Source organism: Hippocampus bargibanti, linkage group LG06 (genome assembly GCF_051943395.1).
Source record: "Hippocampus bargibanti isolate YZ-2025 linkage group LG06, ASM5194339v1, whole genome shotgun sequence".
Classification (NCBI taxonomy): Eukaryota; Metazoa; Chordata; class Actinopteri; order Syngnathiformes; family Syngnathidae; genus Hippocampus; species Hippocampus bargibanti.
Genome location: NC_142739.1, coordinates 10,809,069 through 10,881,157, shown reverse-complemented (window position 1 = coordinate 10,881,157; position 72,089 = coordinate 10,809,069). Strand labels below are relative to the sequence as shown.

Genomic DNA, 72,089 nt, shown 5'->3' with positions numbered 1-72,089 from the left:
AAGTGTGTATCCCAAAAATCTATTTCCCATTTAAACCATTAAAATGAGAATAATCTTTTCCCAGGTCCCCATAAAGCATAATTTTCTGCTTTCTAATTTTCTAAGCCTTAAAACTACACAAAATATACCTTATTTTATGAATAAATAAATGTGCACTGGTATTTGTCACATCTCATTGCCATCCGGGGCGCGCCCCGCCCCTCCTGTCACCTCCTCCGCCAATCTTGGGAGACGGCCCCTCCAATCATCATTCACCTGGGTTCCCACAGCTGATTGTCATTCACTGATTGTGCCTTCTGACTATATCTGTCTGTCGCTCACTACCGTCTCCGTCGGAGTATTTTTGGTCATTGCCGTTTCCACTTCCGTGTTGCCAGGTCTGCTGTCATTTAGTTATCTTCTTCCACTCTTCCCTGTTTGTTGTTATTTGATGCATGTTCCAGTAAAGACTCTTGATCCATCCAAGCCTGTCACACCGTGTATTTCGGGTCCTTCCCTATCGCCAAGATTCCGTCGCTCGAGTTCTGCCTCCTTGCACTCGAGCGTCGTCACACAATACTCCGACCACCCATGGACCCCGCCGGCGATGACAGGTATGTTGCCGCCCTTGTGCAAGAGGCGGAGCGTTCGAGCCAGCTGGCCCAGGCGATTGAGGAAATGCGCTACGCCACTTCCTCGCTGGCTCAACGCCTCAAGGAGATGGAAACATGCATCGCCACCCTCACTGTTCCTTCCCCCCCGCCCGTGGGCAGGCGCACTCCCCCGCTACCCCAACCCTCACGCTACGCAGGCGAAACCGAGCGCTGCGCTCAATTCCTCATGCAGTGTGCGCTCGTGTTTGAACAACATCCTGACGCCTACGTTAGCGATGAGGCTAAGGTAGCCTTCATCACCAGCCTGCTCGCGGGTGAAGCCGAAACATGGGTGCTGGCGGTACGAGAGTCCCGACCGGAGCTGTGCGCCTCGTATCCGGACTTCGTAGCCGAGATACGCCGGGTGTTTCACCATCCAGTGACGGAGGTCGAGGCGGAAGGGAGAATCCTCGACTGCGTCCAAGGGGCCCGTTCGGCCGCAGAATACTCCGTCGCTTTCCGGATCCAGGCCGCTGGCAGCGGCTACGGCGACCGAGCGTTGAGGGGGGTGTTTCGTCGCGGCTTGAATTCCGACCTAAAGGACGAGTTGGCTACCCGCGACGCCGGCACCACCTTCGACGACCTCGTCGAGATTGTCATCGGCTTGGATCATCGTCTCCGAGAGCGGCGAAAGGAGCTGAGCGACCGACGGCCCGAGGTACCCCGAAGCCGACCTCGGTCGACCACACCCGGCAGCGACCGCGCGCAGCCCCAGGAGGGACTCCTTGAACCTATGGTGATAGGGGGGGGAGACGACCGCGCCAACCCGAGGGCTCGTCGCACCCGAGGCCCCCAGCCTAGGACCCACGGCCAATGTAAGTCCCCGCCGAAACGGCGTCCGTTGGGGGCTAAGTCCACAACACGAGTCACACGGTTGGAGCTGGAAAGTGAACTATTTGGCCCCTCCAGCTCCCAAAGAGTGCGGGCACTAGTGGACTCGGGGGCCGACGGGTGCATCATCGACCCCCACTTGGCCGACCTGTTGGGCTGCCAACTTATAGATCTCCTTCCCCCTAAGGAGATCGTCGACCTGGATGGCCGATTATTAGCCCGTGTCACCCACCTCACGGCCCCACTTAAGCTCCGAGTGGCAGGCAACCATGTGGAGCACCGCCAATTTTTTGTTATGCCCTCCCGGAACGCGCCATTGGTCTTGGGTCTCCCCTGGCTCAAGGCCCATGACCCATCCATTTCTTGGGAGGGCCTCATCATTCAGGGCTGGAGCCCCTACTGCTACGCAAACTGCCTGCGGTCGGCTACGGCAGGGCGTAACCCCTCCCGCGGCGGCCCGCCCGAGGCCATCTGCCTCAAAGGCGTGCCACATTGCTACCACGACCTGCGGGAGGTGTTCAGCAAAGACAACGCCCAATCCCTGCCGCCCCACCGACCGTACGACTGTGCTATTGACTTGCAGCCAGGGGCTCCATTACCGGACTCCAGACTTTACCACATTTCACAACCGGAACGGGAAGCCCTGAGCACTTACATAGACTCCTCTCTAGCGGCGGGACTCATTCGCCCGTCGCGTTCCCCGCTGGGCGCAGGGTTTTTCTTTATCGACAAAAAGGACGGATCCCTGCGCCCATGCGTTGACTACCGGGGCCTGAACGACATCACCATCCGCAACAAATACCCTCTCCCCCTCATGGATTCGGCCTTCGCGCCCCTTCAGTCTGCCACCATTTTTTCAAAATTAGACCTTCGCAGCGCCTACCATTTGGTCCGAATCCGTGAGGGGGATGAATGGAAAACAGCCTTCAAGACATTTTTAGGGCACTTTGAATACCTGGTGATGCCGTTCGGGGTCACGAACGCGCCTGCCGTATTCCAGAATTTGATAAATGATGTGCTCAGGGACTTCCTCAATGTTTTTGTTTTTGTTTACCTTGATGACATTCTTATTTTTTCTCGCTCTGCAGAAGAACACCGGCAACACGTCCGACGGGTCCTGGCGCGGCTCCTGCAAAACCGGCTCTATGTGAAGGCAGAGAAGTGTGACTTCCATGTCCGCTCTCTGTCGTTCCTGGGGTTTGTTGTGGAGCAGGGGCAGCTCAGGGCCGACCCCGCCAAAACCAAAGCGGTGGTGGAATGGCCGATCCCAAAGACGCGCAAGCAGCTTCAGCGGTTTTTGGGGTTTGCCAACTTCTACCGCCGCTTCATTCGCGGGTATAGTCAGAAGGCACTCCCCCTCACTAACCTCACGTCCACCAAGCTCCCTTTCAGGTGGACTCCCGATGCTGAGGGGGCTTTCAACCGCCTCCGTCGTGCCTTCACCAACCCCCCTGTTCTGCGTCATCCCGACCCGGAGCTCCCATTCACGGTCGAGGTTGACGCATCCGAGTCCGGAGTAGGGGCCGTCCTTTCCCAGCGCTCTCCCACCGACCAGAAGCTACGCCCATGCGCCTTCTTCTCCCGCCGGCTTAGCCCCGCCGAAGCCAATTATGACGTCGGCAATCGGGAACTGCTGGCGGTCGTCCTGGCCCTGCAGGAATGGAGACACTGGCTTGAGGGAGCTAAACACCCCTTCACCGTCTACACGGATCACAAAAACCTGGCGGCCATCCGGTCGGCCAAGAGACTTAACTCACGGCAGGCCCGATGGTCACTCTTCCTCACCCGTTTTGACTTTTCTCTCACCTACTGCCCAGGGTCACAGAACACCAAGCCTGACGCCCTATCCCGTATGCATGAGCCGGCAGAAAGGGAGGAGACCACCGCCAACATCCTGCCGGCCCAGCGCATCCTGGGCGCCCTGAGGTGGGAGGTTGAGAGAAAAGTCCAGCAAGCCCAGGGAACTACCACCATCCCCAGGGGCTGTCCCAAGGATCGCCTGTTCGTCCCCCCCTCCGTCCGCCACCGAGACGGCTCAACTCCTGGTTAACCATGTCGTCCGTCTCCACGGGATTCCGACGAACATCGTGTCGGACCGGGGACCGCAGTTCGTGTCCAAGGTATGGAAGCGTTTCTGTCGGTCCCTAGGGGCATCGGCGAGCCTGTCGTCTGGTTACCACCCCCAGACCAACGGACAGACGGAGAGGAAGAACCAGGACCTGGAGGCGGCCCTCCGGTGCGTGTGCCTCCGCAACCCGGCGTCGTGGGCCCTGCACCTACCCTGGGTGGAGTACGCCCACAACTCCCTGGTCTCCGCAGCCACAGGTCGGTCCCCATTCATGTCCGCCTGTGGCTATCAGCCGCCCTTGTTTCCCACACAGGAAGGCCAGGTGGAGGTCCCGTCTATCGATCATCACCTCAGACGGGCCCACAGAGTCTGGAAGGAGACCAGGGACGCCCTGTCACGCACCGCATCCCGGAACCGGCGGGTGGCAGACCGCCATCGGCGGCAAGCACCCAGCTACCAGGTCGGGCAGGAGGTCTGGCTATCCACGAAGGACCTTCGGCTGGCAGGGTCCTCGGCCAAGCTGGGCCCACGCTTCACGGGTCCCTTCCCCATCGAGGCCATCCTCAGCCCGGTCTCGGTGAGGCTCCGGCTCCCACCCACCATGCGGATCCACCCCGTGTTTCATGTTTCCCTCCTCAAGCCAGTGGAGACCAGCCCCTTAGCCCCCACGCCCGCCCCCCCCCCCCCCCACCTCCCCCCCGGATATTGGACGACGGACCAGTCTACACCGTGCGGGAGATACTGGACTCCAGGCGCAGGGGCAGAGGAGTGCAGTACCTGGTCGACTGGGAGGGCTATGGACCTGAGGAACGTCAATGGGTCCCACGTTCCTGGATCCTCGACCCATCCCTCACCCGGGCGTTCCATGCGGCTCACCCATCCAAACCTGGTGGGCCGCCGAGAGGCGTCCCTTGAGGGGGGGGCACTGTCACATCTCGTTGCCATCCGGGGCGCGCCCCGCCCCTCCTGTCACCTCCTCCGCCAATCTTGGGAGACGGCCCCTCCAATCATCATTCACCTGAGTTCCCACAGCTGATTGTCATTCACTGATTGTGCCTTCTGACTATATCTGTCTGTCGCTCACTACCGTCTCCGTCGGAGTATTTTTGGTCATTGCCGTTTCCACTTCCGTGTTGCCAGGTCTGCTGTCATTTAGTTATCTTCTTCCACTCTTCCCTGTTTGTTATTATTTGATGCATGTTCCAGTAAAGACTCTTGATCCATCCAAGCCTGTCACGCCGTGTATTTTGGGTCCTTCCCTATCGCCAAGATTCCGTCGCTCGAGTTCTGCCTCCTTGCACTCGAGCGTCGTCACAGTATTATAATTAAAGAAATAAACTGTACTGTATAATAAAGTCGTTTTATTTACCTTTGTGATGGTCGTTGATTGAATGGAATGGTGGGTTTCATCAGCATTAAACACTTGATGAGGAACGTAGCCTTCTTCTTTCATAGCCTTCTTCTTTCACCATCATGAGGAATGACTCGCACAACATGGCTTGTGCGGGTTATTTGTGGAGCCTGATTGATGGGATATTTTAACCTTCCAGTCTATACTTTGCTTTTGAACTATCAAAGTTGAAACAAGTCCAAATTTCAGTTTTCTATCCAATTTCTCACCATTTCACTTTTGTTTTTTTCACTTTTGTTTTTTTCGTTTCAAGCTCTGTTGTCTCCCTTTCGCGTGTGTGTGTGTGTGTGTGTGTGTGTGTGTGTGTGTGTGTGTGTGTGTGTGTGTGTGTGTGTGTGTGTGTGTGTGTGTGTGTGTGTGTGTGTGTGGTTTCTCACTCTCTCTCTGTCGTCTGCCTGTCTTTTTAATGTTAACCCCCCCCCCCCCCTTACTGCTGCGTTGTTGACCAATCACGTGGCTTTAACCAAAGACGCCATTTTGTTTTTGGGAGAACAGCCTCACTCTCTCTCTATCTGTAACCCCGACCCTCTCACTGCTGCGTTTTTGACCAATCACGTGGCTTTAACTCAAGACTGGGGGCGAGGAATAGAGGACAAAACAGTCAGCCACATAGTGACGTCTTTTTTTTTTGGCAATGTACTTTTTCACACTTCTTTTGCAGGTAATTTGTGTACTGTTTCAGTCCGTAGATTGATTAGGCAAGTCTGAATCCACTTCTTGGTCCTGATGAACTTCTTTGTTGTTTTCGGAGTGTCTGGCGTCATTGTCTTGTTCCAGGATAGAGGATCCCCAAATTGGTTGCATCGCAATAATTTTTTAAAGACTGGCTGTTGCCATCGCATACAGCCATGAAGTTTAATGAGCCCATTGAGGAAGAAATTAGGGCGGAGAGGATCACTGTCCCAGTACTTAAAGTGGGTGCCAAAAGAAATGGAGGAAATAAGAAACACACCCATCACTTTCTTGCATTTGAACCACTACGCTAAGTGTGTCAAACTCATTTTTACTGCAGGGCCACATTGGTAGTTATGGTTTCCTCTCTGAGGCCATTATGAATTTGGGGAAGCTGTTAGAATGTTTAAGTCCCTTCACGCATTACATATCGAGCGCACAACAAATTTTAATGAATAACTAGTTTTCGAATTTGGAGTAAAAAGTCATGACTGTTATCAGTGTTTGAAATAACATACATACGTACAACTTTTACGTTGGGCGTACAACTTTCAAAACGACTCGGCCCAGGTGGCCGACAACTTCTTCAAGATTTTATTTTATTTTTTCAAATCAAACATTTGTTTTATTCAATAAAGCAAAATCTACAAGCAAACCGCGACAAGTCATGTGGACTCCTCTTTCTAAGCGACTTTCAAAACTCTCAAGTACACTTTAGATGTCGGTGCCGAGTATGAAAATTGACAATTTGCATACTTGGCACCGGCAGCCAATCAGAAGCCTGTTTCGTGCTTCGGACAATACCGTGACTGAAAAGTGTACTTGAGAGTTTTGAAAGCCGCTTAGAAAGAGGAGTCCACGTGCCTTGGAGCAGACAACGCAATCCAAACATGGCAATGTGCACCATGACGACAAACGAGAACTGGAGCAAAATCTTCACCCAGGGCTATTTACCATAAATTAAGCAAGGGAGCATTTGTGGTAGGTACTTCCTTAATTTAAAAATAACCTTTATACTTTGCAACAATGTTTTTTTTTTTTTCGACTCGTCGTCTTATTGTGTTTCAAGTTTTGAAAAATGGGGCAGGTAACTTAATGGGGCAGGCAACTTTTCAGAGTTGTCTGCCCGGGTGTCCGCTAACTGTTTGTCATGAGTTTCATACACTGCTGTTATTGTGGTTTACATGGAACAATGAGAATTTTTGGTGCAGACCTTTGCAAGCATCACGGAATTTCACACGTTTGATTTGCTTTCGCGGCCCGAATAAAATGATGCAGTGGACCAGATTTGGCCCCACTTCACTTTCACACTGTACACTGCACTTTCTGTAAAAATAACTATATAAAAAAACACTGGCCGGTCGATCTGATGGGCACTGCAACGATTAACAATCGCCAATGATCTTAATAAGTGAGTGTTGGTAGGCTGTTATCATTATTGCAAAATAAATACATGAATAGTTTTAAAAAAACAATCACCAGATAAATTATGTAATATTTTCAATTTATTTTCTTTCACAACCTTGGATGAATCCATAATTAGATGAGGCTCTTTGAAACACGTATCAAGATATTGATCTTGCAGAAAAATACCTATGGGCTATTTCTTTGTGTGACATATTTATATAATCACTGCACTTCTCAAGGAGATATCTTGAGAGCAGTGACGTGCGGTGAGGTTCATGGCTGGTGAGGCACTGACGTCATCATAGTCAGATTTACAAACATATGAACTCTATGTTGCGCTCTCCACTATAGTAAGGGAGATACGGTGTTGTGGGATCCAGAAAAAAAACACAAGACAAGCAATGTGATACGTCTTGACTCAACAGTGGTTTACTTCGAATGCCCCGATCTAATGCAAACGTATGCGCACAACAATTTCCGGTCCAACGATCTAAATCGGTCCGACACGAAACACTAACCGAAGCAGGCCTTCCATGTTTAAATAAACATTTTCGATATATATCATTTGTAAACCAATAGAACTACGCGAATGTAACCAAAATAGGAAATAAGATAATTTACAACCTGTCACATACTCCCCCTCAAAATAGATGTTGTCCCCAACATATGTACTAGTAAATACATAAATGCGCTGGACGACGTGCCCAAAACAATGACGCACAGCATTATGAACTGCATCCAAATATGAACTATAATAATGAACAGTTTACAGACTGGAACTCTTTTCATACATTCTGTTTACATTATAACAATCAACAATTCACAGACTGGAACTCTTTTCATACATTCCGTTTTACTTATACAGGGCTCATCGGGGTCTTCTTGTTTCCATCTCACTGTTCTATTAAACAGAAGTGTCGATTAACCATTTCTGTAGTATTTCGTGGCATAATAGGGGTGTGCGCCATACATCCAAGGCATTGTCTGTTCATCATGATATGATACTGTCCCTACATTGTAACAAGATGGCGAACCAAGGCGATCATACGTGAATACCTTGGGTCTCCTGTGTTCTCGTCGTGGCCGTTGATTTCCCCCAATATCAGGATTACTGGGGGGTGGCTGGGGAAAAGGGGGACACATTGTCACAGGTGGATCATTTTCCGGACCAATGTTGCCCTCCTGAGATTGGTCAACTTCTGCAGCTCCCGGCTCTGTCCCCGGCAGTTCATTCCCCAGTTGATTGTCATCATGGTGGGTTGTCTCCACAAAGCTCACGTCCCGCGGTTCTGGTGAGTCTGGTCGGGTGCTCTGGCGATGCAACACTGGATAATACTCATCCTCCTCATCATCCTCTTCCGGATCCATTTCCGGCATCTTGTTCGGTCGTTGCCGAGTGGACTTTTCCTTGGACTGGGACTGTAGTGAAGTCTCTAATGGCAAATGATCACATGGCAGCAAGAGATTGCGGTGGAGTATCCTAGATCTGCCCTTCCCCCTCTCAGGTTTCAGCTCATAAACTGGAATGTCTTGGCTGACTTGACGAACCACTGTATGAACAACATCCTCCCAGTGGTTTCTCAGTTTGCCTGAACCTCCGCGTGGGGTTAAGTTTCGAACCAGAACACGATCACCGGGCAACAGGGTAGAATACTTTAGTTTACTGTCATATAGTCTCTTACTCCTGGCAGCAGCTTTGTTGTTATTTTCTTGCGTGATCGCATACGCTTCCTCCATGCCCTGTTTCCACTTCTTCACATAGTCCTTCTGGTTGGTGTCACCCTGGTTAGAGTCTGGATTCAAACTAAACAACATATCAACTGGCAAACGTGGTGAACAAAGTAAGTAAAAAGGTGAAAACCCTGTCACCTCACTTTTGGTACAGTTGTAAGCATAAACAAGTTTGTTTCGTGAGTCTTTCCAGTTACTCTTTTGTTTCTCTGTCAGTGTCTTTAACATCTGGATCAGTGTTCGATTAAATCGTTCAACCTGTCCATTTCCCTGTGGATGGTAGGGGGTTGTCCTTGAAACCGCAACCCCACAATATTCCTTCAGTTGAGCAAAAAGTTGATTTTCAAATTCACCACCCTGATCATGGTGAATTCGAAGGGGGAACCCAAACTTTAAAGCATAGTCATTAAAGATTTTGTTTGCCGCTGTTTTGCCAGATTTGGACGTTGTAGCATAAACTTGAGCGAAACGTGTAAAATGGTCTACTAGCACAAGCACGTATTCATAACCACCCTTACATTTGTCAAGATGCAAAAAGTCAACGGAGACAAGTTCAAAAGGCTGAGTAGTCACAATATTAGTGAGAGGGGCTCTGGTCTCACGGTTGGGCTTTTTGTGTTTTAGGCACACACACTCTCTCAGTACATAGTCCTCTATTTCTTTTTGCATAAAGGGCCAGTAAAAACGATCCCTTACAAGGGAAAGAGTCCTTTCCACACCATGGTGGCCCATTTCATCATGCAGCTCTTTTAACACTGTCACCTTGTGTTTTTCAGGAAGCAGTAGTTGGGTTCTGTTTGCCGTTTTTCTGTACAAAACACCTCTGTCATTAAAGTGTAGCTTGTCCCATTGGCAAATGATCACATGGCAGCAAGAGATTGCGGTGGAGTATCCTAGATATGCCCTTCCCCCTCTCAGGTTTCAGCTCATAAACTGGAACTGTAGCATAGAAAAAAAAAAAAAAAAAAAAAACGTTTTTATCGTGTTACCTTTAGTCCATGCGCCGCTCCTTCTGAAGAAAGGTATCGATAACTTCTTTGTAGAAGCCTTCCTTATCTTTCTTCAGTTTTAAAAGTCTCTCCGTCTCAACGGAGATCACTGCCAGTGAAGAAAGTCGTCCTTGATCAGTCCTGTTCCGGCTATATGTTTTCAGTGCTGAGAATGACAATCTCGTCTACTTCTACAGCAACAAATGGGGCTGCACCGATCTCCTTTTTAATGTCATTTCTAATGACATCACCAACTGCTTCAATTAAATCGTTCTGTATTCTGTTTCACAGGCTAGAAAATATAGTGGATGTCCCAAAATGACTCGCAAGCCGGTCATCTTTCTGAGCGAAAGCATGTAATAGTTCAACATAGTTGCCACGATGAGCAGAGCATTTACTTTAATCATTTCCACGAAATGCCAGCTGTTGTTTGGCAAGGAAGCAGGTGGCATTGATGATATCTTTTAAAATCTCCCGGTTCTCCTTTACCTTAGCATTGTGGATGCTGATGTTGAGTCTTCGCTCATTTTTGATGAGGCTCCGTTGTAAATTTTTCAGGTCGCAATATCCCATTTGAGTCCAGACATTGTCACAAGTTGAGAACAGAAGGCAGGAAAAGCAGAAAAGGCTGTTTCTTGCTGGACATCCACACAGCCAGCCTTTTCGTGTGTACCAGTCCGCCTGAAAAGAGCGATTATTGTGTCCCGTTGTCTGAAGCAAACCTTTTAGCTCCGGTGTTGGTCTTCCTTTAATTATTAGCTCCTGTTTCGATTGAAAGTCCAGTTTAGAAAATTCTTTCAATTTAGATATGTAATCCTCCATTCTGAAAGTGAGGCCAAGCAACACGAAAAAATGACTGCAGGGTTGCACTTTACTTGCTAACTGTTTACTGTAGCTTTCTGTCTCTAATTCTATTATTCTGCAGACGTGGAGTAAGAAGTATCTCTGGAATCACAAGCGCCCCCTGCCTGTCATGAGGCGGGAGAACTGTGTGCCTCACCTACGCACAGCGTTTTGATAAAAATAAAACAAAATAAACACTGTAGTACAGTGTTTATAATGTACAATGACTCTACATTATATACACCAGCTAAACTGTAGAAATTTAGTTCATATACTAAAAGTGTTTGAACGCTTTAATAGCGATATGCAGAAGGACAGCAATGCGGTCTCATTGCAGAGCAAGCCAGCACAGTAAGCATAGTGATTGTGCAATCCATGGTGAGGATCAGCCGGCTGGTGCCTCACTGCTCGTCTCTACTTAGGATTTTAACGTAAATGTGAAAATTCAGCGATTTTGAAAAAAATCCTAAAACGGTGACGTTAAATGGACAAGAACTTTAAAGTACAAATCACTAAATACATATAACTGTTTAATTTATTTTTTCATTTGATATTTCCATGAGAGCTTTCCATGATGACAGGTGAGGCACTGCCTCCCCTGCCTCCACTGACTGCACGTCACTGCTTGAGAGGATGAAAAGAATGGTAAAAAGAAGTGTCTAACTGTAATCATGCAGAGAGCAGTGAGACAGTAAGGCAAAAAATAATCTGATGTTGTTCCATTCGAGACTCAACAATTTAGGATTAATTTAAAACAACACTGGACACTTCCTTGTACACTTAGGGTAGATAAAGTGTGAGAGGAATGTTTTTCATCCTCCCAAATGGTGGCCCACTTTAGAGAGCACTCTGAAACGGACTCGTAGGCCATCAGCAAAAATAATTCACTGCTTTGTGACAGCAACTCCACAACAGACACTCATGCAGTGTTCGGATTTCAGTATGCACTCTGCACTGTCGTCGTGTGAGTGAGTGTGTGCGCGCACACGCGTTCTTCTGTCTGTGCCTTCGTTGAAAAAAGGGGAGACGGGTTGATAGAAGAGGACATCTGAGGATGATTACCCCAACTTCTGCTCTCTCTGGGAAAAGGCCAACTTCTTTTCACAGTTTCTTGCGCACTTGCACCCCCTGCTGGCTGAAGAAGAATACTCATTATTGTATGGAACTGTGTCAAGAAAAAACAGCTACCAGATTCTCGTCAGGTGCGATAAATCTGCCCTGATTTGGTAGCTTTTTTATCGTCCCTTGACATGTAATGTTTATCAAAACATAATTTTATATGCCTGTCAAGCTTGGCTAATAGCTGCCCTTATAAATGATTACAATTCCCAGATAAAAAGTAGTTAGTAGTAGTAGTAGTTAGTAGTAGTAAAAGTAGTAGTTATTTGAAATGATAAAAAATACGCTAACACAAGCGGAAATGCAGAGAGATTACCGCGCATGCGCATTTTATGCTTTTATCAATCCGCCTGTACGTAGCGATAAAATATCTACACAGTATACGATTAAAGATTGCTTCTGCTGATTTGCCGTAACATGGTCTTTGTAAGATTGGTTCACAATTTTAATTTTCCCCCCTGTATAAACGTTGTAGTATGCCGCACATTATTTCAAATGATTAAAAAAACGCATAAAAAAGGGGGAAACATAAATTGACAGGTATGTGTTTAACAACTAGAATAGAAGTCAAAATGGCCGTCGCGGTTCATGTGAGATGTTTCACTCGAGCAGAAGTGAAACAGTTGGCAGGCAAAGCTACCCAACAAATACAGTATATTGGTCTTTTTCAAAAGACCTGGGTTATTTAAGAGCATGGAGATTTTTTTGCATGAAGGTAGGCATCTGAAATATTCAATTCTACATCTATATGACCTTGAACAGATAAGAAGGCTGATGAATGTATTGATTAGCAATTCTCTCCTGACTGACTGAGGCATATTAAATGAGAACCAGTCAAGAGCTTTGGGTAGGATGTGACTGTCACATCCTGATTGGCGTCAGGTGCGCGCCCCTCCCCTCCCTGCTCTCCGGGCTCACTCACCTGATTCCCAGCCCACTGATTGTGCCTTCTGGCTATAAAAGCCACCCGGTTTTCGCCGGTGTATTCTCTCAGTTCCTGACCTTGTCGCCTCACAGTACGCAGGTTAGCCCCGCTCGGCCGTCGTGCCTTACTGTTCTGTTTTCTTACCTTTTGTTTGTCCCTGCGTGTCTCAGTAAAACGCTTTTTTGAACTATACTGTCTCCATCGAGTATTTTGGATCCAGCTCCCCATTTTTTTCTTCGTCCCAAGAGATCGGTTGCCACTCCTCGTGTGGACATGACAGTGACTGCCGCGTGCCAAGTAACACAAGGTGCGCGTGAAGACAATAGAAGAGGATAATACTGTTTTTGTATGCAAGAAGTCCTTCACTTTGAATTTGTGGCAAGTGGCTGCTGAATCTTGTGTCGTGGTTAGTGAGCAGCTTCCAGTGGCAATCCAAATGCTATGAAATATTTAAATTCCATAATAGCCACCCACTACAGCTGCTTGTACTTCATCCACCCACGGCCCTTGTGTGTAGCATACAATATGTGTGTCGATATAGCAGCATGCATAGTTTCAGATACTGAATGAGTGGGAGTTCATTTTGGCAGCGGTTGACAGTACTCTAATGCTTTATATTTGTGTATTCCCAAAAAAACTGTCACGGTTTGCAAGGTGGTGATGGCGTTTGTGGATCCCAAAAAGCAGGCAGGGGGGAGCAGCAGCTTGTATTTAAGAAATTGTATTAAAATAAAGTCAACAGGAACAAAATCGAAAACATCAAAATCATCTGAACAGAAAAATATAAAGTATCAAAGAAAAACCAAGTGTAAAAGTCTACCAAGATGAAAGTCATTTTACCTGCCACTGATGAAGACGACCAACACCTGAGCAACTGAGGGCGGGGCCGACAGCACTACCCGTTGGTCGCCAACCAGAACGTGGCAGTCTGCCAATGATCAGGACGACCAGCACCTGTGAAGGTGCAGGCGGGGCCAACACGGCCACCCGTTGGTCACCAACCAGATCGTGACAGTACCCCCCCCTTCAAGGGACTGCCTCCAGAAGTCCCAACAATCTCCCAAAAGGTCCAACTCGCCAGGAAACAATGCTGGAGACGGCAACCGTTGCCTCTCCAGCATATGATGGGCGGCGGCCTAATGGGAACGGGACTCGGCCTGACGTGGATGTTGACGCGGCACGGATCGTCGTGGACATGAGTGTGACCCTTCTCGCACAATCACGTGACAGGTCTCGGCCGAACGTTGACGTGGGAGTGAACTGCCCGGCACAGAGGAAACGAGACCAGTCCTTAGCAGCTGCGGGATCCAGCGGTGCGTGGGGTCTCGGCCTGACGTGGACGCGGACGCGGCACGGGTCGTCGTTGACGTGAGTGCGTCCCTATCTCACACAATCACGTGACGACGCATGGCTCGGCGCGGACGTCGCACTGCCAGACATCGAGTGTCACCCTGGATGGCCACCTGGAAAGAGGTCTCGGCCTGACTTGGGCGTGGACGCGGCACGGCTTGTCGTGGGCGTGCGTGCGACCCTATCTCACACAATCACGCGACGACGCATGACTCAATGTCAACGTTACACTGCCAGGCGCAGGTACAACGGACCGGTTTCATTTCCACTCCATGCCTGGCAGTGCAACGTCCACGTTAGTCCACGCCTCGTCGAGTTTGAATTGAGCCGTAACGTCAACGTCCGGCCGAGACCTCCTTCCAGGTGGCCGTCCAGGGTGACAGTGCACGCCCACGTCCAGCCACGCTGTCGTTGTGCATGTGGAACTGAGTCGCATCCACGACGAGCCGTGCAACGTCCGAGACCCCACTCATCGCTGGATCCCGGAGCGGCTCAGTACTGGTCTCGTTTCCCCGGTGCCGGGCAGTTCACGCCCACGTCAACGTTCGGCCGAGACCTGGTCCCATACGGCCGTCCGGGGTGCCACTCTGCGCCTGGCAGTTCGACGTCCGCATTGAGCCATGCGTCGTCGCGTGAACGTGCGAGAGGGATCGCACTCACGCCCACGACGATCCATGCCGCGCCCACGTCCACGTCAGGTCGAGTCCCGTTCCCATCGGGCCGCCGCCCATTGTATGCTGGAGAGGCAGCGGTTGCCGTCTCCACCATTGGTCCCTGGAGAGTGGACATTTTGGGAGACTGTTGGGACTTCTGAAAGCAGTCCCTTGAAGGGGGGGTACTGTCATGATCTGGTTGGCGACCAACGGGTGGCGCTGTCGGCCCCGCCTGCACCTGCACAGGTGCTGGTCGTCCCGAGCCTTGGCGGACTGGCATTTTCAGATTGGCGACCACCGGGTAGCACTGTCAGCCTGCCTGCTGCCTCGCAGGTGCTGGTCGTTCCAATCAATGACACTTAAAAGGACTCCCGGCATGACCATCCGGTGTCGGGTCATTGTTGTATGCAATTGTATACATTGTATGCTGTGCATGTGTTTGTTTAACCTTGGCGGACTTTTACTCTTGGTCTTCTTTTGATATTTTGTATTTTTTCTGTTCAGATGATTTTGATGTTTTACATTTTGTTCCTGCTGACTTTATTTTAATACCATTTGTCAAACACAACCTCTTGCTCCCTCCTGCCTGCTTTTTGGGATCCGCACTCGCCATCACCACCTTGCAAAACGTGACAAAAACATAGTAGGCATGTGCAACGTTTTAAATATGACTAAGAAAGGTCTAATGCCATGCTGGTAAATGACTCTATCCATCCAGTAATTGAAATGAATTGACTATTGACCTTGTGTGTATGTTACTGAATGAAAAATGATTTTAAAAAAAACGTATCGACTGTTTCGATTGTATTGTTTCATTGCAAATTAGAATCAGAACCTTTTCTCTCTCTCTCTACAAAAGCGAATCCTTCGGTGCATTCAAGCTGAAGTGTACGCGCCATTTCTTTATGGGGCGTTTACCTGTTTCAACATGACGGCCAGTATCATCCAATCAAAATTGCGCTTTCCGTCAACCTCGGTCAGTATCATACAATCAAAATTGCGCTTTCCGCTGACTGCAGCGCCAACAAAAAATGAACAGCAAAAAATGAGAATATGTATTTAGTTTTATCGGCGAGCCATATGCAATCATCAAAAGAGCCATATATGGCTTGCGAGCCATAGGTTCCCGGCAGCTGGCGTAGAGTCATCTTTTGAAGAAAATCAAAGCTTTTGGATGTGGCTTATTTTGATCACTTGAATGATCTGGACCAATGACTGTTAGCCCGATGATACGTTTGAGCAGTTTTCCCGAAGGAGCGCAAGCTGTTTTAATTGTGTGGAGTCAAAGGTGCAGGAACCAAGCAGGTTTGCCAATGCCTTTGTCAACATCATGAACCTTTAAGGCCCTTGATTATTTCAGGGCTGAACTGATTTGATCTGTTTTGGAGGCCATAATGAAATGTGCTGTTCATTAAGCCTGTAATTTAATTGGGGGACTGGTAGGGGGGGTGAACGAGATATTGCTCTGGCTTCCATGACAACAGTGCCTGCAAGTCTGAGAAGCAAGTGTTTGGTAGGATTTTGAATCAGATTTGTTGAGTTTATGGGGAGAAATGTCATTGCGAAGGGGCGGTTTTTCGCATTATTGCCTTTGCTCTTGGAAAATCATCTGGGATTTAGGATTTATTTAGGCCTCTAGAATTTTGCAGACGAGAAATGAGTGTCATTGTCACGTCAGAAATACGATATGTCACATGTTGCTAATGGAGAGCTGACAGCTCAACTATAAGCGCCCCGTACCCGAATTCACATACTGTATTACAAATAGCAAAAGGAATATTATATGATTTTTATGAATAATAAATTGTTCTGTGTTAATATTAATGTAAGGAAGTATGAAAAGCATGACCATCTGGTGCCGGGACTGTTTCTCCCTTCCGCCAATATACAGTCGCCATCATGTGCGGGTATCCATTTGGAATATGTATTTGTTAATATTTAGTATTTTGTTTACTTTCTGGTCTCCACAATAACACTATTAAAAGCAGCAATTATGTTTACACTGTACTTCCTGCCAGGCAATTGAGCGCCGCGCCACAGTCACAGTTGAGTCATATTCTGTCCCGAGCCGCCTCATCATGCAGACAAAATGAATGCCGTCGCCCACAAGTGTATCAGGTTAAAGATGAATGCTCGTACGGGCATGTGCAGCTTTATTAGACACTATCACGATCTGATGATCACAGCCACAGCATGGAACACTCTCTGACACAAAGAGTGAGAACTATACAAAAGTAAGATAAGACATCATACAGAAACCCTCTTCTGTCAACATTATCTCACGTGGACTGAGGACAAATCTTTTTTTCCAGTAAGGGTCAAGGATTCACAGTCGTAAAAAAATTCATGCGCAGTACTGTATTTAGTTAGGATTTTTACATTCTTAACTCATTCGCAAGTGTAAGAATATGTATAAATATCAGTGGCGGCCCGTGCATGTCACTCCTAGGCCTTCAAAAGTGCTACGTCTAAATTAATCAGCTGCGAGTGTGGTTTAAAATTAAGAACCATCCACTAGAGGGTTCCATTGGCCAAGAAATAACTTGTGACTTGAAGAAACTTGAGAAATACTGTCATTAAACTGTTCGAATATTTACTATGAACATGTGGATTCATGATAACCTCATGAACCTCATTGCAGTATTACTTACCTATTTTTGTTAAGTTCAGAGCTGTCCAACCTTAATAATGTTCTTGAAAAGTCCAAAGTCCCTGAGGGCCGACCACTGATGAATATAAAACAATAATGCCGATTGAGATTTTGAACAACCAAAGTCAGTTTGCTTGCAGGAGGGTAGGTAGAAAGTTTTGGTTAAAATGTCTTACTGCCAATCAATAATGTACATCGTTTCAACATCACGCAATATAAATAGTTATGCTAAACAGGCATTGAGTCAAAGACTCTTTTGGTTTCGTTTTGGGAGAGCTGAGGTGGTGAGTGTCAGTGACGTGCAGTCAGGGGAGGCAGGTGAGTCCGTGCCTCACCTGTCATCATGGAAATATCAAATGAAAAAATACATTAAACCGTTATTTATTTAGTTATTTGTACTTTGAAGTTCTTTCCCATTAACTTCACCATTTCTTGATTTTTTTTTCAAAATCGCTGAATTTTCACATTTTCCGTTCAAATACTAAGCAGAGACTAGCTGAGCCTCACCATGGATTGCGCAATGACTATGCTAACTGTGCTGGCTTGCTAGGCAGTGAGACCGCATTGCTGTCCCTCTGCATATCGCTATTAAAGTGTTCAAACACTTTTAGTATATGAATGAAATTTCTACAGTTTAGCTGGTGTATATAATGTACATTCACTGTACATTATAAACACTGTACTACAGTGTTTATTTTATTGTATTTTATTTTTTATCAAAACTGTGTGCATAAGTGAGGCACACAGTTCTCCTGCCTCATGACAGGGCGCGCTGGTGATTCCAGAGATTCTTCTTGCTACTCCTCGGCTGCAGAATAATAGAATTAGTGACAGCAAGCTACAATAAACAGTTAGCAAGTTAAGTGCAACCATCAAGTAATGTTTTCGTGTTGCTTGGCCTTATTTTCAGAATGGAGGATTACATATCTAAATTGAAAGAATTTTCTAAACTGGACTTTCAATCGAAGCAGGAGATAATTAAAGGAAGACCAACACCAAACTGTATAGCTCACAAACGGTGAGGGATGGATGTAAATCTCCTGGACAGCTTCTCAGCTTTTTGGCGCAGAAGGATCTCATTGAAACGATTCCTGAGGCGACAAAGTTGCTCCAGCTCGTGCTCACTGTTTCAGCCACTAGAGCATCAGTAGGAGCGGTCATTCTCAGCACTGAAAAGACTGAAAACATACAGTCGGAACAGGACTGATCAAGGACGACTTTCTTCACTGGCAGTAATACCTATACATACCTAGACAGAAAGATTTTTAAAACTGAAGAAAGATAAGGAAGGCTTCAAACAAAGAAGTTATCGATGGCTTTCTTCAGAAAGAGCGGCGCATGGACTTCATTTATAAGTAAAGGTAACACGATAAGGTTTTTTTTCTTGTTTTTTTTTTTCCATGCTACAGTTTGTATATATAAAGAATGCTGAATGACATTTTAAACAAAACAGGTTAACGGTTGCCAATCAAATGGTGAATAAACTATTCTGTAGAGTTCATATGTTTGTAAATCTGACTGTGATGATGTCAGTGCCTCACCAGCCATGAACCTCACCGCACGTCACTGGTGAGTGTTCACGCTTTTTCTGAATCGTCTCAAATGCTTGTGCCTTTCCAGGCTAAGTTTATCAAATGCTTGCTGGAACAAAATGGGCATTTGGAGCACTGTGCTGCTGAGGTTTCCAAATAAATACATACGAAATATTCCAACGGTGGAAAACAAATTCACAAAATTGCCATGGAGGCGTCACGTGATAGACCGAGTCTGAAAGCGTTCACATCCTATTGCGTCGCACCCTGTCAGTCATATAAATGCTCTCCCAGTCCGTCTCTCTCTCTCCCTTCCTGCTTCCACCTCGGCCGACCTCCCACAATGACTCAGCTGTCTTCAAGATTAAACTAACTTTCTGTCCATCACCTGGCTTCCTGCTGATTTATCCATCCTCGGCCATCATCACCCATAGAAGCGATGAGCCAGGGACGAACGATCAAGATAAACCCATTATTATTGGTGCCGAAGGACTTCGGGTCCTAGCTGATGACATCGAGAGGGGGGGGGGGGGAAGCGGGCCCCACGTTTCTTCCAGTGGACGAAGCCCTCATTTTTCCTTCGAGTGTGTTCGAGTGGGCCGCCCCTCCCTTCTTGGTGTCCGTCGCTCAGGATTGCCTTCACGGGTAAGTGGCTCCGCTAGCATGCAGCTATATTGGATGAATGGATTGCTAAGAATTTTTTCGTCCAAAGAAATTCTAATTACGATTAATCTGCATATCTGGTGCTAGTAATACGAATTACAGTGTTCAAGGCGGACCATTCTAATTCGAGACCATGCGTAGAGGTTCTGCGCGTGACGCTAATGCCGATACCGATTACGCCGTCTGCTGCCGTACGCCCGGCTACCGAAATGAGCTATAAGACTGGGGATTTTCCGTGCGAGGGCCTTTTTAGAAACTTGTTCCGATTAGGACAATTAAGTGTTCTTTTTTTGTTTAATTGCAGCTGCAACAGATTGTGGATTTTCCGTAACATTAATGCATTCATCAACACTAGCGCATTATCAGCATTGCTAGCCGTTGCTACGAGGCTTCCCAGGGAGTTTCATTGTCCAAGGGAAAGTTCGTGGGCAGGGGGGTCAGCTCAGGGGGGGAGCGGGGGGGGGGACATTTTGGAGGAGCCGTCTGTCCGCGTTTCTTCTCTTTCATCTGTGGGTCCCTTTCATCTGTGCTTCTGTGTGCATGTGTGCATTGTGTGTCTGTGTATATGTGCACACGTTGCTTGTGTGAAGACGTTGACACAGTGGGGTGCCCTGGGTGTGAGCTTCGCTGTGACAAAGGAACATGGGAAGACAGGGGGGCTGCCCAGAGAGAGCGGGTAGCCTAGTCCTCCTCCTCCTTCTCTGCCCTAAAGGGGTGGGGGAAGACTCACAGCCCCATTCTAGGATGGGCAAATTGATTCGTTCGGCGAATGGTTAAATAAACGGAAAGAAAAGGTATAAGGCGGTTGTGTTAACATTCACAAACGTATTGTGCAAAAAAACATTGTTCCTGCCGGATGTAATCTGCCGCCCAGTTCTCTCTTATTTCACAGGACGAGAGACTGCGTTGTCATTGCAAGAGGACACGACGGGAGGGGGGGCACCCAGATGACTATCCCGTCACATCGGAAAACCTGCCCAACTATGCTAGCTCGACGTCCTCATGAATGACATTACACTGTTTTTCCCATAGCTCCTTGATGAATACCGTCCACTTGAAACAAAAACTAAATTAAATAGGCAGGCAAATTAGACTGAGTGAACAAATAAATAAGTCAACAAACAAATGAATAAACAGAGGCCGAACTTGAGTGAATTTGAAGGCAAAAGTAAAGTATTTTTTGTTAGATTGGATCAAGTGTTTTCACTAAGAGAACTGCCCACCTTGAAGTCAGGATTCCAATATTTTTTGTCTGCGATCGGGACGAGTCATTATGTGATCTGACTTCGGGCGACTACAAAATTGAATGAAAATGTGCGCTTGTATATGTCCATGTTTAGACCTTAGTGACCTTCTTTTGATTTAACGCATTGCTGAATAAGGATTCAGATTTATAATTATAGTTGAAAGAGTTCTGTCCGATAAATGGACATGAACATATTTGGATGTGTAATTCCCAAAGAACTAAGGTCCTTTTGTCTATAAGACAATTAAGGATATACAGTAAAGTTTCGTTATATGGATATTCTCGGGAGTCAGAAAAAAATGTCGATATAACCGTACTGTCGATATATCCGTGCTGCACCAAACTGCATTAAAAAAAGGGGGGGGGGGGCAATACGTAAATGGGGATCTTTGATATGGCATGTAAATTTACCATTGGGTTCATGGATTGCGTATCTAGCATGCTTTTTGTACAGTAGTGAAGTGAAAAATAAACTTGTGCATCAAATAAAAACGTCTTTACACTTTTTTAATGACTACTTCCTTTCAAAAATGCAACCAATGCAAAAAACATCATCACGTTCTATTCACACGAAACCACGGATGCCAACATGTACAAACATATTAAAAACAGTGAATGTTGCAAGCAATAAAGATATCTGAATGCAACACGATTAAATACATGAATGAAAAACCAAAACTGCAAAGTTTACATTACTTATGTTGATGAAGTATTCTGTTGCACGTCACGTCAAACTCTTTCATGATGAAGGATTTGCTAGTTGGATTGTCCTCCACAGCCACAATTGCCTTGTATGTTGTTCGGATATCATAATTCTTACGTTTCCCCATGGTTGAAATTGGTGTTGAACAACAGTAGTGTATATAAGCTCTGCTACGCCGTTTTTTATTGTGCTCACGTCAACAGGATGAACACAGAAGCTGGTCACGTGACTGGGGCTTGGGAGGACCCGACAACGAGAGAGTGTCTGAATAGAATGGCTGAGCTGTTTGTATCTGTTTGTGATATCTGCTACGTTTTGTTATTAAAAAGACCGACCCGCTATAGCAGCGACAGTGCACATCATTTCCAAGCTGAGGGACGATTTCTTTTTATTGTGACAGAAACACGGAAGCTGGTACGTGACTGGTGGATCTTCAATACAGTATGGCATGTACAGTAATTTTCAAAATCATCACGCTTCAGCAGACAAAACAATAAACATTGTTGCAAAAAACGATTGCATTCATATACAGTACAATACAGTGTACATGTACATAACACTGCAACAGGGAAACTGCAACGCTTACATCTTATGCAATTAAAAAAAATCTTCAATCTTGTTCTGCTTCCCATTTTCACCTTTTAACACAAACGATTCAATCTTGTTTAACAATTTTAAAAAACCTGATGCATTTTTTTCTGGATTCTCAGTAAGACTGTACGTCCGTAACACCTTGCAACGCTTGTGTCTTTGTCGGTTCGTCATCCTCGTCATTGTGGGAATCTTCTGAGGAATACTTGGCTTTAATTTCGTGTTGGATTCTTTCCTTTTGCTATGGTTGAAGACGGTAGCAATATGGCGTCTGCTCCACTGCAAGACACGGGAGCTGGTCACGTAACCGAGTCACGTGACCAAGTCACGTGACCAAGTCGACCAACGGTGCAACCGATACAGATTTCGATAATGGTGGTACTGTGTGGAAACGCCTCAGCAAATATCGATTCACCTTAACTATCTTTTGTATCGATATAAACATAGCAAAATGGCCGGCGGGAGATGAAAAAGAGCACCGTCGTAACTGGATTATCGTAAAAACGACGAATCGTACGAAATGGAACTGATTATACATAAAAACACTAGAAATGTGCACGGGAAATCAAAATAGTGTCGTAATAAGCAGTAATATCAATATAAACGATATCGATATAACAAGACTTTACTGTATATATATATATATATATATATATATATATATATATATATATATATATATATATATATATATATATATATATATATATGCAGTAAAGTCTCGTTATATCGATATATATATATATATGCAGTAAAGTCTCGTTATATCGATATTCTCGGGAGTTAGAAAAAATGTCGATATAACCGTACTGTCGATATATCTGTCCTGCGCCGAACTGCATTAACAAAAGCCGCCAAAAGAGGGCATCCAAGCGCCATATAAGAAACGGAGCTGGCCATGAGCTCGCCATTTTGTGCCTCTTTTTTTTTGGGTGAGAGATGTTCCCCCAATGTTGCCTCAAAATGGCACATATAAATCTTTAATCGATTGCAAACATGTATGCTTTCCTCTTCAGAACTACAGTGTATTTGAATCATATTTATAACTGGATGTGTAACAAGAAAGCATATTATCCGAATCTGAAACCATTGTTTGGATTCACAAGCAATGCAAGACGTCTTGTCGTGAAGTCATTTTTATTGGTGTTTTGCATTTGAATAAAAAGTGATCGGTTGTCCTTTAATACACAGTATGGAATGTACAGTAATTTTCAAAATCATCACGCTTCAGCAGACAAAACAATAAACATTGTTGCAAAAAAACGATTGCATTCATATACAGTACAGTGGGCATGTACATAACACAACAGGGAAACTGCGACGCTTACATCTTACTGTATTATGTATGCAATTTTAAAAAGTCATCAATCTTCTTCTGCTTCCCATTTTTACCTTTTAACACAAACACTTCAATCTCGTCTGCTACACACGAGCTGCCGTCTGAAAATGGAAATGGCTCTGCTACACGGGAGCTGGTCACGTAACAAACTCACGTGACTTGGTCACGTGACCAAGTCAACCAATGGCGAGGCCGATGGCGCGACCGATGGCGAAATGGCCGGCGGGAGATGAAAAAGAGCACCGTAGTAACCGGATTATCGTAAAAACTACGAATCGTACTAAACGGAACTAATTATACATAAAAAGACAAGAAATGTGCACGGGAAATGAAAATAGTGTCGTAATAAGCAGTATTATCAATATAAACGATATCGATATTGATAGTGTTTTTATGCACATTCGTAAACATAATGTTATTCCATGTTTAACTTAGTACATTTTATGTTATTTCATGTTTAGATCAGTACATATTATGTTATTGCATGTTTAATTGAGTCTACATGGATCTATGAAGCTTATTAGTTGAATCGTTGTGAAAGCAGGATGTAACAAGTATCAACTTTCAGTCTGAATGTTCTCCCAACAAACGTGTCCGTAGCTGATTGGACAACAGATCGCTGCTGTGTGACTTCCTATACTTGTCCGTAGCTGTTTGGACAACAGATCGCTGCTGTGTCTTTTCAAAACTAGTCTGAGCGGGCGGGCTTGCTCTCTTTGTGCTTTTTGTTCTTCTTGTGTTCGTGTTCTCTTGGCTTCCCGTCCCGATGAGCGACGTTCTCCTTTTGTTTCACTAGAATGAAGTAGTTTTTTGTTCACCATCTATCGTCCTCGCTGGTATTTCATCACAGAACTTCGTTGAACACCGAACCAGATGAGAAACAAGAATTAGAACCGAACAGATATAACGACACTTTACTATATATATATATATATATATATATATATATATATATATGATCTCATTTTTCGTACCGCTTATTCCTCATTAGGGTCGCGGGGGTTGCTGGAGCCTATCTCAGCTGTCTTCGGGCACGAGGCGGGGGACACCCTGAATTGGTTGCCAGCCAATCGCAGGGCACACAAAGACATACACAGTCACTCTCACACTCACACCTAGGGACAATTTGGAGTCGTCAATCTGCCTGCCATGCATGTTTTTGGAGGGTGGGAGGAAACCGGAGGACCCGGAGAAAACGCGGGTCCGGGGAGAACATGCAAACTCCACACAGGGAGGCCGGACCGGGACGCGAACCGGCGACCTCTGCACTGTGCAGCCGGTGTGCTAACCCCGCCATATATATATATATATATATATATATATATATATATATAATAAAAAATCCGCGTCTCACCCACCATGGGTGGTGTCTGTCTGTAGCTCGGGTCCTCTACCAGAGGCCAGGAAGCTTGAGGGTTCTGCGCAGTATCCGTGCTGTTCCCAGCACTGCGCTTTTCTGGACCGAGATATCCGATGTTGTTCCCGGGATCTGTTGCAACCACTCGTCGAGTTTGGGGGTCACTGCCCCGAGTGCTCCGACCACCACAGGCACGACTGTCACCTTTACCTTCCAGGCTCTCTCCAGCTCCTCTCTGAGCCCTTGGTATTTCTCGATTTTCTCATGTTCCTTCTTTCTGATGTTTCCATCACTCGGGACCGCTACATCCATGACAACGGCTTTCTTTTCCCCTTTATCTATGACCACGATATCTGGTTGGTTGGCCATTACCATCTTGTCAGTCTGTATCTGGAAGTCCCACAGGATCTTTGCTCGGTCATTCTCCACCACCTTGGGAGGTGTTTCCCATTTTGACCTTGGGGTTTCCAGTCCATACTCCGCACAGATGTTTCGGTAGACTATGCCAGCCACCTGGTTATGGCGCTCCATGTAGGCTTTCCCTGCCAGCATCTTACACCCTGCAGTTATGTGTTGGATTGTCTCAGGTGCCTCTTTGCACAACCTACACCTTGGGTCTTGTCTGGTGTGGTATATCCCTGCCTCTATGGCTCTGGTGTTCAGGGCCTGCTCTTGGGCAGCCAAGATGAGTGCCTCTGTGCTGTCCTTTAGGCCAGCCCTCTCTAGCCACTGATAGGACTTCTTGAGATCAGCCACTTCTGCTATGGTTCGGTGGTACATCCCGTGTAGGGGCTTTTCCTCCCATGATTGTCCCTCTTCCATCACCTCATCCTCTGTTTCCCATTGTCTGAGACATTCTCTGAGTACATCATCCATTGGAGCCTTCTCTTTGATGTATTCATGGAGCTTGGATGTTTCATCCTGGACAGTGGCTCTCACACTCACTCGTCCCCGGCCTCCTTCCTTACGGCTTGTGTACAGTCTCAGGGTGCTGGACTTGGGATGGAACCCTCCGTGCATGGTGAGGAGTTTTCGGGTCTTAACATCCGTGGTCTGAATCTCTTCCTTTGGCCACCTTATTATTCCTGCAGGGTATCTGATCACTGGCAGGGCATAGCTGTTTATTGCCCGGGTCTTGTTCTTACCATTGAGCTGGCTTCTGAGGACTTGCCTCACTCGCTGGAGGTATTTGGTCGTTGCCGCTTTCCTTGTTGCTAGTTTGAGGTTGCCATTGGCCTGTGGTATACCGAGGTACTTGTAGCTGTTTTCAATGTCTGCTATTGTTCCTTCAGGGAGTGAGACCCCTTCAGTGTGGACTACCTTGCCCCTCTTAGTCACCATCCGACTACATTTCTCCAGCCCGAATGACATTCCGATGTCACTGCTGTAGATCCTGGTTGTGTGGATCAGGGAGTCTATGTCCCTTTCGCTCTTAGCATACAGCTTTATGTCTTCCATGTAGAGGAGGTGACTGATTGTAGCTCCATTTCTGAGGCGGTATCCATAGCCTGTCTTGGCGATTATCTGGCTGAGGGGGTTCAGTCCAATGCAGAACAGCAGTGGGGAGAGTGCATCACCTTGATATATGCCACATTTGATGGACACTTGCGTTAGTGGCTTGCCATTGGCTTCAAGTGTGGTTTTCCACATCCTCATCGAGTTTGCAATGAAGGCTCTCAGGGTCCTGTTGACCTTATACAACTCCAAGCATTCAGTGATCCATGTGTGTGGCATCGAGTCATATGCTTTCTTGTAATCAATCCAGGCTGTGCACAGGTTGGTATGTCGGGACCTGCAGTCTTGAGCGACTGTTCTGTCAACCAGCAGCTGATGTTTGGCACCTCTAGTATCTCTACTAATGCCTTTCTGTGCTTTGCTCATGTATTGATCCATGTGTCCACTTATCTTAGCCGCAATGATGCATGACATGAGCTTCCATGTTGTGGAGAGACAGGTTATTGGCCGATAGTTGGAAGGAACTGCACCCTTTGAGGAATCCTTCATGATCAGGATTGTTCGCCCTTCGGTTAGCCATCCTGGGTGAGTCCCATCCATCAGCAACTGTTTTTTTGTGCTGCTAGGCGCTCACGGAGAGCTGTGAGTTTCTTTAGCCAGTAGGTGTGGACCATATCCGGGCCTGGTGCCGTCCAGTTTTTCATACCTGAGACTCTTTCTAGTATATCTGCCGCTCGATGAGAAGGTTTCTTCAGCCGTCATTTGTACAAAAGTGAAGGTTTCGGACGTTTCGCCTCCTATCCAAGAGGCTTCGTCAGCGAACTAAAGTCTGACTGGTCGTATCGGCCCCATTTATATATCCCTAATGTCCAGACATGGTGGCGCCGGACACAGCTATGATAGGTCCCTACTCTCAGGTTGGGGGGGGGGGCAGGGGACCCCTCCCTGTGGCCCCACTGATTGTTCCTACATTCCTGACTAACGACTGGCCTATTACCCCCACTCCCCCCGGTATCACCTCATCAGCATAACGACCCTCATCAGCATTGCGAAAGTTGCCTAACCTGTTTTGCCTAAGCAGGCTATTGTATGAACGATCCAAATTGAACCTCACCCCACCAGACCGGTTTAATGAAGGATTTTGTTGTTTTATAAGAATCGCTTCTTTTACCCCCCTTTCAAACCATCTATGTTCTTTCGCTAAGATTTTAACCTCATTGTCGTCAAATGAGTGGTTGCTAGCTTTTAGGTGCAAATGTACTGCCGATTGAGGCCCACTAGTATTATCCCTGCGATGTTGATAAAGTCTTTTTTTGAGAATTTGTTGAGTCTCCCCAATGTACTGCTCTTTACAATTTTCATTCTTACAATGTATGGAATAAACTACATTACTTTGTTTTTCATTTGGTAGCCTATCTTTTGGATGCACTAATTTTTGCCTTAACGTGTTTATCGGTTTGAAATAAGTAGGAATTTTATGTTGCCAAAGGACTCTTTGTAATTTTTCAGAAACTCCTGCAATGTACGGTACTGCTACTCCTCTCCTTTTTGAATCTTGAGAATTATTGGTTTCGTTCGCTATTCTTTCTTTCTGACATTTGTTGAATGACCACTGAGGGTACCCACAGTTAGTGAGTGCTCTCCTGATATGTTTTGACTCCTTTTCTCTACCTTCAGTGCTAGTTGGTATTAGTTTAGCCCTATGCTGGAGGGTTCTGATAACTCCTAGTTTATGTTGTAAAGGGTGGTTAGAGTCAAAAAGTAAGTATTGGTCAGTGTGCGTAGCCTTCCTAAAGACTTCTGTTTTTAGCGCTCTGTCCTCTTTTATAATTACTTTACAATCCAAGAAGGCTAGTTGGTTCTCTTGAATGTCCTCACGAGTAAATTTAATGTTGAAGTCTACAGAGTTGAGGTGATCTGTGAAGGATTGAATTTCTTGTTTCTTAATTATGACAAAAGTATCGTCCACATATCTAAACCAGTGTCTAGGTTTTGTCCCCGGGAAGGATGTGAGGGCCTGTTTCTCCATCTCTTCCATGTAAAGATTAGCCACTATGGGTGAAACTGGTGAGCCCATAGCACAACCATGAATTTGTTTACAAAATGTTTCCCGAAATTGAAAATACGTAGTATTAAGGCAGATTTCTAATAATTGGCAGATTGGAGATCGATGGTTAAATCATCAGGGAGCCAGGTCTTGAACAGAAAGTTGATTTAATTGGGAGAGCACGGGCATTGCGGTGTGGACGGAGGAGCGAGCATGGAGAGAGAGAGACGAACGGGCTGCAGGAGTATTTATGCGGCGCATAGTAATGACGCGACAGGATGTGACGTAATAAAATGCGACATCGTGTAGGCAAGATATGACGTATGAGGAAGTTCAAAATGTAAACAAAGACTACAGAGCGATGTTTAGAGATGTTTGTATGGCGAATTACCCTAACATCTCCCCCCTGACGAACATTTTTAACATCGGTTGAGGTTAACAGAAAGAAGAAAAAAGAAAATCACAATGGAAACATTCTCAAATCAAAGTCATGTCATTCGCTAGCTACAATAGTCAAATCTTCATGGGATCCTGGATGGTGATCACCAGGATGACGAGTAGGAACAAAATTGTTTGTAGCATTTGCCGCAAGCAGGCCCCAGGGTGTGGTACGGCTGAGCTGGTGAATGGGAAAAGGTGTGTGATCTGTCGGCTCCAGTGATGTGCGTCGGGAATCTTCTTGACGAACGGTGTGGTGTCCTCGCGAGTACAGACGAAGCTTGTCGCTGCTAAGACGGCTAGCAGCTCTGCAACCGGTCCATCCCACTTTGGCGTGGCCCACGTCATCTTCTTCAGACCGCAGCTCCGTCCTGTGGAGACTAAAAGAAGACTTGTGCCAGGTCACATGTCGAAGGGACGGTTTCATTCTGCACAGCACCCTTTCTTGGTGTTTCTTTCCCTATCAAAATCTGTCTCATCGTTTAGTTCTCTGCAATGTATTCTCTCACAGAAATGGCAGACATTGTTATTGTTAGATTTTAGTTGGTTAGTGTTTGTTAGTTGTTAGTGAATCTGCATTTCTGGAGGGCACCACTTTGTTGTGGTAATGATGTTGCAGCTAACATCACTCACCACAAAGATGAAAATTTTGGCAATGATGATCTAGGCTATTGCCACTCCCCCCTGTTGAGACATGAAAAGTCTCAATTTGCCAATTGGGAACGTGTTTGCGCGGAACACGATCCTTCTTTGACATTGCACGGATCATCAATTTGCATAAAACTGTCAATCATTGGTCAAAAATTTTGGAGGCCAAATTTTGGCATGTCTCTCAACACCTGCACGAGAACCAATTCATGTAGCGAATATCACGAAAATTTTGTACATTGAGCACAGCTTCTCCTGCTGTTACTCCTTTTCTGGCACCCAAGCAAATCATATCTGCAAAAATGTGTTTTTGGTGGACATTTGCATGTCGCCAAATTGTATGGGTGGAGGACAGCCTTCTACAATTTGCACAAGTTGACATGGTCGTCAACATTATGGCGATCTGAGTAAATGGTCATCTTGTACTCGCCTTTTGTCATTCAGTTGGAGGGCACCAGTTGACAGTCAGTTTCGCTTCTGCGTAGGACATCCATTCGCGCAACCCAGCTTCATCTGCGGCCACCCTGGCACGGATTCCGCAAGAGTCCTCCCCTTCTGAAGGATCTCCTTCTCTCAATTCTGAAAGAAGCTGGTTAGCGTGGAAGCCCTACACATCTGATTTCGCCTGGATCTCTGGCTGACATCGTTGCCCACTTAACTCATTTGCCAATTTCATTCTTACCGGCGAGAAATTCCTTTAATGTGCACTGCAGTCACTTACTTTAATGTGCACTGCATCCAATTCATAATAATAATGATAATAATTCACAATCAAATCAATCTTGACAGGTTATCCTGCACTTTTAGTAGTAACTATAAACTACTTTTGAACTGACAAATGTCATCACTGTACGCAAAGGCAGCCAGAAGATAAATTAGCATCTGCATGCTGTCTTAATAAACGTTGGATTTCCTCCATTGCATCTCCAACATTGAATACTTTCAATTCAATCAAGCCTAATTGTAACAATTCGTTGCTCGCTAGATGGTTGGATGAGAAATATGTGCAATAAAAATTGTCATGCATTACAATAAATGCCACACATTATGCTTTTGGAAAACAAAACTATTCTCAATATGGGCTTTGTCATCGATCCCAAATCATCAGGTGGGTGTGCCAACTCTAGTTCTGCAGGTGCATCCCACCAGCCATTGCGGCCTCTCCTTTGTTGGATCTCCTATGACAATTGGAGCAGAGATTAAACTTTGTTTCCAAAAACACCAAGAATGCAAATTCGGTTCGGATGATACTCCGGATGAAAATCACAGGATGAGTGGATGCAAATGGCTTGTGCACCCCACAGTTCATCAATTCATCCTGCAAATGGAACAATCTTTCAACCATCATCCCAGCTCTGTTTGCGAATTGTTGCTTTACACATCATGTGCACAAAAAGCATAATGAAAAAAGTTCAGTCATCAAATTTTGCAACTCCATCTTTTCCTTTTGAAATTAATTTCTCTGCTCAGAAACTAATAAAGGTGCATCCGATCAAATTAAATTTATCGTTTTTATGAATCAAATCTGCTCTTTGATTTCAGGGGATGACAATTGTCAGGTCAAAACCAGTGTAATGATCAGGTCACAATCATTATCTTAATAAATCTATAACTTTCCTTCTATGAAATGGCCAACAATATCAACTGGTGAATCTCTGTAAGGACTTAATCACCAGCAAATTTAGTTACATTTACCTTGCCAATTCCATCCAATTCAAGATAAATGTTCCTGTTATTCAGCCCAATTTACTGACCATTTTATTTACTTTTTCCAATTGAACCGTCGTTTACGAGCCAGCACAGTGGGGCCTCAGAATTTTCTCTGGGTCTTTTAAACCCCTCTTTGAAGCTCTGTGCTGACAAAAACCCTTGATAAGAGGCATCGTAAATAACTCTGGCTTGTTTCAAATGGCTTAAACAAGCTGTATACAGAACAAGGTTCAGCTCTGTTTGACAAACTAAACTTATAATTTTATAAAGTCACTCTTTGATTCTGTCATTTTATACAATTTCCATTTCATTTCGCATTTGCCCAAATCAGGATTTCAAAATGATTTGTCTTTCATGGAAAAGGGCATGTAGCTTCAAAAGAGTGAATTAATCATAATCATTTATCATTGAATCTAGCAACATCTATCTTGCTGATTTCAGTTCAATTTGAGATAAACATCCTTATTTCCTCAATTGAACCGTGATAGAGGAAAAACTTGAGCAAAAACATACATGATTGTTATCCTAAGGAATGCAATGGTCTCACTTAAACACCATCCCCCAGTTTTTGAGACACAGCAGGCCAGATCCCAGCAGTCATAAATAACTCCAAAACGCAAATGGCCAATGTTCAAATCGCTCTTGAGAACAATGTGGCACAATTTCAACGCTGATAGTTTTACACGTTCACTGTAGTTCGGCTTATGTCTATTCATTTGTCCGCTGTCTTCATTTATTTGCTCACTCAGTCTAATTAATTAGTTAATTCAGTTTTTTGTTTCAAGTAGACGGCATTCGTCAATAAGCTATGGAAAAAGGAACAGTGTTATGTCAATCATGAGGACGTCGAGCGGAGACGAAAGTCTCCTCGCTGCATGGTTGGACAGGTCTCCCGATGAGACAGGACAGCCGACTCCATAGCACTCCGGTCGAGTCCTCTAATGACAAGGCAGCCTCGGTTCTGTGGAGAAGAGAGGCCTCGCGGCAGAATCAAATTCGGCAGGAAGAATGTCTTTTATACACAACATGTTTCTGAATGTTAACGCAGCCCTTTATTAATTTTATTTTCCTTTATTAACTTATTCGCGAATGAATCAATTTGCTGATCTCAGAATGTGGCTGTGAATTCACCCCCTACCCCTCTCTTACGGGTAGAGAAAGAAGGATGGGTGGTCTGTCCACATCTTTCCTGGTAGACCACCCATCCCCCTCCTACGGGTAGAGAAAGAAGGATGGGGGGTCTGTCTGCAGTCTTTGCTGGCAAACCACCCATTCCCTCTTTTTTTTTTTCTTAGCGAAGTTTACACAACGCGCGAACATACACAACAATACATAAAAACACACAATGCATGCACAAAAGGACGAAAGACAAAACACGAAAAGGGAAGACAAGAACACACACAAAGACTGCTCCCCCTAATGCCCCCCTCCTCCAGCCGACCACCCTCTGCCCCCTGGACAATGAAACTCCCTGGGAAACCCCGTAGCAATGGCTAGCATTGTTGACCATGTGCTAGTGTTGGTGAATGAATTGAATGAATTGAAATTACGGTAATCCACAATATCCCGTCAACAAGCAGGCCTCGCCGAGGGAACGATCCTCGTCGCTCTTGTGGATACAAGCAGACGACCACCAAAAGCTAGGAGCTTCTTGTCTCTTGTCGACAACCATTATAGCTGATGCTATTTAAAACAATAAACCTCCGGAGTGAAATTAAAAGATCTCTCAATTTCCCAATTTCACTTCCGGCCCTCGCGTACAGTGAATTCCAAAAATCCATCCCTTGTGAATATTATAATTAGAATTATTCTGGTCTTACAGTATGATAGCCAGGGCGCGGCAAACCAGACATATCTCGATAAACATTAGGATCGATCAGTCGCGTGTATTTTTCCATTAATACACCTTAGGCCCGACTTAATGGGGACCCGCCTTGGCCCGATCATCAGAAATAGAACCCATAATTTGAACATGGGCTATAATCGGACGATATCTTCCAATAAAGTCGCGTTAGTAGCCTTGATACGTGGATTACGCGCAAAGAAATCTTTCTGGCCACAAAGGATTCCACATTCATTCGCCCAACATAGCAGCATGCTAGCAGCACTCACCCGTGAAAACACAACCGTGTGGTCAGGTCAGAATGAAGAGGCGCTTCCACCACGCAACCCTCAACCGCTTCGGACCCGACCGGCGCTGTTGGGTTATTTTTTATCGTTCGCCCTTGGTTCATTGCTTCGACGGGTGTAGATGGAGATCGATGGTTAAATCATCAAGGAGACAGGTCTTGAACAGAAAGTTGATTTAATTGGGAGAGCATGGGCATTGCGGTGTGGACGGAGGAGCGAGCATGGAGAGAGAGAGAGACGACCGGGCTGCAGGAGTATTTATGCGGCGCATAGTAATGACGCGACAGGATGTGACGTAATGAAAATGCGACATCGTGTAGGCAAGATATGACGTATGAGGAAGTTCAAAATGTAAACAAAGACTACAGAGCGATGTTTAGAGATGTTTGTATGGCGAATTACCCTAACAGGCGCGGGTTTCGGCGCCAGAATTTGGGTTATTTTTTATCGTTCGCCCTTGGTTCATTGCTTCGACGGGTGTAGATGGACATCGATGGTTAAATCATCAGGGAGCCAGGTCTTGAACAGAAAGTTGATTTAATTGGGAGAGCACGGGCATTGCGGTGTGGACGGAGGAGCGAGCATGGAGAGAGAGAGAGAGACGAACGGGCTGCAGGAGTATTTATGCGGCGCATAGTAATGACGCGACAGGATGTGACGTAATGAAAATGCGACATCGTGTAGGCAAGATATGACGTATGAGGAAGTTCAAAATGTAAACAAAGACTACAGAGCGATGTTTAGAGATATTTGTATGGCGAATTACCCTAACAGTGCACTGCTATTACGGTTGACCTCCTTCTCCCATATGCCTTTCCAGTATCTTTCAGTTTCCAGCCTGCTCTGCTGTTAGAACCCTGCCACTGAGCGTACACTTTAGCAGGTTGTGTTGCGAACAGCCTGTTTATTCTTCTGGCCTCATTCTCTTTCGTGTACCTCTTTAGGCGACTGGACAAGGCCTGGAGCCTTTGTTTGGCAGTTTCGAGTGCTTCAGGTATGGTTATCTGCATGTACCTCTTGGGTATTGGCCTTTTATTCACACCTCTCTGGGTCTCCGTCAATTGACTCACATCTTTCTGAGCCGCCTTGATATTGGCCTCCAACCGTCTTTTCCATGGTGGGTAATGAATCTCGTGGCTCTCATGGTTGCTCTTGTAGCCAAGCATCTCTAGGATCACTGATGCTGAGGTGTATATCAGCTCATTGGTTTCCGTGATCGTTCCGGTCGGGATCGTTCTCAGTGGTGCATTCACAGTTTCCATGAGACTTTCAGGTGGTACTTCACATAGCCGTTGTAATCGGTTTCTGAGTTGCCCAGTTTTCATTCTTGCCATGATCTTATCTCTCAGGTCAGTTGCTGCCTCGCTCATCATTTCATTCAATCTCATCATTCATTGGGGCGTGCTTCCCAATCTCTGGTTGAACCTCTTCCTCTGATGTGGCAGCCTGGGGCCCTTCACCTCGGAATTTGTGTTGTACCTCATCAATCTCAAGTTGTGATAGCAATTGCCGTTTGTGGATATTGGAACACTGAGCTACTAGTTGTTTCGTGGTCAACCGTGACTGTGGGTTTCGAAGTAACCATTCAGCCCCCATTCGCCGGATGTAACCCCTCTGACTAGGGTTGCTTGAGTAGTAGCATTCCAACAGAGCCATGTTATCGCATCTCGTCCATCTCCGCTTTGTTCCAGTAGCCCATTTTTCATCAGGGTGCTCTGGTTCGCCAGCACCTGACGCAGACCTTGTTTGGCCGGGCGACGTCTGAGCCGACATGTCATTCCATTTATTGTCTCACATCATTGTATGAGGTAGGGATTAGCGTGAAGGGTCTTGCCCAGTTTGGCATGTGGGAGACGAATCCCACTTGTGGCAGAGAAAATGAGCACAAAAAACATCATCCAGTGTGGGTCCTTGGGCAAGACCCTTCACTCTAATGCCTACCTCATACAATGATGTGAGACAATAAATGGAATGACATGCCGTCTCAGACGTCGCCCGGCCAAACAAGGTCTGCGTCAGGTGCTGGGGAACCAAACAGAGAGCTGATGATGTATAAACACCAGCACAGACACAAACTAAATATAAATTATGCACGCCGTATGAACAAGCAGAACACTTGCACGTTGTTTTGCCCCTTTTGTCTTAAAGCAGCTGTTAAAGAATTCAGTACAGCGAGTTACAAGCAAACCAGTCGTGCTGATCTGATAAACAATGTGTACCCTCTTTCACTTCCCCCGCCACATACTTGTGTGGCTACTTGACTTGTGTTCAGGGCAGAAAATCAAGTGTCATCAGCCACACTCATCTTGCTGTAGTGTGTTGCCATTGAGAAGCCCCGCAGCTCAGGTGCACGTCCTTTTTTTGGCAGGTGTTATTCTGCTGCTGGACAAGATAACAGGATTAAGCCGCATTAGCATTAGCAGATGGTCTTTTCAATATGTGGCACAGACGTGAAGGAATGACAAGTGCCCTTTTTTTCTCCCCCCCCCCCCACTTTGTTGCAGTGTCCCTTTCCATGGGAAGTATTACTCTGCCATTTTCCATAAACAAAAACGGTCTGTTTTGTTTTATAGACACAAATGTTCAATCTATTCTAACCAACATGAAAATACTGAAAATTGGAAAATTAGAGGCAATTTCTTTCCTGTATATCTCGACTGTCAACCACAAATTAAGGTTTTCTTTTTGTCAGAATCAGAATCAGAATCAGAATCAGAATACCTTTATTCGTCCCACAATGGGGAAATTTGCAGTCCACAGCAGCAATTGAAGAGGGATGGGGTTGGGGTGGGAGTGAAAGGATAGAAAACAAGATATTCTAAGCATAACAAAATAAAAATGTCAACTGTATACTGTGCAAATGTAGATGTGCAAAAACCGTTCTATAAACAAGACTGTACATAGTGCAGAATCAAGAAATGCATTTAGATATATTGCAACAACCCATATTTACAAGTGAGACAGAAGAGTCAGTCAAAACATTTTCAACGCAATCTCTTTCCCGTTCTTTCTCTTTCTTGTTGCATAACCCTCTCTCTCATCCCTCATCTTTATTTTTCGAGAATGTTCTTCTGTACGGTGTACGGCACATGTGTCAAAGACAAGGCCCGCGGGCCAAATCCGGCCCGCCACATCATCATTTTTTTCGGCCCGCGAAAGCAAATCGAATTTGTTAAATTCTATGATGATTGCTAAAATCTGAGCCAAAATTTCATATTTTTGGATGTCAATCACAATAAAAGTCATTATTCTTGACTTCAGATTTGAAAACAAGTTATTCATTAATTTGCTGTGTGCTTTATATGTAATATTTGAAGGGATTTAAACATTCTAATTGGTTCCCCAAATTCATAACGGCCTTCGCGAGGAAACCATAACTACAATGTGGCCCGCGGCAAAAAAATGACTTTGAAACCCCTGGTGTACGGTGTGTGATAAGCAATACTTTATTATTTTGGGTTATGGTGACCCAGAGCCCGACCTTCCTGCTATGTCGTATCTAACTGAAACAAAAACCTATACAGCAGCAGTGAAACTTAAGAAACTAATATGTATCAATGTTCTCTACTACCTATTCAGAAATCAGGGATTGAGAGACACACAAAAAAAACGGAAATTTTGAGGGTTTTTACTTGTATTTTCTTCAACTATTGGAGAGTCTGTGTAAAGAACAAACATGTTACTTTTATATAGTCATAATGTTCTTAAAAAGAAGGTAAATACTCAAAGGAAGAGCCCATCCATTCAAAGCAGCACTTTTAATTTTCCGGTGTAGAAGGCGTATCCAAATGCCTTCATTTTCTTCAAAAGATGGCCATGCGCCTAATGCGCAGGTGCACCGTATATATGTGAACTAATGTTAAGCCACGACAGGTTTTGCGTAACCTCTACAGTAGCGCCTTATAATGTAGTGTGCCTTATACAGGGTATTTGGAAAATGTTATATATTTACATATTATATTTGGAAAACCATTCAACTCATTAATTGAAAGTGCGCTTTATACTCCGGTGCGCCTTATACTGTATATTGAAAAAGATTGAAAATACACCATTCATTGGGGGTGCACCTTATACTCCCATGTACCTTATACACCGGAAAATACGGTACTTCTATGCACTTTATTTTGGAATCAGCCAGTCCTCCCTCAAACGTATCCAACTGGTCCAAAATGCAGTTGCTCCCATCGTAACTGGAGCTTGCAAGAGGGAGAGCATAACCACACATTTTGGCTTCGCTTCACTGACTCTTTAGATTTCATTTTAAGAGACTTATGTGTATACAAATCTTGAAATGGATTTGCCACCGCTTAGCTCCACCTGCCTGGTGCTGAAGGTCTGCCGACTGGAACCTACTTAAGGTGTCAAGAACTAAGCAGAGCCTCAAAAAGCCTTTTCTGTTGCCGGTCCTTCCCTCTGGAATGGCCTTCCATTCAACTGAACAATGCTTGTCCAATTTTGAAACTAATTTGATGATGCATGTTTATTTTTTTGGCTTTTAGCCCAATATGAAATTAAGAATGTGCAATTGTTTTCTGGTGACGGTTGTGTATGAGTTTGAATAATTAACTTGAGCTTTTAAATGACTGTTTTCACTTTCTTTTGTTGTTTTGGTGCTTCTCTTTCGAGTGACCTCCCACTAAACATTCAGCAAGCTCGATCGCTGCCCATCTGTAAAACTACTTTCAAAACTCATTTGTATTCTTTGACATTCGACTCGGCATGACTCAGATTTCATCTGAGTTATACTGTTTTTGTTATTAATTCATTTTTTATTTTTGTATGTATGATATTTGCTCCAGGTGGCCCGGTAGTCGAGCGGTTCACAGTGCAGAGGTCGCCGGTTCGCGTCCCGGTCCGACCTCCCTGTGTGGAGTTTGCATGTTCTCCCCGGACCCGCGTGGGTTTTCTCCGGGTCCTCCGGTTTACTCCCACACTCCAAAAACATGCATGGCAGGCAGATTGACCTCTCCAAATTGTCCCGAGGTGTGAGTGTGAGAGTGGCTGTTGTACGTCTTTGTGTGCCCTGCGATTGGCTGGCAACCAATTCAGGGTGTCCCCCGCCTCATGCCCGAAGACAGCTGAGATACACTCCAGCACCCCCCGCAACCCTAATGAGGAATACGCGGTCCGGGAAATGGATGGATGGATATTTGCTCCATGCACCGTGCTTTGTATACAGCGATGGTTGTTTTAGATTACCGTGTTTTACAAACTATAAAGTGCACCCAAAAGGATTTGTTTTCTTCAAACGATGACCCTGTGCCTTGTAATCTGTTTAATATAAATTATTATATATGTTTAATATTTCTGGAAATTTTAAGGCCAAAAATATTCCATGAAAACCATTAAGGAAAATAAAAGTTTTAAAGAAGGAACATTATTCATCTCTGAAAATTATATTAATTGTTGTATTGTGATAACATCTTATAAAACTGGAATATGTTTGAGCTCATAAAAAAATGCATCGTGGGGTGTGCCTTATACAGTACAGTATATGAAAAACGTTTTAAAATGTCATTCATTCAAGGTGCGCTTTATAATATGGTGCGCCTTTTAGTGTGGCAAATATAGTACTCTATAAATACAGTAGAATTTTATTGTTACAGTATTTTATGTTACACGTCATGTGCTGAGTTGTACATCTGAAGCTGTTGTGCATCTTTTCTTTTGCTCATCGCCGTTATTTTTTACTTTTTCATCGCTCCTGTGAACGGGGAATCCACGCGCACGCGGAATCCCATTGTTTACAGTCGAGACCAGCTACTAGCGTGGCGGGCTAATAGCGGACTAGCGGCCGCCGCACCAGACATCCCCGATGAACTGAAGAGGAGGAAACGAGGATGTCGGGCCGGGAAAGATCGCCGCAAAAGAACAAGGAAATACCGACACGTTCTCCCGTCCGTCATCATGGGGAATGTGAGATCGCTCCCGAATAAAATGGACGAGCTGGCGGCGCTAACGCGGCACCAGAGGGAGTACCGGGAAGCCAGCTTGATACTCGTCACGGAGACATGGCTTTCGGCAATCACTCCGGACGCCCACGCAGAGTTGGAGGGCTTCCAACTCGTACGAGCGGACAGAAATGAAGGCAGCGGTAAGCAGAAAGGAGGGGGGATTGCTGTATTTGTGAATGACAAATGGTGCAACCCTGGGCACATCACGGTGAAGGAAAAACTTTGCACTCGCGACATCGAGCTGCTAGCCGTTAGCCTCCGGCCGCATTACCTGCCTCGGGAATTCTCACACGTCATAGCCGTGACGACGTACATTCCCCCTACGGCAAATGGCGGCGCTGCCTCCGATGCCCTCATATCTGTTGTAAACAAGCTGCAAACCCAGTCCCCCAACGCCTTGTTTATCATCTCAGGGGACTTCAATCACATTTCCCTGAAATTCTCCCTCCCAACATTCACACAGTATGTAACTTGTGCCACCAGAGACAATAACATATTGGACCTATTTTATTCAAACGCCAAGGATGCATACAAACCCTCCCCCCTCCCCCCTCTCGGAAGAGCAGACCACAATATGGTTTATCTCCAGCCTGTGTACAAACCCCTTGTCCAGAGGCAACCAGCTGTAACCCGCACGATCAAAAGATGGTCCACAGAAGCTGAAGAAGCTCTGCGGGACTGTTTTGATTCAACCAGGTGGGAGCTCTTTACTGAGATTCATGGGAAAGACATTGACTCACTCACCAACACCATCACAGACTACATTAACTTTTGTGAACAAAACACCGGACCCACCAGGACTGTGCGGTGTTTTGCCAACAACAAACCATGGATTAATCCCGACATAAAAGTCCTCCTGAAGGAGAAGAAAAGGGCTTTTGTGTCGGGCAACAGAGAGGAACTGAAGGCCTTGCAGATCCAACTGAGGAGGAAGATCAGAGAGGGGAAGAAGGCCTACAGGATGAAAATGGAGGAGCAGCTGCAAGCCAGCAATGTCGCTGGTGTCTGGAAGGGCCTGAAAAACATCTCAGGCCACAAAAGCCCAGTGACATTGAACGAAAAAGACAAGGACTGGGCAGATGATCTCAACCGCTTTTTCAATCGGTTTGACAAGACGCCAGCCGCCCCCGGCCCACCGTCAACTTCACCTGTAGCTGCACCTGCACCAACTCTCACTGTGGCCTTACCCTCCCTGCCCCCTCTCACGACCAGCTTTCCACAACCAACATCTGCCCTCCCAACCGTTGCCACACCCTCAGCCGCCACTCTGCCTCCTGGTTCCTGCCTGTCTGTCACAACTGCGCAGGTGAGGAACCAACTGAGGAGGATGCAGGTGAGGAAGGCAGCAGGTCCGGATGATATCAGTTCCCGACTCCTCAAGACCTGCTCCGACCAGCTGTGTGTCATTGTCCAGCACTTGTTCAACCTGAGCCTGAAGCTGGGCAGAGTTCCACAGCTGTGGAAAACGTCATGCTTGGTCCCAGTGCTCAAGATTGCCAACCCCAAAGAGCTCAACAGCTACAGAGCGGTGGCGCTGACGTCTCACCTGATGAAGACGCTGGAGAGACTCGTCCTCGCCCACCTGCGACCGCATGCAAGCTCATCGCTGGACCCGCTACAGTTTGCCTACCAGCCCAGCATCGGTGTGGAGGATGCCATCATCTACCTCCTCCATACGGCGTTGCTGCACCTGGAGAATGCTGGGAGCACGGTGAGGATCACATTCTTCGATTTCTCCAGTGCCTTCAACACCATCCAGCCAAGTCTACTGGGGGACAAGCTGCAGCATGCCGGAGTCGACCATCACCTCACATCCTGGATTACAGATTACCTCACAAACAGGCCACAGTACGTGAGAGTAAAGAACTGTGAGTCGGGCAGGCTTCTCTGCAGCACCGGAGCGCCGCAGGGAACAGTCCTGGCTCCATTCCTCTTCACTCTCTACACCTCGGACTTCAATTACAACAACCCAACCTGCCACCTTCAGAAGTTCTCTGACGACTCAGCTATTGTCGGCCTCATTACAGAGGGAGACGATAGGGAGTACAGGGGACTGACAAAGGACTTTGTGGACTGGTGCCAGCAGAATCACCTCCAGATCAACACCGGGAAAACCAAGGAGCTGGTGGTGGACTTCTGCAGGAAACAATCCTCACCTGCACCATTGAACATCCAGGGTTCGGACATTGAGAGGGTGACCTCCTACAAGTACCTGGGTGTTACTCTCAACAAAAAACTGGACTGGACAACAAACACGGATGCCCTAATCAAAAAGGGACAGAGTCGCCTCTTCCTCCTCAGGAAACTGAGGTCTTTTGGAGTTCAGGGGTCACTCCTAAAGACTTTCTATGACTCTGTGGTGGCATCAGCCATCCACTATGGCATTGTCTGCTGGTCAGGCAGCATCACCACCCGGGCCGAAAAAAATGATGTGGCGGGCCGGATTTGGCCCGCGGGCCTTGACTTTGACACATGTGCCGTACACCGTACAGAAGAACATTCTCGAAAAATAAAGATGAGGGACGAGAGAGAGGGTTATACAACAAGAAAGAGAAAGAACGGGAAAGAGATTGCGTTGAAAATGTTTTGACTGACTCTTCTGTCTCACTTGTAAATATGGGTTGTTGCAATATATCTAAATGCATTTCTTGATTCTGCACTATGTACAGTCTTGTTTATAGAACAGTTTTTGCACATCTACATTTGCACAGTATACAGTTGACATTTTTATTTTGTTATGCTTAGAATATCTTGTTTTCTATCCTTTCACTCCCACCCCAACCCCATCCCTCTTCAATTGCTGCCGTGGACTGCAAATTTCCCCATTGCGGGACGAATAAAGGTATTCTGATTCTGATTCTGACTCTGATTTTTTATACATAAATGATGGTCGTGTTTGAATTGTGTTGACATTGTAACTCTCATGATACACACAGCTGCCAGATCCTATGTACAACTTATATTTGTCACATTCAGGAGCTGGAGGAGGGATTGATGGACTGACGAACTGACGGAGGGGCGACCAGACTTGGGCGGGCAGGTGGTGGAGTCACGCCTCGTGCTGAACCACCTAAAGAACATCACCGGACCTCTGCTAGATCCTCTTCAGTTTGCCTACCGGGCAAACAGGTCTGTGGAGGATGCAGTCAACATTGGACTGCATCACATCCTCGACCACCTTGACAACACAGGAACCTACGCAAGGATCCTGTTTGTGGACTACAGCTCTGCGTTCAATACCATCATCCCAGAACTCCTCATCCCCAAACTTCTCCAGCTTGGTGCCCCCCCCACGATCTGCCAGTGGACCCTCAGCTTCCTGACAGGACGGACACAACAGGTCAGACTGGGAAATATATCATCCACAACACGAACCACGAGCACTGGAGCCCCGCAGGGATGCGTCCTCTCTCCATTGCTCTTCTCTCTCTACACGAACGACTGCACCTCAACGCACCCAGCTGTCAAATTCATAAAGTTCGCAGACGACACCACGGTCATCGGTCTCATCAAAGACGGCGACGAGTCTGCGTACCGACAACAAGTGGAGCAGCTGGAGCTCTGGTGCAGCCGTCACAACCTGGAGCTGAACACGCTCAAGACAGTTGAGATGATGGTGGACTTCAGGAAACATCCATCACCACAGCTACCCCTCACACTATCCAACTGCCTGGTGTCAACCGTTGAGACCTTCAAGTTCCTGGGAATCACAGTCTCCCAGGACATGAAGTGGGAGGTCAACACCAACTCTATCCTGAAAAAGGCCCAACAGAGAATGTACTTCCTGAGGCTGCTGAAGAAGCATGGCCTGCCACAGGAGGTGCTGCAACATTTCTACACGGCTGTCATCGAATCCATCCTGTGTTCTTCCATCACCGTTTGGTTCGGGGCCGCCACAAAAATGGACAAAATCCGACTTCAACGGACAGTTAGGACGGCGGAAAAAATCATTGGCACCGCCCTACCCACTCTCGAGGACTTGCACACTGCAAGAATCCAAACTAGGGCGCGGAAAATCCTACTGGACCCTCCGCACCCTGCCCACCACCTTTTCCAGCTACTCCCCTCAGGCAGGCGCTACCGATCCATGCGCACCAAATCCAGCAGACATTTAAACAGCTTCTTCCCCCAAGCCATTAACTCTTTGAACTCTTTCAACAGTAGCCAAAATGGAACTGTATAGTGCCACTTAGCAGTTTTTTTGACAACGATACTAGTGCAGCGTGTTCTACCGGAAACAAATTCCTTGTGTGTTCTACATACTTGGCAATAAAGATGATTCTGATTCTGATTCTGAGTTATATACTGCTGTCACACTGCTGAGTTTTACTGTTGCTCTGTTGCACTTGAACTTTCCCTCGTCACAGTTTAGTTTCTCAAATTAGTGAGACGTTACCCTCAGAAACATAGTAAGCGTATTTAAAATCTAACCATTTATACAGTTGCAAGATGATGTAAATGCAAGTTTTTATTTAGGGAAAAATAAAGACTACAGAGATTATCAAAGCGTGTCAGAGATAATTCCTAAATAAGATTGATGGCCTTTCCTCAGTTGTCCAGAGGAGATGAAAAAGGGGGAGAAAGGGAATGGCTAAAGATGTAAACCCGGCTCCATCAACATCGAATTTTATACTGAATGTGTATTTCAAACTCAGAGAGTCTCACTGGATCACTGGTTTGTGATTTTCATCTGCTTTATTTCCATCTGTGCAGCATTTTGTGATGGTACCGTTTCTCAAGGCGAAAGGATGGAAATCTGGTCACGACTGCTTTTATGAACAGTGAAATGAATCCTTCCCAAATGTGTCAATCACAAACACTTTAACTCACAGTCACGTCTGATCAGATACTCTCAGCCGTTCCCTTAACTCCCTCAGCCATCTGTCTCAAGAGGACTTGAGGTGCCAAGATTTGAAGGCTCACACCCTCAACAGCCTCTTCGTGAAACACTGGACTGATAGTGGAGGCTCATGTGCCGGACTTTGGATTGGATTCTTGAGTAAAGGCTGGTAAGAACCGATAATCTGTGCAAAGAATCCTATCAGGGAAGGGATTTAAGGATGTTATCATAATGTCAACACCCAACCTGACAAGGTTGAATGATTTTGAATAAAACCGAAATGCCAGAAGTCAGGCAAATTTGCATTTATTTCCATAAAAATATGCCATCCACTTAAAAAAAAAAATCAGCAGTCCGTTGAATGACAATAACATTATATAAATATTGTTCATACAGGCACCAGACACTAATTTGGACAATATTTTGATCCCAAAAATGGGGGATCGTGTGTGTGTGTGTGTGTGTGTGTGTGTGTGTGTGTGTGTGTGTGTGTGTGTGTGTGTGTGTGTGTGTGTGTGTGTGTGTGTGTGTGTGTGTGTGTGTGTGGAGTCTAATAGCCTAAATGGGCTGAGGGAGGCTTTGTTCACGGCCGGCCGGTAACAGTGATTAGGGACCTCTTATCTATCTCGTCGATCGCGAGCTACCAGTCGATCTGACACTGACACTATACAAATAAAGTTGAGTTGTTTGAAATAAGCCTATCAGCCATTCCGCCACTTGATTGATACACCAGACAACCAATCAGATGACATGTGATTATAAGGTACACTACGTGCTCAGACAACACCCCCGAGCGTTGCCAAAGTTAACAAGCTAGTCGTTAGTTACATCCTAATTTGTCACTCGTTTTTTCCTCTTAAACGTAAGATACGGTATAAAAATGAGTGGGGGCAATGGACCAAGTAAGGAAAAAGTATCACTTTCATACGGAATGTCCAATGGGATTAGGACTTTTTTTTTAATATGACATTTTCAAAATGCGTTTTTATGTCTGCCATTCAGCAGAGTGAACTCGGGTAATGGCAAAAAAAAAAATCCATAATTATGTTGTGTTGTTCAACATATGCAGTTATTCATCAACATAAGTTGCAAGAATCCTCAATATAGTGCTCAATAAATATAATGGATGGATCATTTTGACTTGGTCATTTCAAAAGTACAGTGAGACCTCAACTTACGAACTTAATTGGTTCCCAGACAGAGTGTGTAAGGTGAAAAGTGTGTATCTCAAAATAAAAATTCCCCTAGGAAACCATTAAAATGGGAATAATCCGTTCCCGGGTTTCCATAAAATATAGTTTTAAACTAAATAAGCCTTAAAACTACACACAACATACCTTATTCTATGTATAATAAATGTGCTATTGTATTGTAATGAAAGAAATACACTGCATTGTATCATAAAGTCACAAAGAGAGGCACATTACACGAGGACTGTAATTAAAGAAATAAACTGTGCTGTAAAATAAAGTTTTTTTTCAACTTCTTCGATTGCCCGAGACCGTTGCTTTGAGAGCACGGAAACACCTTTTGCAACAGACGCACCTTTGATGGCTTTTCTGTTCCGGAGAATGGGAGCAATGGTTGACTTAGCATAGCCGTGCTCAGCCACTAAATCACACAAATGCACACCTTGTTCGTATTTTTCAATTACAGTAAAGTCTCGTTATATCGATAACGGATATATCGATAGTCCCGGTTATATCGATACTATTTCTATGCACGCACAGAGAAAATTACATGTAAACAGGGTCGGATATATCGATAGTCCCGGTTATATCGATATTTTTTCGGACTCCCTTGAATATCGATGTGACGAGACTTTACTGTATCTCCTTCTTCTCGGCGACGGTGATTTTATTTTGTGTCTTTTGGGCTGAACACGAGCCTGTGGTGGGTTTTTTTTTCGGTCCCATCATAGTAAAATTATCAGCAAAAAGGTCCAAGTAGGTGATCGACGTGTGCATTCAATGAGAGGCGGTGTGCAAAGTAGCGCCGGCTGGAGCGCTGTTCGGTCGTGTGCTTCCGCCGAAGATCACTCCGCCAGCCGTGGTGGGTGTGTATTATGAAAATAGTGCTTATTATAAGGTTTAATTTTCATAAATTTGAGGTTCTTAAGATGAAAAGTTTGTAAGATAAGGTGTTTGTAAGTTGAGGTCTCACTGTAGCTCCCATGCTGAAAAAGTGTGAGTACCCCTGATCTAAATACACACCTGTAATTGCCTATGTGCTCTCATTTTGAATGTAACTGCATGTATAAAACAATGCCAGTTTTGTCATTTTTTTTCATGCTAAAAATGCAAATAAAAAAATTCTCATCATAAAATGGAAAAAAAGACACCACGTCGCATCGATCAACCGGAAGCTGTCAGACTGATCCCAAGCCCAATGCGAGTTTTCGAAAGAAAGATTTGTCTCTGTGTATAAATAAGATATTTTTGTTCATGCCTAATAACAATGTCTGTGTCACTTTTACAAAACGGATTTAAAAAATAAAATAAAATAAAGCAAGTCATCTTTGACTTCTGGTAGTGGTTGATTGCATCACCGGAAGTTGTTATTTTGTTATTTTACAGCTGTCTGCAATTGTGGCTTGCGATCAGATTTGTTACGAGTTGCGTTGATTGTTATTTTATTTAGAATATTTCTCATGTACAGTTCACAGAGGACACTGTCAAAGAATGGGATTCTTGAGATGCATTTGAAAACAGTACATGTTGTGTTACTTTGTGTAAGCGGCTTCGGTAAATGATACAACTTCTGGATAGTGATGAGGTTCTTTATTAGGACTGCTGTGTTGGTAGGAGGGAGAAGGCAATTGACATATGTGGCTTTTGTAGGCTCTCATCACTCGCTTGCAGCAGCGCGCATGCTCCTTTGGTCTACAGCCAGGCATCACTAGTCGAACATGCAAATACGATTTGCTCATATTACACACGTGAGCTTATTAACACGCTTTCCTCCGTGTCATGTATCTACTCAGGTAGGCAGTGATTTAAACAAATGTGTTACTTTATTCTTTGTTCGGTTGTTTTTAAAGGTTGTTGCTCAACATGGCATGTGTGTGTGTGTTTGTGTGTGTGTGTGTGTGTGTGTGTGTGTGTGTGTGTGTGTGTGTGTGTGTGTGTGTGTGTGTGTGTGTGTGTGTGTGTGTGTGTGTGTGTGTGTGTGTGTGTGTGTGGGTGTGTGTGTGTGTTTGGGCGGGTGTGTGGGCGCGCGCACGTGTGTGTGTGCGCATGCGTGCGTGCGATAACATGTACACGCTAACGCGTACATGTTACCGGTCAATTGCAAGACGTTGGTTTATGAGAAAGTAGATTTACGATCCAAAAGATTTAGGCACCCCTTTAACGTAGAGTGTTCAGTTGGAAGCATACACCTAAGATGGTAAATTAAAAAATGAAAATATTTTTTTTGCGCAAAACTACAGTGAAACATATTCTCTTGTATCCAATATCTCTTTGAAAACCTCTCTTGCGGGATCACCATGCTCTATGTACCGGTAATTATTATACCAACTGCTCAACGGTGAGTAAACTTTTGTGATTGCTCTCTTGCCTGCGTGAAAAGATTTTGGCTGAGGTCTTTATCTTTTTTTTAACGTTTCATTTCCAGATAGGGGGGCAATGTCTACTGTTTGATTAAATATTCTGTCTGAATTCCACTGCATTATCATAAATGGAGCCAAATTCCTTATCAGCAAATGCCAGTCCCCTACATAAATATTTAGCCCAGAGAGCTGCAGCCACGGAGGAAAACCAACACTTTGTCAGCAGACCTTCATGCCAAAGGCGAGCAGTCTGTTTTCTGCCACCGAGCAGACCATGAGATAGATTAATAGAAAGCAAACGGAAACAGCATCTGTACACCTGTCTTTAAAGATGTTTATATGGACTTGTCAAAGGTGCATCACCATGTCTGCTGATTTACCACATCATTGTTTTATTTGGCAATGAGTTTCTTGATCGATTGGACCAGAATGTGTTGAGGTGTTTGAATTATGAATATGAAGTCAAAACTATTGAATCTAAAAGCAGAGGAGCATCCGCTTGAGGAATTAAACAGTTTGTATCATAGAAGAGAAACGGGCTATGGCAGTGTATAGAAACTTTTAAAAAATGAATACTGGGCCATGTCTGTTGAGAGAACTCATATCAAAGAGGAAGTTTATTCACAAGAAATGGATTTTGGAATTGGAGCCTAAAAATTACGTTTTGTGTTGCACAACTTGAAAGAGGGGAGTTGCACATAATTTGGACAAATGTTGTGCCCTCTTTTCATGATTCATGAATGAATCAGTCTGTAAAGGTTTAAGCAAGATGCTTTGGTTCACCTTTGTTTTTAATTTGTCATCCGCTCAGACATTTGGGATACTGTATTTTCCAGTGTATACGGCGCACTCCCAATGAATAAAAAAAACTTTTCCAAATAGAATATATAAATACGATACATAAAAGTTTTCCAAATATATTGTACACCACATTATAAGGTGCTAAAATAGGTGTGGCACTTCTTCTCCAGAAATGTAGGAAAATGTAGTCGATGGCTGCTGAGAGTAGTTGCGACCTGTTGTGGCTCAATATTACGTCACATATCAGGTGCACCTGCATATAAGGCGTAGGGTCATCTTTTGAAGAAAATCAAGGCTTATGGGTGCGCCTTGTACACCGGAAAATACATTAATTTGTCATCCGCTCAGACACTTTGGATAATTCCATTCTTCCAATCTTGAGTCTGACACCTGTGGAGTCTTTTTTTTATTATAGCCATCCATACTCCATACAGTTTCACCCTGTGGCTATGAATCTGACCTTGTGCCATGTAATTTAAGATAAAAAGCTGATTATATTCTGGTATTTGTTACTTCTCAGTAACGGGTCTCTCTCTTTCTCTCATAATAAATAAATAAAAATAACACAAAGGGCATACCTCTGAAAGTTTCTCTCTTTGTGGTTACCTGGGAATGTTGGGAATCTCACCCTGTTCTCAGAGAAGACATTAAAGGTCATGAAGAGGGAATTCATTATCCTTCAGAGGCTCCTGGTTTTGTCAAAAGAGACTCATTGCGATAGGGTCTGGGTGTACCCTCCTCACCTCCACCTTCCTTCAGTATCTCCACTCGAGGGGCGGGCGGGAGTGCTGGTTGGTGAAGCAAGTAGAAGAAGAACAAAGTTGAAAAAGTAGGTACTGTTTTAGTAAAATTAGACGGTAAGAAAATATGATACAATACAGTATAGCAAGAATTTTGGTTTGGGGTATATAACAAATTTGGCGTGAAGGTCACTTCAAGTAGGGCTAGATAGGAAACCAGACCTATATATTTTATTTTTTGTGGAAAAGATATTGTGCAACGTAAATAGGAAGCAAAACACAAGAGGAATAACAGCTTTGCCCATCAGAATAAGGGAGGAAGTCTGTGTGGAGCTATTGCAGAAGCAGACAAAAGAAAATTGATGGAGTTGAGTGGAAGCAATTGATAGAGGACAGGAGAAACAGGCTGTAAGGCAATTATCACTATCTTTGCCATTAGACTTTGGACTGCCTGAGTGTGGAATATTGTCAACTATTTACATTCAAATGGGATAAATTAAGGTCCCATCTCCTGAGCCTTAAATTACAGTGGGTCCTAATCGTGAGAAAATGCAGTTTTGAGATGTTCAAATTAACATAGCGTATGATTTGGCACCTAGGAACAAAGGGTGCCATATATGGATTTGGTCCTCAGCAGACATTTTCAACAGCTTTACACCAGCTTGCATTAAATCATATTTAACGGCTTCAAATATATGCATATGGTGTATATCATTCAGAAGCTTTTCCGTATACATAAATACTAAGATAAAATGTGTCTTGTAAGACCACACATATGTACACAAAGAACAATGCAGCACAAAAAATATTTAAAAAACCCTGTCTCACCCGCAAGAAAACAGCTGAATGCTGCACTTGTCCATTTTGCAGGCAGATGCAAGACTCGTTCAATTTGATGTTATTTGTCAAAATGTAACTGTGTCAACATAAACAAGATCCAGGAGTGAAGTATGGTGATCAATCAGTGTATTTACACGAACAATGAATGATTATAAGGTAGATTGATGGTGTTTTTTAAGGATAGACATGTTTTAATTGCCCCTGAAATGTTAATAATCATTTCTACGTGTTGTTTATTTATTTATTTTTATTTGTTTGTCAAGAAAGATCATTGTACCATCTTTCCTATTTTGATGAACCTCTTATGCTGCATCGCATGTCATTTCAAGAATGGATTATTTTTTTCAAAATCAATAATTATGACGAGAAACAATTACCCAAACGAATTTTTGGAGGGAGGAAAGAAGACTGTTTTCTGGTTATGTTTGCTCCTCTTAAGGGTTACAAGAAATTACAAGGCTGCCCTCTGGTGGTACGGAAGCGAATCGCTACAATATAGTCTCAACCAAACGAAGGCCTTTGAAAAGTCTCATCTATAAATAACTCTTCTTTCAAATATGCTTGCTTCTTCATGTCATAAAGAACTTGATAGATGTGAGAAAATAGCCTACTGTTGTCCAAAATTCACAACTATCCAACTAACACAATAAACAATTAAAATATCAATTCACCCGACAGTTTGAGGTTCTTACCTGACAAAATATGATTACCAAGTATGTGCAGAACTATACAAATTTTCTTTCCATATTTATGTCTGTCACATCTCGTCGCCGTCCTGGGCGCGCCCCGCCCCTCCTGTCACCTCCTCCGCTGCTCCCGGGAGACGGCCCCTCCCATCATCACGCACCTGGGTCCCCACAGCTGATTGTCATTCCCTTGATTGTGCCTTCTGACTATATCTACCGATCGCGCCATTCTGGCGCCGTCGGAGTATTCTGAAAGCCATCCTGGACTTCCGTGCCGTCAGATCAGCTGTCACCGATCTCCCTCACTCACCTCATCCTGCTGTCCTTTTTTATGCGTGCCTCAGTAAAGACTTTTGTATACGAGTATTTGTCTCGCTGTGTATTTCGGATCCACACCCCCCGCTTTCCTTTCGTCACTCGAGCCCAGCCCTCGAGCCTCAAGTGACGTGACATAATACTCCGACCAACCATGGATCCCGCCGGGGAAGACAGATATCTCGCCGCCCTCACCGAGCAAGCGGAGCGTTCAAGCCAGCGGGCCCGAGCCATCGCGGAAATCAGCCAAATTACCACCATGCTGGCTCAACGCTTCGAGGCGGCTGAGGCACGCATTTCCGCTCTCACGATCAAGTCTTCCCCGCCCGTGAGTAGGCACGCTCCTCAATTTCCCCTTCCCTCCCGCTACGCAGGCGAGACCGGGCGTTGCGCTCAGTTTTTAATGCAGTGCACGCTCGTGTTTGAGCAACATCCATACGCCTGCGTTAGCGATGAGGCGAAGGTAGCCTTCATCACCAGCCTGCTCACGGGAGAAGCCGAGACGTGGGTGCTGGCCATCCGAGAATCCCGACCGGAGCTGCGCACCTCGTATCCGGACTTCGTCGCCGAGTTACGCCGGGTTTTCCATCACCCGGTGACGGAGTCCGAAGCGGAGGGGAGATTACTGGACTGCGTCCAAGGGGCCCGTTCAGCCGCGGAATACTCCGTCGACTTCCGCATCCGGGCCGCTGGCAGCGGCTACGGCGACCGAGCGTTGAGGGGGGTGTTTCGTCGCGGATTGAACACCGACCTCAAGGACGAGTTGGCTACCCGCGACGCGGGCACCACCTTCGACGACCTGGTCGCCATCGTCATCGGCCTGGATCACCGCCTTCGGGAGCGACAGAGGGAGCAGCGCGGCCGACGGCCCAGACAGCCACGCAGCCGGTCCAGATCTCCCACACCCGGCAGCGAGCGTGTGCGGCGCCTGGAGGAATCCCCCGAACCCATGATCGTAGGGGGGGGGGAACGACCACACCACCCCCGGGGCTCGTCGCACCCAAGGCCCCCAGGCGAAGACCTCAGGTCCACGCAAGTCCCCGGCAAGACGGCGACCACAGCGACCTCTGGAGGTCAAATCCACTACCCCCGTTACGCGGTTGGAGCTGGACAGCGAATTAATCGGCCCGTCCAGCTCCCAAACCGTGCGGGCCCTAGTGGACTCTGGGGCCGACGGGTGCATCATTGACCCCCAGCTGGCGGACTCGTTGGGCTGCCAGCTGATCAATCTCCACCCCCCTAAGGAGATGGTCGACCTGGACGGCAGACTGTTAGCCCGAGTCACCCACCTCACGGCCCCGCTCAAACTCCGGGTGGCGGGGAACCACGTCGAGCACCGCCAATTTTTAGTTATGCCCTCCCGGAATGCGCCGTTGGTATTGGGTCTCCCCTGGCGCAATACCCACGACCCGTCAATCTCCTGGGAGGGTCCCACCATTCAGGGCTGGAGCCCCTACTGCTACGCCAACTGCCTACGGTCGGCTACGGCAGGGCGAGACGCCTCCCGCGGTGGACCGCCGGAGGCCATCTGCCTCAAGGGCGTGCCACACTGCTACCACGACCTGCGGGAGGTGTTCAGCAAGGACAACGCCCAATCCCTGCCGCCCCACCGACCGTATGACTGTGCTATTGACTTGCAGCCAGGGGCTCCATTACCGGACTCCAGACTTTTCCACATCTCACAACCGGAACGGGAAGCCCTGAGCACTTACATAGACTCCTCCCTCGCGGCGGGACTCATTCGGCCGTCTCGGTCTCCGCTGGGCGCAGGGTTCTTCTTTATTGACAAGAAGGACGGAACCCTGCGTCCATGTGTCGATTATCGGAGTCTGAACGACATCACCATCCGTAACAAATACCCCCTCCCCCTCATGGACTCAGCCTTCACGCCCCTTCAGTCCGCAACCATTTTTTCTAAATTAGACCTCCGCAGTGCGTACCACTTGGTCCGCATCCGGGAGGGGGACGAATGGAAAACTGCATTTAAAACACCATTAGGACATTTTGAATATCTGGTGATGCCGTTCGGACTCACGAACGCTCCCGCCGTATTCCAAAATCTGATCAACGATGTGCTCAGGGACTTCCTCAATGTTTTTGTTTTCGTTTATCTGGATGACATTCTTATTTTCTCTCGTTCTGCAGAGGAGCACCGGCAACACGTCCGACGGGTCCTGGCGCGGCTCCTGCAAAACCGGCTCTACGTGAAGGCAGAGAAGTGCGAGTTCCATGTCCGCTCTCTGTCCTTCCTAGGGTTTGTCGTGGAGCGGGGGCAGCTCAGGGCCGACCCTACTAAGACTAAAGCGGTGGTGGAATGGCCGATCCCGAAGACGCGCAAACAGCTTCAGCGGTTTTTGGGGTTTGCCAACTTCTACCGCCGCTTCATCCGCGGGTATAGTCAGAAGGCACTCCCCCTCACTAACCTCACGTCCTCTAAGATCCCCTTCAGGTGGACGCCCGACGCTGAGGGGGCATTCAACCGCCTCCGTCTTGCCTTCACTAACCCCCCAGTTCTGCGTCATCCCAACCCGGATCTCCCGTTCACGGTCGAGGTTGACGCATCCGAATCCGGAGTAGGGGCCGTCCTATCCCAGCGCTCTCCCATGGACCAGAAGCTACGCCCATGCGCCTTCTTCTCCCGCCGGCTCAGCCCCGCCGAGGCCAACTATGACGTCGGCAACCGGGAACTGCTGGCGGTCGTCCTGGCCCTTCAGGAATGGAGACACTGGCTTGAGGGAGCGAAACACCCCTTCACCGTCTTCACGGACCATAAAAACCTGGCGGCCATCCGGTCGGCCAAGAGACTAAACTCAAGACAGGCCCGATGGTCACTCTTCCTCACCCGGTTTAACTTTTCTCTCACCTACTGCCCAGGGTCACAGAACACCAAGCCCGATGCCCTATCCCGCATCCATGAGCCGGCAGAAAGGGAGGAGACCACCACCAACATCCTGCCGGCCCAACGCATCCTGGGTGCCCTGAGGTGGGAGGTTGAGAGAAAAGTACAGCAAGCCCAGGGGACGACCCCCATCCCCAGGGGCTGTCCTAAGGATCGCCTGTTCGTCCCCCCCCCTCTTCGCACGGAGGTGCTCGTCTGGGGGCACACCTCCAAGATAGCTTGTCACCCGGGGGTCAACAGGACGATCCAACTCATCGCCCAACGGTTCTGGTGGCCGGGGTTCCGGAGGGACATCACCCTCTTCGTGAAGGCCTGCCCGACCTGTGCCTGTGGGAAAGCCTCCCATCAGCCCCCGGCAGGACTCCTCCGGCCGCTACCGGTACCGTCCAGACCCTGGTCCCACATCTCCGTTGACTTCGTGACAGGCCTCCCCCCCTCCCGTGGCAAGACGGTCGTCCTTACCGTTGTGGACCGATTCTCCAAGTAGGCCCACTTCGTCCTGTTAACCAGGTTGCCGTCCGCCATCGAGACGGCTCAACTCCTGGTTAACCACGTCGTCCGTCTCCACGGGATTCCGACGGACATCGTGTCGGACCGGGGACCGCAGTTCGTGTCCAAGGTATGGAAACGTTTCTGTCGGTCCCTAGGGGCGTCGGCGAGCCTGTCGTCTGGATACCATCCCCAGACCAACGGACAGACGGAGAGGAAGAACCAGGACCTGGAGGCGGCCCTCCGGTGCGTGTGCCTCCACAACCCGGCGTCGTGGGCCCTGCACCTACCCTGGGTGGAGTACACCCACAACTCCCTGGTCTCCGCAGCCACAGGTCGGTCCCCATTTATGTCCGCCTGTGGCTATCAGCCGCCCTTGTTTCCCACTCAGGAGGGCCAGGTGGAGGTCCCGTCTATTGAACATCACCTCAGACGGGCCCACCGAGTCTGGAAGGAAACCAGGGACGCCCTGACACGCACCGCATCCCGGAACCAGCGGGTGGCGGACCGTCACCGGAGACAGGCACCCAACTACCAGGTCGGGCAGGAGGTGTGGCTGTCGACGAGGGACCTTCGGCTGGCAGGGTCTTCAGCCAAGCTGGGCCCACGCTTCACGGGTCCCTTCCCCATCGAGGCCATCCTCAGCCCGGTCTCGGTGAGGCTCCGGCTGCCACCCACCATGAGGATCCACCCCGTTTTCCATGTTTCCCTCCTCAAGCCAGTGGAAACCTGCTCCTTAGCCCCCACGCCCACCCCCCCACCTCCCCCCCGGATGTTGGCCGACGGACCGGTCTACACCGTGCGGGAGATAATGGACTCCAGGCGCATGGGCAGAGGAGTGCAGTACCTGGTCGACTGGGAGGGCTATGGACCGGAGGAACGACAGTGGGTCCCACGTGCCTGGATCCTCGACCCATCTCTCATCCGGGCGTTCCATGCGGCTCACCCCTCCAAACCTGGTGGGCCGCCAAGAGGCGTCCGTTGAGGGGGGGGCACTGTCACATCTCGTCGCCGTCCTGGGCGCGCCCCGCCCCTCCTGTCACCTCCTCCGCTGCTCCCGGGAGACGGCCCCTCCCATCATCACGCACCTGGGTCCCCACAGCTGATTGTCATTCCCTTGATTGTGCCTTCTGACTATATCTCCCGATCGCGCCATTCTGGCGCCGTCGGAGTATTCTGAAAGCCATCCTGGACTTCCGTGCCGTCAGATCAGCTGTCACCGATCTCCCTCACTCACCTCATCCTGCTGTCCTTTTTTATGCGTGCCTCAGTAAAGACTTTTGTATACGAGTATCTGTCTCGCCGTGTATTTCGGATCCACACCCCCTGCTTTCCTTTCGTCACTCGAGCCCAGCCCTCGAGCCTCAAGTGACGTGACAATGTCGTGACATTTTGCACTTCATCCTTCTGACAATCAGCACTCCGCTTTAACTCATAAAGTCTATCCATCCATCCATCCATTTTCCGTACCGCTTATTCCTCATTAGGGTCGCGGGGGGTGCTGATCCATTTTCATTTTTTCAATTGCTATTATCTCCCCTTACAATAGAAGTGTCATTTCCCATTTGACATTATTGTGTTCATCTTTTCTGGTGAGCTTCTACACGTTTTAAGATAAAATAAGAAGACAACAATCTGGGAGGTTTAAGGTAATGCAACAGTTTACTTCTTTTTAGTTCAGTCAGTCAAATGACAGAAGACCTTCTGGCCCCTCTCATCTTGCTTTCTATTATGAAGGCAAACCTGGGTGGCATCATTCGAGGCTTTGTTAACACATTCGCTTTGACACAATATACTACCCATGTTCTGCTTTTTTAAAACATGCAATTTAGATAATAGGTGGAGGTGACATGTCAATTGCGGCAAAAAAATACTGCCAACAAATCTGCTCATTACTCAAAACAGTGGTACAAAAACAAATGTGACTCGATACATTAATTCCATATAATAATTCCATATATATATATATATATATATATATATATATATATATATATATATATATATATATATACAGTAAAGTCTTGTTATATCGATATTCTCGGGAGTTGGAAAAAATATCGATATAACCGGACTATCGATATATCCGATCCTGCGGCACGTAAATTTTCTTCTTGCGTTCATAGAGATAGTATCGTAATAAGCAGTACTATCGATATAACCGATATCGATATAACGAGACTTTACTGTACAGTGAGACCTCAACTTACAAACACCTTATCTTACAAACTTTTCGTCTTACAAACGTCAAATTTCTGAAAATTAAACCTTATTATAGGCACTATTTTCATAATACACACCCACCACGGCTGGCGGAGTGATCTTCGGCGGAAACACATGGCCGAACAGCACCAGAGGTTAAGTTACCAACAGTCCTTATGGAAGGTGACTCTCCTTCCATAAGCCATCAACGAACATCAAAAAGGTAAATAAAACTTTATTTTACAGCAGTTTATTTCTTTAATTACAGTCCTCATGTAATGTGCCGCTCTTTCCAAACAGCAATTCCCTTTGACCTTCGACCTCCAACGCCATTCCATCTAGCCATCAATGACCATTACAAATGTAAATAAAGTGACTTTATGATACAATGCAGTGTATTTCTTTCATTACAATACAATAGCACATTTATTATACATAGAATAAGGTATGTTGTGTGTAGTTTTAAGGCTTATTTAGTTGAAAAGTATATTTTATGGAAACCTGGGAACAGATTATTCCCATTTTAATGGTTTCCTATGGGAAAATATTTTTTGAGATACACACTGACTACACACTTTTGAGATACACACGCCTTACACACTCTGTCTGGGAACCAATTAAGTTCGTAAGTTGAGGTCTCACTGTATATATATATATATATATATATATATATATATATATATATATATACACACCCATATATACCCATATATATATGCGATATATCTACACACATATATATATATATATATATATATATATATATGTGTATATCTACCTATATATATATATATATATATATATATAGATTTAAAAACCAACTATTAAGTAGAGGTTTTATATCACTGTGTTAAACTGTCTACACCACCAATAGAATATCCACAGTAACACGTATAAAATCGTCATGCATGTAAACATAGCCAACGTGGTCAACCACAATATGTACAACGTTGATTAGGGCAGAGCATGAGTCAACTGATTGTCAGTTCGAACTCACCTTTTGCGCTACCGTGACGACATCATTTATATTGTCTTTGAAATTGTCTTTCAGTAGTGCCATCAGTGTTATTAAAAACACATTCATAAAACACCATCATCAAGAGGAGCGAATGCTGCAATGGATCAAACAAATTTTTCTGAGATGACATAGCTAAAATACTATCACTAAACCATATCTGCAGCAAAAGCAAAAACAATCGGGTGCTTCAGAGCAACACTGCACCAAGAGTAAAAAATATTAGATTCATAATGATCTCTCATTCCTTCAGGGAAAATGTGCATTAATCGTTGAGGGCGCAAAGCAAGGTTAGAAATGTCTGATATTCAGTAGTAACACAAAATGCTGTCAGTGCAGGAAAAATTTGTTACACTATAACATCGGGATTTTAGAGAGGCATGCAAGAGGCACATACTGTACAATTTCATCAAAAAGATGAGACAAAAAGAATGTGATCAAAAGTACAATGGGAAAAAAAGTTCTTACATTTACTTAATTTCATTTCATCAGAGATTGCACAATATCAAATCATATGGATCCAGACGCATTTTTGAAATAGACTATACATTTAGTTTTTTAAATGAATCTTCATCCAGATCATTTTAATTTATGAAATCAGTTTACGAAATAGTGTTAAGTACACTTTGTGTGTGTGTGTGTGTGTGTGTGTGTGTGTGTGTGCGTGCGCGCCCATAACGGATGTGGTGATGTTTATGTGTACCCATATACAATGTGGCTCCTTCCAGTAACACCGTTAAAAAATGGTTCTTGGTCTCTGAATGATTGGTCACCCCTTCAACAACATCATGGTGAGTCTGACTTTTTTTGCTGTACAACCCAAGGGGAAAAAATGCATTTTTGGGTGGAGGAAAATAAATCTGCATTTACTTAAAATGCACGGCTCTTGTCGACAAACATTTATCCTACCTCTTATTGTTAATATGACAGCGACCATCTGAATTCCGTAAGCAACAACGAGATTCCTTTCATCAGTCTCTTGAATTTTGCTGAATTTTAGAAGAAGAGGAAAAGCATGTTGAGACATCAGATCAAGAACTGTTGCATGCTCATAGAAAAAAAATGTGCATGATCAAAAACAACATTTCAAATGTATAACATGCACCTTTGGAATTTTTTGAAGGGACAAACCCCTTGCGGACTAACAAACGAGCTGGGAAATGTTCACTGTAGTTTGGCAGATTAAACAAGAAAAACGTCACTGTTACAAAAGAATACATGGAATATAATTGTTGGTTACTGTACAGTGCAAGTATCAAATTCAACCCCAGGGGCCCAGAGAGGGCTCAACAAATCATTTCATGTTTTTTTGCTAAAATACTACAGTTGTTTTTTTCTTCCATTTTAACATTGAGCGTGTTTTGTTCCAATCCACCTTTCAAAATAAATTGAAAAATTGGTTGTGTGCATATGCAGGGGTGCATCAGTTGGCCCTCTTATGTCTGAAAAGGGGGCTAAATTCTAAAATTGATGGGGCCTGATTTAAATAGATTGCCCAAGTATACAAAACTGTTTAAAATAAACCAAAATAAATTCATTGGAGCATGATATTTTGAAATTGCAAATAAAAGTAAAAAATAAAATCTTTTTCTAATATCTACAATTTTAATTCAAGTCAACGAATGTAATCATACTTAAAATAAATATTTTCAATTTTGTCATTACTACACAATCCTGGGCTATGTTGATATTCTACGGTATGACAGTGAAAACAAAGAACAGTCTTAGCACAATATTTCTGACTGGTGTCTACTTAAACAAATGTCTTTGCTTTAAAGATTTCCAATGTGCTGCAACAGCTCTGACATCATTCACTACATTTGAATTATTAACAGCAGTTTGCTGCAATAAATTGTCACTCACCCCCACAGCCGTATTTGATTGTTTCTTAAAAAAATTAGAATATGCTTGCTTGCTGACTGTTTTCGTGGTCTTTTTGAGTTTTACTCCTGTTCTCACGCTCCATGTTTCAACCATCCGCCATGTTCGATGTAAACACTTCAATGTGCCATGGGTAAATGAATATTCAATTATATCTTTCCGCAGTTTCCGGCGGATCGCGGAAAAATCCGATATCCTCTACCACAACTTTGGAATGGACCGAAACAAATGCAAGGTGATCATGGCTAGATATCGGTGAGGCAAGATGGCAGATGACGAAAGTTAAAATCTGGAAAGGAAAACAAAGATTTCAATTCCTGTTTAACGGAATTTGTTTCTTTAGCTATTGTAACAGAAGTATGTCATATGTGGCGCAGATCACGTAGCAATATGCGCTAATCGTAATAGATTTGCACCAGTGTTGACGCAATGTAGTTACAAAGTTGGCGTAATGCGTGAATGGCGCAAGGGCGTGGCCCAGATGCATGCCTGCATATGAAAACATCAGATTTTTGACGGATTCGAAATGAGAAATTACCTGTCCTGCGACGAAAATGAGTTTGAACCCCCTATTATAGAGCACTTTGAAATGACATCTATGCATACTTTTCATGGAGAGAAGCATGTACACGTTTGCGCACGTAAAAGGCAGTGAGTGCACTGCAGCAGGTGGTGAAGATAAAGAGCGCGACGGCGTCGTGAGCGAGATCGCCATGGAGTCGTTCGTAGAGTGGACGTCGCTCGCTGAAGTCTATCCGCAGACCTTCAATCTGCACGAGGGTGCTGAACATGACAAACACATGAAAGATCTGGTGGCCCTGCCCGATGAAGTCACATTTCCCTGGGAACCAGCTTTCTGGGTGAGGGCAGGAAAAAAAATAGGCGCCGATGAGGAAAAAGAGCACTTGGTAGAGGTGGAGGACCACAACCAGGTCAGAGCAACCTTCCTGGTAGCACGTGTATATGCGGTGAACCACGGGACTGATGTCTAAACAGTAAGCCAGGGCCGACGGCACCACTTGGAAAAGCTTGTGAGTGAACTTGGGCAGCGTGGGACTGACGTATTTGCCATAGCAGCAGCCAAAGCACGTGAGCCAGGCCAGGAATGCAGCGGCAGGTAAAAAGAACCCTTGCACTCTGGCGTGCCAAGCCTCTTCGATGGCGTAGTAGTAATGCGTCAAGGCGCTGCCATACTGGTAGACGGCCACCCCCACGTAGTCCAGGAAGTAGAAGGTATAGTGAGACAGCTCGGATTTGGCCGACAAGAGATGAGCGAGTGCGCTAAAGGAGAGGTAGGTGAAGGCGGTGAGGAGGATGATGAAGAGGGGCTGAGCGTGCGGGTCTCGCAAAAAATCAACCGTCTGTGAGATCTCCTGCCACTTCACCAAGATGACCAAGGCGGCCAGCAGGTGTGTCCATACGTTAATGGTCTCGTTGTGCCTTTGGAAGAGGGTGAGGAAGTAGTAGCGCCAGCTGTGGTCAGGCTGCCTGTAGCCAGTGAGGATGTGACGCTCTTGGAACACCCAGGGAACGTCAGATACCTTGACGGTGCAAGGCAAGGTGGGGAAGGCCGATTCCAGCAGCTGAGGTATCTGACGCAGCTGTTGGGCGTTGATAAACAGGCGGCCGATCTGCTCCATCACCACCGTCGCCATGGCAAACTACAAGCGGGGACGCAGGGGGTGGGGGGAGAAAAGGAGAGTGCAGGGGTAAATTTAGTGTGTGGGATTGAAAATCTAAATTAGGAATGATATGGTTTCCCTCAGGTTTGAATAATAATAATAATACATTTTATTTCAAGCGCCTTTCAAAACACCCAAGGACACTTTACAACAAAAACAATAGAACACAGCACATAACAATAAAACCATAAGTAAAATGATAAATAATAAAATAGCAGAGAGAATTAGACATTGAAAGCAATTTTAAACAAATGGGTTTTGAGATGAGCCTTGAAAATAGGGAGGGAGTCAATATTACGGATGTTGGGTGGGAGTGAATTCCAGAGTTTGGGAGCAGAGCGGCTGAAAGCTCTGCATCCCATCGTGGTGAGACGGGCAGAGGGCACATAGAGGTGAAGGGAGGATGAGGATCTGAGGGACCGAGAGGGAACAGAGATTTGAAGCAGGTCAGAAAGATAGGGAGGAGCAAGGTTATGGATGGCTTTGAAAGTAAACAGAAGTATTTTGAATTCGATACGATGTTTAACCGGTAGCCAGTGGAGTTGCTGGAGTACAGGGGTGATGTGGTGAAAGGAGGGGGTTGTAGTGATGATCCGGGCTGAAGAATTTTGGACGAGTTGGAGTTTATGGAGAAATTTCTGATTGACACCGAAGAGAAGTGCGTTGCAATAATCGATGCGGGAGGTGACAAGACTGTGGATAAGGATAGCAGCGGAGTGAGGGGTGAGCGAGGGACGGAGACGGTTAATATTACGGAGGTGGAAATAAGCAGAACGAGTAATGTTATTAATATGGGAGTGAAAGGAAAGTGAGCTATCGAGGATGACACCCAGACTCTTGACCTGAGGGGAGGGGGACACGGTAGAACTGTCAATGGTGAGGGAGAAACTGTTAGTTTTGTGGAGGGTGGATTTGGTACCGACAAGAAGAAGTTCAGTTTTTTCACTGTTGAGCTTGAGAAAGTTATGGGAAAGCCAGGATTTAATTTCTGAGAGGCAACATGAGAGGGATGAAGGTGGAAGAGAAGCGTCGGGTTTGCTGGAGAGGTAGAGTTGGGTGTCATCCGCGAAGCAGTGAAAGTGAATGCCAAACTTACGGAAAATATTGCCAAGAGGAAGTAGGTAGATAATAAAGAGAAGTGGCCCCAGGACAGACCCTTGAGGCACACCAGAGGACACCGGAGAGGACCGTGAGGTGAACGAGTTTATTTGGATGAATTGTGCGCGATCAGAGAGATAGGAATGAAACCAGCGGAGTGGAGTGTGGGTGATGCCTAGGGTGGAAAGTCTGTCGAGAAGGATAGGGTGGGAAATGGTGTCAAAAGCTGAGGTCAGGTCGAGAAGAATGAGGATGGAGAGTGAACCGGCATCGGATGCCATAAAAAGATCATTCGTGATTTTTATGAGAGCCGATTCAGTACTGTGGCGGGGGCGGAAACCAGACTGGAATTGTTCGTAGAGGTTATTGTGAGTGAGGTGTGAGTGAAGCTGGGAAACAACTGTCTTTTCAAGAATTTTGGCGATGAATGGAAGGTGGGAAATTGGACGTAAGTTATTGAAATCGTTAGGGTCTGAGCCAGGTTTTTTCAAGATTGGAGTGACAGCTGCGGTTTTGAGTGGGATAGGAACAATTCCAGTTGATAATGAGGAGTGAATAATGGTAGAAATAAATGGGAGAAGAGAGGGTAGGCAGGACTTGATAAGGATAGTGGTGAGGGGGTCGAGTTGACAGGAGGAGTTCTTGGATTTAGTGATAATGTCTGAGATTATAGAGGGATGGGGGAGTGCAAAAGCGGAAAAAAGTTTGGAAGGAGTAGAAAGGCTGGGAGAAGGGGGGCGGACAGAGGACCCGAGGTGCTGATGGATTTTGTTGATCTTTTCGCTAAAAAACATCAGTAGAGTGTTGCATGTCTCAGAGGAATAAAAGTGAGAGGGGAGAGAGATAGGAGATTGTGTGATTTTGTGATAGAGGGAAAAGAGGGCCCGTGAGTTACCAGAATTTGAATCAATGAGTCCAGAGTAATAAAGCGATTTAGCGCGTGAGATAGAGTCCTTATAAAGGGTAAGGTGAGTTGCATACATGTCCTTGTGGATAGTGAGCCCGGACTTTCTGTAAAGTCTTTCAAGTTGGCGAGTCTTTGTCTTGATGGAGCGGAGATGGGGGGTGAACCAGGGTGCAGGTCGGGTAAATTGAACAGACCGGGACTTTACAGGAGCAAGGGCGTTGAGGGTGTTCGTGAGGTCCGCGTTGTACCGGGAGACAAGTTCATCAGGAGAAGAGTTGTGGTCCAGAGTCAGGGTGGCAATCATCTCAGCAAGGGTGGCAACGTTGATGTCCTTGATGTTGCGATATGTGATGACACGGGGTGGTTAGGGGAGAGAGAGAGTGATGGAAACATTGAATGAAACCAGGAAATGGTCTGTTATAGGGATTTCATCAGCTGTGCAATTCTTAGGGGTAAGGCCAGACATGCAGATGAGGTCCAGGGTGTGGCCTTTTATGTGGGTGGGAAAATCCGAGAATTGGTGCAGACCAAGGCTGTCGAGTGAGGAGGTGAAGTCTTTAGTGAGGGGAAGAGTGGAATTGTCCATGTGGATGTTGAAGTCTCCGAGAATAATTACATTCGGTGACAAGGTGGAGAGGTGTGTGAGGACCTCAGAGAATTCTTTTAGAAAGTCACAATGTGGTTTTGGTGCACGGTATACAGTGGCTATGATGGTGGGTGAGGGTCCAGAAATTTTACACGCAAGACATTCAAAAGATTGGGTTTCCTGGATAGAAACTTGAAGGATTCTCCAGTTCTTGCGGTAAAGTATCGCAAGTCCACCTCCGCGGCCTGAGAGGCGGGGCTTAGCAATGTAAACAAAGCCTGGTGGAGTTGCGCCATTGAGCTCGGAGAAGTCTCCCGCCGTTTGCCAAGTCTCAGTTATACAAAAAAAGTCAAGCTTACGGTCAATTAGAATGTCTTGGATAAGACACCCCTTTCCCGTAAGCGAGCGGACATTGAGGAGGCCGAAGTTGACGCTGGTGGCGTCCCCACGACGAGGCGCATTAGCCGACCTAGCCAGGCCGGCTAACATACGGTGGTCGATCGTGCGGCTACTCCCTCTGCGCGGCTGGCGGACGGATGACCACAGGGAGGTGATATCCTTGGAGCCATCGAGGTGAAAGCCACGACGTGATCCGCGGTGGATATACCTCCGTGAAGGGCGACGAGCGATTTCCGGAAACCGGAGAATCGCCGGTGGCACGCTCGTCCATCGGGAGCGGAACTTCAGCAGCTCCGCCGCCGAGTACTGTAGCCGCCCAACAGGTCGATGGAGAAGCGCCATGATATTCACCTAGAGGGAGGCAGCGGCCAGGTAGCCCTCGTCGGCGGGAACAGGTGGGTGGAGATGATAACGCGGCTTCGTCAGTGATCCGGATAAGCGACCGGAATCATGAGATGGATCGATAGCCAACGTTCGTTTGGTGACTGTCTGGTAATTCCAGAGGTTCGTGAACCATAAAAAAAGCTAAAAAGAGGTTTAAAAGGCTAAAAGAAGGTAAAAAACATTACGCGGGAAAGCAGCGGCAGCCAAAGCGCGCCAGCGTCCGCTCGTCCCGGAAGTCCTATACCGGTTTGTGAATGACTGTGAAGACCAGAAATGTACAACATACTATTACAGAGACACAACTGCACCTGCATTTCATTTTTAACTCATTCGCTGCCATTTGCGAATTTATTCAGGAATTGAAAAGTATGACATGGAGCGCCATTCCCAAATGTGGTCGGGTTTTGGTTTTCCTTGCTGAGGGTGCCGATAAAGCGCTGGTCAGACCTCTGGCAATGTTTTTCCTTTCCACGAGGGGACAACATTTGCCTTTTGTCCATGTTAGTGCTTTGTTATCGCTTCAGCTGTTGTTAAAGCGCTATATAAACCAATATGTATCTATTGGATTATATTTACTAGCCATTACTACTACTACTACCATTTCAAGCTCAGATAACTCCAGATGCATATAACTTAAGAATGAACTTTTTTTTCTGATGACAGAAGAGCGAGCTGCTTGTTCTGTAGCCACAAAGATAAGTCATCTTGTGCCGGTCCCAAGCCCGGATAAATACAGAGGGTTGTGTTAGGAAGAGCATCAGACGTAAAAGCTTGGCCAAAACAAACATGCGGATCAAACATCTGAAGATGGAGGACTCTGATTCGCTGTGGCGACCCCTTGAAGGGAAAAGCCGAAAGGAAAAGAGGAAGAAAAAGAGAGTTTAAGGTTTCTTACACCGAATTGAATGTTTATGTAATCCTAAAACCCAATATTCTGTGAGTCCTGGAATTTGAGTGACAATGACAAAAACCCCGGCACTGGAATGGAATTTGGCAGTGAATGAATTAATATATGTCTTTAGTCTGTAGGCTCTGATTTCAGTATAGAGTTTTCATTTATTACACAATTCTACAATTAAAACATTTTAAAGTGTATATTTTACTTTTAGAGATCCACCCATATTAAAGGTAACTTCAATGAAGTTAAGGCACTTTTAAGAGTGCGATAGATATCAAGCCTCGGTTGCTCCTTTTTCCAAGTATAGTTTCAGGATGTTCGTTTGCAAACTAAATAACAGATGCAATATATCAACCTTTTGTTCCAATATCATGATTCAGAGGCGGTCAAAAACAGGACCATGAAAAGGTTATTCCAATTACTTTTGGGGGGTTCTTGTTTCCAAAAGAAAAGCATCTGTGTATACGGATCAGCACTAACTCGACATGTACAGTTTTTAGGTGGAGAAAAATATTTTGACAGAATAAAGTCTGTTTGTGATGAGGGAAGTGGCACACACACACACACACACACACACACACACACACACACACACACACACACACACACAGTAGCATCATTCTTGTTGACAAGACAAAATAATAATACGTGGGATTTATTTTGTGCATTCAAGAGACCCCCATGACACTAAGCAATAAACTCATGAAGCGAAAAAAAATACATCCGATATTCGAAAAGTAATACTTCTGCCGTGGTCGCGGAGGAAAGGATAGTGTTGACAGGCATAACAGAGAACAGAACCATGAAGGAAGCTTTCAGTGGAGGTCAGACAGGCAAGCAGGCACCCTCCCCCCCTCCCGCAATAATGGAAATGACAGAAGCACAAATCGTTTTGAAAGAAAATGATTGGTATCCTTGAATGCTTTGAATGAGCTATACAATGCCTTTTGTAATGTGGTACATTTGCGTAAATATATGCAGAATGTGAATGCATGGATCGATAGATGGATGGATTTATTCAGGATAAAACACTTTAAAATGATATATAATGTCAGTGTCTAGAAGAAATGGAAAATGTGGCCTTGGACAGCAACACTGAACTGTTGCTCAACATTTTGCTCAACAGCCTATGGCAAAACCTCGCATTTCTTAAAGCAACATAGTCAGTCGATGTTATGAGAAATGTTTTTAATACATTGAATTATTTCACTGCCCAGGGAGATAATGGATTCTCAATTATGGTTACCTAAGTAGTCTTTTCTTTTTTTTATGTAACTTAAGTTGCTATAGAAATGGTATCCCTAGTTTGCTTTCATCTGTCCGCAAAACATATATATTATTATTTATTTAAGATATTCTGTGACAAATCACTGGGGCTAATAGTTAGATTATATGAGCCTTTACTTGTCTCACAGTAGAGAAATTTTGATTTCACAGCAGCAAAAACAAAATCAGGCGCTGCTGTAAAGGCAGCCACTCTCGGGGCGCCATCTTGAAGTCAAAAACAATAAAAATAACGTGATACAACACAAAAGACAGACAGTCATTCAATCTTAAGCACTTTCGGCACCCTCTTTATTGCATGAAGCAGTTCTAGATGAAAGAGGAGAGGATCAAAGCCTCCTTTTCACCAATGGATCAATGATGTCATGGTGGAACGTCTGCTACAAGCTAAGTTTTTAAAGCAAACACGTTGTAGCATCCATTGACGAAAAGAGATGGTCTCACATATCCCGTCCTGCGTAAATCCGCTTCAATTCCAAGCGTCAGTTCCACATCGGCGCTCTGCGCTGTGTGTGTGTCTGCGGATGTGTTAGCTGACGCTAATGTGAGTCAGATCTGTGCAAGGTGTGTCCAAAAAGTTCCAGGACTGATGTATTTCATACCAAATCTATGAGTTTCCCCCTTCAATGTAATAACCATAGTTTATCTAACATTGACTTTACTTCCCTGCAGGCATTTAACTTTTTTACGCTTGGTTGTATCAATAACCTCTGCGTCTGTGTGCCAATCAATGAGCAGAGGGAGTTACACTGATACCAATGAGGTCAGACTTGTTCGAAAGTGGAATAGGCTAGCATTGAACAGGCCAAAGAGAACAAGTCCAAAATGGCATTCTTCCAGGTGGAGGCCTTCAGCCGCTGCGAGTTCTTCCCACGGTTCGAGATGTTCAAAAAGCACATCTTCAGATAGGTCGTGCGGAATTATTTTCATTCAATGTGCAAGGTGAATTTCAGCATGAAAACTCAAGGATGCTTCACTATGTCAATGCGCACCTAACATGATTTCCAGAGCATCTGACCTTTTTCAGCGGATACAAAGAAAAAAGGGCAACCTCCTTCACCCTACTTGGAGGGTGTTTTTATTCTCCCAAGCTCAAGAGTGTTACCAACTTTCACTTAAGACATGGAAGACACGACAATGGCACGACCAAAGATGACAGAAGGTCTGTAAGGATCCTTTCCAATAAGACATGATGTTAGGCAGGGAAGGCTGGAGGCTGGAAATGTGTGTTCAGACTCCAAGGAGATTACTTTTAGGGAGAAACTTGTAGGTTGGATTTACAATCTCATCATTTGTGACATCAGTCCTGGGCATTTTCTGACAGGTGTGAATTGTTCAATCCGAGACACTTTCGTGGGATCATACTTGATACCATACATATTTGGATTGGATATTGGATTGGATATGCCTTTATTAGTCTCACAGTGGAGAAATTTACATTTCACAGCAGCAAAGTGATGAAAGGAATGAAAGTAGAAAAACTAAATACATGAGCTGCTGGAAAGGCAGCCACTCTCGCGGCGCCGTCTTGAAGTCAAAAGAACAAAAAAAAACTAAATAACAAATACACTGATTACTTCTATGGTTCTGACTGATTATTTCTATTGTCCTGCCTGAGTATGAGGTCTACGACTGGCCTGATTACCCCATTTGCTCTGGTATCACCTCATCAGCATAACTAAGCCTATGTTGCCTTGGAAGTCTGTTGTACGAACGATCCAAATTGAACCTCACCCCACCATGGCGATTTAGTGAAGGATTCTGCTGTTTTCTTTTACTCTCCTTTCAAACCATCAATTTTCATCAATTTATTTATAGTGCTTTCACAACAAATGGCAGCATAAGATGAAAACAGCAATGCTTTCAATTTGACCTGGATCAGTAAATGTATGCCATTTCTGGCACGATGTTTCAACATTTTTTATTTTTTGCGGAAAAGTCAATCAACTACAGATGACATGACCTGAAACAACACATAAAATACCCACATTGTAAACATATTTCAGCTATCCCTTTTTTCAGAACCATTTCACACATACTTGAAACATTAAAGGTAAAACAAATTACAGTAAAGTCTCGTTATATCGATATTCAAGGGAGTCCGAAAAAATATCGATATAACCGGGACTATCGATATATCCGACCCTGTTTGCATGTAATTTTCTCCGTGCGTGCATAGAAATAGTAGCGATATAACCGGGACTATCGATATATCCGATATCGATATAACGAGACTTTACTGTAATTCCTATTTTTTTTTTCAACATTATCATAATAGTATATGGTCTCTAAAAGTTCTAAGCACTTTTAAAACTCCATTATGTGTAAAAGGCTTGCACAACACACAGCGATCCCGTTTTTGAGAGCGCTGAAATAGTTGCACCAAGAAGTTAAAAATAAATACATACATTTTGCTGTTAGATAGATAACAAATAAGACGGCAGCTTTACAACATGTATCTTTCCTTGTTGCAAAAGACATCCCTGACTGAGCTCATTTCGAGGTTCAGACAAGTACAAAAATAAATAAATTGTGCGTTCGATATGGGAACTCAGTGAGTTAAAACGTGTTCATGAGCTACAGCTTCAGAAAGACCACTTGAGGTATATTTCTGGCTGCGTAGGGAGCAGCCTCTTTTTCAGAATGTCAATGTATGTCATCTCATGTCCAAAAGCTCAGGACTCTGAGACATCAAATGAAAACTTCTTGGAGAGATGGGTATTGTTATGGTTGTTACTATACTTCTACAGTACACTTAATGTTATGGCTTATCGATCAGGTATTATAAAGGTAGTAAAAAAACAATCTGAAACGCTTGTGTTAATATTTCAATATACATTAACTTGCAACTTCAATGACTATTTTTAAAATAAGGTAATTCACACACACATCTTTTTTTCATTACCTTATTTATATAATGAATGAATTCCATTATCTGAACCACAGGTTTGTGCCGGTCCCAAGCCCGGATAAATACGGAGGGTTGTGTCAGGAAGGGCATCCGACATAAAAGCTTGGCCAAAACAAACATGCAGATCAAACCTCTAAAGATGGAGGACAGTGATTTGCTGTGGCGACCCCCTTGAAGGGAAAAGCCAAAAGGAAAAGAAGAGGTTTAATTTGACATTTATGAAATGTCTTTCACTGTATCTTGTCTAGATGAGAGGAGATCCTAAGGTCACACATACAGTGACATTTTTTGCATACAATCTTGTGTACATTGTACACAATGTACATATTTGTAGGGAGGTTGTGGTTAATGTTGTAAACATTTCAGTTGTTTGTCATATTAAAAAAAACAACTTAAGTAGTACTTCAACCCTAATGGTAATTTTAAATTCGGTACTGTTAAAGAATGTTGTATTGATAAAAAAAGCATTGTTTATGATACAAGTAGCAACATCGGATATCATCAATCAAGAACAGAGGAGACCAGTTTGACAAGTCGAGTGCATTTCCCGTGTATGTGAGGGGGCGGGGGGGTGCGTGTAGTTGTGAATTGAAGATTACGTAACATATGCATCTGACGTCCACACCCTTTTCTCCTAACAAAAGGTTGTTGTGTACGTGCAAACCTTTGATTACTATAGGAAACGTGGTGGATCATGATCAGGAATTATGAAAACATCAGTGTTACGCTGTTCTACGAGGCCCTGTTGCACTCATTCGATCCAAGAAATCGTGCACCTGATAGACGCCTGTGAATTCAAAATCATTTTTTGGGAGAGGGGAGCGATTTACACTTTCTTAACTGTGATGTCTTATTCAACTCCCCTTGCTCATCACACGACAATAGGGCGTTTAGCATGGAATTCCTGAGATACCCCTTCACTTGTGGGGAATTCTGCTCGAGGCGGAAATCTACCTTTTATCATCTGAACTCGTGAAAGCGACTCACATACCTGTAAATGGTGGACTCAATCCAACGTCTTAGAATTTGCCAGCGACAAAGGACAGGCAGCCAGATAAATTATTAAAAACATTGTGCGACGAATTACACGGATGGAGGATGGCCGTGGCTGGAACAGTGCTTGACGGTAGGGCGCAGACTCCAAGAGGATGACAAGGTCTTCTGACAGGCGGCTCGAACAACCAATCAGAAGACAAGACTTGGGCCCTTTTTGCGGTACGTTTCATTTCATCAATCAAGGGCTGTTGTCCGGGTAATCAATCCGCCGCTCCACAGGGGACATTTCACCACAGCCATGATTTGTTGCACTTGGATGACATTTGTATCATATTAGAAGCCATCAAATGTCTAACCTTATTTCATGTTAAAATACCCTCATTCAATTTAACTGCAATTGTTTTATGGTGAGTGAATGATTGCCTCATAGTTCTGAGGTACCAGGTTTCCCATGTGTACTGTATGTTCTCAGCACGTTTATTTGGGTTTCTCTTGATCCTCCGCCTTCATCATACATTTTAAAAAGTGTTTCTTAGATTAATTAAACATATTATAATTGCAATTGGTTGGTGACCAAACACCAAAGATTTAAGTATAAAAACAGATTGAATGTCAAATAAAATGATGAAAAAGTTTCTTCAGCCGTCATCTGTACTTCTTTGAAGCTGTCGGACGTTTCGCTTCTTATCTAAGAGGCTTCGACAGCCCAGTAAAATTTTGCTGGTAGTTCAAAATTTTAGTTAGCTGACAAAGCCTCTTGGATGAGAAGAAGTCCATTATTCTTGACTTCAAAATGAGTTATCCACCAATTTGTTGTGCACTTTACATAAACAAAGCTGACAGTCATCATCGGCCAAGCAAGGACACTGTAACTACAATGTGGCCCACTAAAGTTTTCAAATGAGGTTTTAATAAGACTTTTCATTAAGTTTTAAAAGTTAAAAACTTGACATTGGATGCCAAAAAGATCTTGATTTGCCATCAAATCAATCTGCCATTCTTGCGTTAGACATTCGTGAACAACAAGGTCTCTATTGTTTGTCCCAGTCAAATATGTGCATTGTGTCTTCGCTCAAGTCTGGGAAAGTTTTTTTTCCTGTCACATTGTGGTGACACTGTTTATCAGAATGTGGGGTGGCTTGTGACAGTGTGACTTAACCATGTAAATAGTGCATGCACTGTGACTGCTATTCAACAGGGCAAGTGGAATAGAGGCTGGTAACGTTTCAGTGATCAATGATGGCATTCAGATCATTTAATGGAAAGGCTAGAATGACCGTCAAACAGTAAAGTTGAACCAGCATTGCAAATAAAAACTTGATTACAAATGTCATGTTAATGTTCAAAAACTGAGACCAATTATCAGTAAAAGTAGTTATAGTTACGGATCCCTACTAATGTCATGTAAACTCAGATAAAGGTATACAATACACTGTACAGTAGTATTTTACAGAAAAAAGGCACACAAAAAAGAAAAAAACAAAAGTGCATGATTTTTCCTCCACCAAACTTGACTGTTGTCTGGGTGAATCTTGAGTCCATGCAGGTTCCAAAAGGTCTTCTGTTGGAACCTGTGTGTGTGTGTGTGTGTC

General features: G+C 45.2%; 1 protein-coding gene across 4 annotated transcripts; it reads right to left on the bottom strand.

Moving 5' to 3' along the window:
* Positions 1 to 23,144: 23,144 nt before the first annotated feature.
* paqr7b (progestin and adipoQ receptor family member VII, b) lies at positions 23,145 to 70,703 on the bottom strand. Of its 4 annotated transcripts, XM_088997852.1 has the most exons (5): positions 70,493 to 70,703; positions 49,029 to 49,073; positions 48,864 to 48,914; positions 24,714 to 33,297; positions 23,145 to 24,207 (listed from the first exon to the last, which is right to left on the bottom strand). In XM_088997852.1, exon 4 carries the CDS (start codon positions 26,765 to 26,767, stop codon positions 24,746 to 24,748), a length of 2,022 nt encoding a protein of 673 aa, XP_088853978.1. In that variant the 5' UTR covers positions 26,768 to 33,297; positions 48,864 to 48,914; positions 49,029 to 49,073; positions 70,493 to 70,703; the 3' UTR covers positions 23,145 to 24,207; positions 24,714 to 24,745. The 4 variants fall into 4 exon arrangements, with proteins under 4 accessions (XP_088853978.1, XP_088853977.1, XP_088853979.1 ...); XM_088997851.1 differs by lacking the exon at positions 23,145 to 24,207 and having other exon boundaries at positions 24,685 to 33,297; XM_088997853.1 differs by lacking the exon at positions 23,145 to 24,207 and having other exon boundaries at positions 24,685 to 33,246; positions 48,892 to 48,914.
* Between the last annotated feature and the right edge of the window lie 1,386 nt (positions 70,704 to 72,089).

Bases quoted from the DNA above. Each gene is read 5' to 3' on its own strand.
- paqr7b (XM_088997852.1), bottom strand. From the start codon at position 26,767: ATGGATGGGACTCACCCAGGATGGCTAACCGAAGGGCGAACAATCCTG.